General features: G+C 41.2%; 4 protein-coding genes and 2 long non-coding RNA genes across 7 annotated transcripts in view; 3 read left to right on the top strand and 3 right to left on the bottom strand.

The window, feature by feature from the left end:
• SDHA (succinate dehydrogenase complex flavoprotein subunit A) overlaps positions 1-2,505 on the bottom strand; it is a 14,572-nt gene extending 12,067 nt beyond the window's left edge. Inside the window, exon 1 of the mRNA XM_083826763.1 lies at positions 2,374-2,505. Coding sequence (XP_083682889.1) covers positions 2,374-2,427 — 54 coding nt within the window. The 5' untranslated portion in view covers positions 2,428-2,505. The remainder of the gene's footprint in view (positions 1-2,373) is intronic.
• A 292-nt stretch (positions 2,506-2,797) lies between these two features.
• Positions 2,798-6,792, top strand: CCDC127 (coiled-coil domain containing 127). Its single transcript, XM_083826781.1, has 2 exons — positions 2,798-3,134; positions 3,313-6,792. The coding sequence occupies exons 1-2, from the start codon at positions 3,014-3,016 to the stop codon at positions 3,984-3,986; spliced, it is 795 nt and encodes a 264-aa protein (XP_083682907.1). The 5' UTR covers positions 2,798-3,013; the 3' UTR covers positions 3,987-6,792.
• A 9,563-nt stretch (positions 6,793-16,355) lies between these two features.
• LOC310895401 (sodium-dependent neutral amino acid transporter B(0)AT1) lies at positions 16,356-40,226 on the top strand. Its single transcript, XM_083826744.1, has 12 exons — positions 16,356-16,914; positions 23,599-23,739; positions 25,586-25,723; positions 27,355-27,536; positions 28,297-28,407; positions 29,168-29,280; positions 31,044-31,172; positions 32,379-32,535; positions 33,710-33,914; positions 35,341-35,500; positions 38,152-38,314; positions 39,521-40,226. The coding sequence occupies exons 1-12, from the start codon at positions 16,713-16,715 to the stop codon at positions 39,728-39,730; spliced, it is 1,911 nt and encodes a 636-aa protein (XP_083682870.1). The 5' UTR covers positions 16,356-16,712; the 3' UTR covers positions 39,731-40,226.
• Positions 23,752-38,122, bottom strand: LOC310895404. The gene is made up of 3 exons (XR_014580656.1): positions 37,999-38,122; positions 36,655-36,825; positions 23,752-24,518 (listed from the first exon to the last, which is right to left on the bottom strand). It is a non-coding gene; the product is annotated as an uncharacterized lncRNA (long non-coding RNA).
• A 524-nt stretch (positions 40,227-40,750) lies between the features above and the next one.
• LOC310895400 (sodium-dependent neutral amino acid transporter B(0)AT3-like) lies at positions 40,751-68,417 on the top strand. 2 transcript variants are annotated; one of them, XM_083826742.1, is made up of 12 exons: positions 40,751-42,271; positions 50,374-50,514; positions 52,423-52,560; positions 54,677-54,858; positions 55,280-55,390; positions 59,512-59,624; positions 60,051-60,179; positions 60,799-60,955; positions 62,895-63,099; positions 64,621-64,780; positions 66,427-66,589; positions 67,530-68,417. In XM_083826742.1, the coding sequence occupies exons 1-12, from the start codon at positions 41,965-41,967 to the stop codon at positions 67,740-67,742; spliced, it is 2,019 nt and encodes a 672-aa protein (XP_083682868.1). In that variant the 5' UTR covers positions 40,751-41,964; the 3' UTR covers positions 67,743-68,417. The 2 variants fall into 2 exon arrangements, with proteins under 2 accessions (XP_083682868.1, XP_083682869.1); XM_083826743.1 differs by lacking the exon at positions 55,280-55,390.
• On the bottom strand, positions 43,532-57,720 carry LOC310895405. Its single transcript, XR_014580657.1, has 3 exons — positions 57,415-57,720; positions 53,186-53,388; positions 43,532-45,813 (listed from the first exon to the last, which is right to left on the bottom strand). It is a non-coding gene; the product is annotated as an uncharacterized lncRNA (long non-coding RNA).
• Positions 68,418-70,655: the final 2,238 nt, after the last annotated feature.

Below are 70,655 nucleotides of genomic sequence, written 5' to 3'. Positions count from 1 at the left end.
TTCTTATGTAAGCAAAGATGAAGGCAGCATTATGAGAACCACAGGAATTACTGTAAAATACCTGCCTTAGGTCAAAAAATGCTCAGAATTTGATTACAGGTACTTAAGAACAGCGAAGAGTTAAAAAAAAGTGGTGGGAAAGGCTGTTCCATATCATCACTTCAAAAGCCAGATATATTTTTCTTGCATTCATTCTCTATTAATTAGTGGGCAATTTAAAACAATTTATTCACTTCTGACTGAAGCACAGGGGCACAGTTTTCCCTTTCTGTAGGGTTATTCTCCCTTCCTTGGCATGTTCAAAAACAAAACAAAGGCAGAAAAAACAACACCCGCACCTACCCAGTATCCAGTCCTGGCTTTGATATGTTAGAACAACCAGAGTTTTAGTCTCCACAGTATAAATTAGCAATTTCTTAGAACTTAGCATTCCTTCTCTACACTGTTCAGAAAAATTCATCTAATTGAGCACGTGTGATTGATTAGAACAGCAAGACAGTCATAGCAGTGACCCGCACTGTGATATCATCACTTCTCTGTTTGAAATACCACTCTGTTGCATTTTTTGATTGTATTTGCCTTTTCCAGCAACTGTTATAGCCATGGTTTAATCACCCTACAACATGCTAACATGCTGGGCTTCTCTGGAACTTCCCAATAACCATCTCTTCCCCACCCCTGAAGTGAACTACATTACCCCTTCCTTGACCTAGTTTTATCATCTCTCGTAGTTTCTTCAAATTATCTTCTTGCCTAACAGTGAATCTGACGTGTCATCATACTTGCTAACACACTTCTGTGTTTTTTTTTTGTTTCTTTGTTGTTTTTTTTTTGTTTTTTTGTTTTTTTTTAAACAGCCAAGACATTTAGGTAAGATCATTACATAAGATCAGTATTAAAACTATTCCTAAGGAATTCTGCTAGCACCCCCTTCTCAGCAGCGATTCCCCTCCCTTCTCCCTTGCTTTATCACCACACTTTGGGGCAATTGCACGTCCATCTTACTTCCCATATTAAGTCACCTTCATTAACACTGCACGAACAGAATCAGACTAAGCAATCTGCTGGCAGCCAGATGAAACAGAAGCACCAGATGTAATTTATCTGCAAGACAACTCACCCAACAATCTCGTATCAAGCTAAAACAGGGTGTCCTCCATACAGAGAAAGTGCTTCCCAAGGCCTGACATCAGCTGAGGTTTAGACTAGCAGAACTCCAACTGACATGATGGGCTACACCGCACACTTCAGATTTGGCAGCCGTGCATTCTCTAGAATATACTACTGCTGCTGCTTGTTTCCGAAATGTCCCAATAGCAGTGCAGCTCTTGTTACTGCAATAAATTATTTCTTGAGGGTGAACAACATACTAGGTTACTGCACACAGCAAAGCAAATCTTTGCTGTGTGTAAAGACAACATGCAAACAACGGGTTTGCACATGCTTACTGTCATCTAAAGAAAGTATAAACTGTGGTTATGCCCTAAAGCACAGAAAGAAGTTGACCTGTTTTTTCCAGAGTAAACAAAGTAAACAGCCTGCTACAATGTCCAGTGAGAATTTTGCCACAATGCTTTGCACTTCATTTCCTTTTTTAAAGAAAAATGTCTGTTTTCTGAAGTTGCTATACCACACTTCCATGGTCCTATTGGTTAAGTTATGACAGATTTTTTTCATCAGAGGATTCTAGAAACATATAAAAAAAAAAGAAAATTAAGACTACACAATTCTAGCAGACTGCTTTCTATCTCTTGGCTTCTGCTCAGAAGCTTTCAGAACTGTTCTTCCCATCCACGTACGCTTTTCTGTTAAATCTACACACAAAAATTGCTGCTGTAAGTCCTCCTCAACATGATTATGAAAAGAACTCCATAGAGCAGAAAAAGATTTTGCTCTAAACGCGGATATTGACTGCACTGCCCCTGAATTGTTATGCTACCTGGCACACTGCGGGCCTTACCAGATGAAAGGTCCCATCAGGGCCACTTTACTGCCTTTTAAAGAAATAAAGTGACTCTCCCAGCCTTTCTGTCTAAGACAGGGACAGCTACAGCTGTACCTACCGCACCCTCTTCTGTGTTTCTCTTCAGGGAGAGCGCCCAGCAGCAGGACTGCGATCTTTGCTCGGCCCTGCCCTCCCCCTGCCCCAACGGCTCCCGGCCCTCACAGACCCCTCGGGACAGCCCCGTGAGCCGCTCACGAGGCGCCCCCCGTGCACAACGCCCGGCCGGCTCTCAGCCAGGTGCTGGGGGTCGCAACCGAGCAGCTCCCCCGGCAAGGACGGCCCCTGCCCCGGTGCTGACCCGCCAAGGTCACGGGGCCGCCTGCGGGCAGGGAGGGCCGGGGTAGGGCCGGGTCAGGGCCCGGACTCACCGGCCGCAGCCACCGCCTCGCGCAGCCCCGCGCCGCCACCACCGCCGCCGCCATTTCACAAGGAGCCGCGGGAGCGAACAGGGCGCATGCGCGGGGCCGCCGCTACCGGCGCCGTTATCCGGAGAGGCCCCGGAGGGAGAAACCAAGTGGGGGGGGGAGAGGGGTGTCCGCGGCTACGCGAGTGCGGAGTCACCCCAAACCTTCCTCCCCACACATACAACGAGAGCGGGCAGGGACGCGGCCAGCTGGAAACTGGCCTTTCAGCTGGAGCGAGTATTTCGCTGCTCCCCCACTCGCGCCCCCCCCGTGCTTCTAATGGAACAGCCGAGAGGGGCGGGGCTGGCAGCTCAGGGGCAGCGGCGGCTTCCCCGGGCGCTGCGCCGGCGGCGGCCCGAAGGCTTCCGAGGACACCCGAAGGGGTCCGAAGACACCCGAAGGCACCCCGAGGGTACCCCGAAGGGGCCCGAAGCCACCCGAAGGCACCCCGAGGGCACTCCGAAGGTCCCCGAAGGCGCCCGGAGGCACCCGAAGTGGCCCGAGGGCGCTGAGGCGTCCGTTTGGCGCTGCCGAGCTCCCCGCCTCAGGGCCCGGCCTCGCCTGCCCCGGCGGGCCCGGTGCGGGCAGCCAGCAGGGCGCCCCCATGAACAACCTGAACGAGCCCCCCGGCTGGAACATCCTGCCCAACCGCAGGGAGCCCGGCGAGGAGGGCGGCCGGTGGAACTATGCCCTGCTGGTGCCCATGCTGGGCCTGGCGGCCTTCCGTGAGTAGCGCCAGGCCCCCTGCAGGCACCTGGCCTCCGTGAGGCCTCCGAGGAGGTCTGAGCTGGCTGGGAAGGGGGGAGGAAAAAGCACTTTTACCACTAAGTTACTTATGCAGGGACTAAATTAATTAACCATACCCATTTTGCAGATTTCTCTAATCCCCTTTATATGTTTTAGGTTGGATCTGGACCAGAGAATGTCAGAAGGAAATAGAAAAGGAAAAAAACGAGTATTACAGAAAACATTCGTCTCTACAGAAAGACCTGGAAGCCAAATACCGGGATACGATCACGGAAAGTCGTCGCGCTGTTGCTCACTTGGAGCTGGAGCTTGAAAAGGAGCGCAACAGGACCCTGAGCTACCGTGAAGCACTTGTGTCCCAGAGTCGCAAGCTAGTAGAAGAGAGGAGAAGCCTAGAACAGGAGCAGGAGAAGTTGGAGAGGGAGAAACAAGTTCTTCTGCACTCAGGAGCAGCGGGTAACTTGTACCAAAGTTGCCTGGCAAAGGAAGAAGAATGGCAAAAGAGAGCCAATGTTTTACTAAAAGAATTTGAAGATGGACTTAAAGAAAGACAGGAGATCTACTGCAGTCTTGTGGTACCCAGAAGCCAGAGACTAGAAATAGAGAAAAATTTGCTAGTTAAAGCGGCAACTGATCCTGTTGCTATGGCTCTACATATGGAAAGTGGCTTAAAAGATATCTTCAAACATGATAACTACTGTGGCAATCTGCTGAACAGAAGCAGAAGTCAAAATGGAAGACTTATGTGGTTGTATTTGAGATACTGGGAACTAGCTATTGAACTACAGAAGTTCAAGAGGGTAGAAAAAGCAATGTTAGGAAAACGATAGGGGGAGTAATGGTGTTTCATGTGGTCTGCTGTGAAGAGTAGGGACAATCACAGTTGTAGTCTGAAGCTGTCACATTTTCTTTCTGTGTTTCCATTTCTACTCTTCACTGCATTTGTATTTGCATGGGACGTGCAGTGTTGGTGCCTTTCCTTTCACTAACAGCAGATACTCCAGCAAGCTATGCATGCTCTAAAACTCTGTGTTTGTATTGCAGACTGCAGTGTACTCCAGAGAAATGCAAGCTTCCATAGGGATCAGAAGGAGCTAAACAGAAGTCACTTTAGAGTAATTTACCAAGTTGAAGGTTGTGCTCTATAAACAGAAAAGTGAGATTTGTCTCCACTGTGTGGGCAGCACACTGTGCTCCTTATGCATGCATTGCGTGCTGCCTCAACGCTGTCTTTTTTAAGCAAGACTGATTTTGAGCCAGATCTTTGGAAGAGACCATGATTGAGCAAGATGCTTGTCACATAAATCTTAGGCGTATATACACACATTTATACAAATATATGTGTATGCATATGTATCTGTGTGTATGTATATATATCAGAAATGTATGTATCAGTACTCAGAGGGGAATAGTGTGATCGTGCTTCTGGTTGATCAGTCTTGTATTGTCTTCCAGGCTTAAAATACAAATAGGACTTTATGGACGAAACATCCAAAAGATGCTACTTAAAATAACATTTAAACAGATTGAGGAGAGCCTCACTGGAGTTAGGGAGACGTGTTTGAATACTAAAATAATATATAAACTTGAAGTTGTATCCTCATAATACAGTAGAAATGTTGACAATGCTTACGTTTTTCTCTCAGTTAAGGTTTCAGTGATAACCTAACAGTGTGCCTCTATTATGCACATCACCGTGCTGCTGCCTCTGCATCCCAGTGCACTTAGGGTACGTGTTCAGCTTCCAGGAACCTCCGTAAGTCGCCGCGCCTGGCTCTGTTGCTCATTCAGGCTCTGATTGTTGTGCTCAGAAGGGTGGCAGCCACCCTTCTTCCCTGACTGCCTCTGTTCTCCCAGACCTGAAGTACACTTTTCCACAACTCTGACATTTTGAGCTTGCAGTTCACCCCTTCACATACCCATGACTGTGGAAATCCTACAGATGTGCAAGTTCTGTAAAGACTTACGAAGCAGAGCTTTTTACTTTAATTACCACAATAAACATATCTAGATATAAAAAATAAATACCCCAGTGGGTTTCCGTGCGTGAAATCCCTTAAATCTTTGGCTCCTTGAAGAGCATAGGAACTACCTTCAGTTTCAAAAGTGCCATGTGTTTTGGAGTGGAAGTCTTTTTTCCTTCTCCTTTCTAATCCAGCCTTAGACCCCAAAGGGACAATCATTAGCCTGTGTTTATAATGTCGGTCTTTGTTACTTGACTTCAATCAGTGTTGGTAGGTTGTCATTCTTTAGTTAGCATTTCTTTATTAACTGAGAGATAGACTTGCCCAACATGTTTGCTCTAGGCCATCAGCTATCGCATGGCCCAGAAACAATCCAGCTCAGTGGATGCCCATCCAAGTTTAACAGAGAACTAGCAGATGTGGAGCTTTCTCTTATTATTGCCTCTCAGTTTCATTTCCGTCAGGAAACAGAATACAACTCTTTTGAAGTAGTGTATAGAACCTAATGCAGTTCCTCAGCAAAAATATCTAACGTGAAACAAAATTCTTGAACATGTTTGTTTCCCAAACACTCAGTTTTTCATCTGTTACTTTGCTCACCTTGTTGGTGCCAATTGTGATGTATTGATTTATTAACCTCTTATGGACTGGTTTTATTTTTAAATAAAGTTTGAGTGGACAAACATGGAGGGAAAAAGAGAAACCATCGCAGACACCAGAAAGGCCAAATGTTATCTGGTTGCCAAGCTCATGCAGGTTCAGCCATGAGAATGTGATTGAGTTAGCGCTCATGTGACAACCTCAGCCACGCTGCTGTAGCTGGCCATATCCACGTGCCCTAATTGCCCAATAGAACAAATAATTCAGAACAACTTAACTCGTGTGCCGTTCCTTCAGGATGTGGAAAGTGTCTGCCCACCCAGCTGTAGTGCATTTCGTATGTCGGTGCAAGCAGTTACAGCAACTCAGCAGAACAGCTGTAGACAGCAAATCAATGCCAATATATTCAAGACTCATGCCTCGGCCTTGTGCATCTTCACTCGTTCTTAATACTAAATGAAGAAACATTTTATGCTCTTTTCAGTTTTTCATAGTTTATGTCCCTGACATCAAAATATTTAAAGAAAACATAATCGGGAAGTAAAATACTTTTCAGTATAAATAAATGATTGGAAGCATCACATACTTGATTGTATGTGGTTGGATGCAAAGGAATAAATACAATATTCACTTCTTTAGAAGTGCCAGCTATTTGCACAGCTGATTGTTGAACTATTGTTCACGGACACTTTGCAGATCAGTGTATTGAGATCAAGGAGTTTTTCTGAGGAGGATTTTTGAGAGCATGAAACTGGTTTAGAAACACCAGTCCTATTAGTTTCTACCAAAACTGTTTCTTAGTGTGTTACATATTTTTGAAATAGTCCTCTTTAGTAAGTTATTATATTGAAAGTTCTATTATGAGCTTGATTTTGCCCGACAGCCATTGTTCTGGATTACTGATTTGTTTGAAAATGTCTGTGTGTATGTAGAGTGAAGGAATAATTTGTTTTCAAAATATTTAATGAAGGGTTTTGTTGGTTAGTGTTGTTTTTTTGTTTTGTTTTGTTATGAAAATACAAACTCACCTGTTAAACAAACAACAAAAATAATAAAAACCCTTACATCTCTCTGCACTGTTTTGTTACTTGGGCAAGGTGGGTGGGAGGAATGGAATTTTACACCAACTTCTTAAGCACACGGGTATTTCCTTCAATTTGGTATGTAGGGCACTCTACCTTCCTCCCGAATCCTTCACACGCCTTGTTTTGCCTGTCACCTCCTTTTTGTTTCCCCGTACAGATGTCCAAAAGTTCCTGCTGCCTGTAAAGAACTACAAGCATGCTACTCTAGGACTGTTCAGAGCCTGGGATTCCCTGTTCCCCTTTAAAAAAAAAAAATCTCTTTTGATTACAATCCTTCGCATTTACCCACCCTCATCCTTGTGAAATACTAGGAATGAAGAAAAGAGGGCAGCTTGTTATCAAACCAAGAATAAAAGCTGGTATTAGATTTGTTATCACCTCAGATTAAAATTCCTTGTTCAAATCTTGAGTTTTGGGGTTCTTTTGATGCATATATTCTTTAGGTGGTTCTCACATTTGTGGCTCACAGCCTCTAAGTAATACCCTGGTTGGAAGAAGTGTCTCTGAAATCGAGGTCTGTGGGCTCTTTTTGAAAAAGAAAATATGCTTGGGGGCTGTGATGGTGGTTCTGGCTTTGGTGGATGGGTCCCCAGGTGCCTGCCTCACACGTGTCAGAAAAGGGAACGTCCCTCAGGGACTCTTCAGTGTCTTCACTTCTTGGATTTCCCCAAGAAGTTCCTGGGGAAAGATTAAGGAATTGGGCAAGCCATGCGTAATTTTTAATAGTCAATGAAAACTATTCCTGCCTATGCACGAATGAGTACATAGAACTGTCTTTTTTTTTTTTCAGTTAAGATTTCTTTAATAGTTAAGATGTGATTCCTGTATAGTCAGATAAGATAGTAAGTTATAGTGAGATATAAGTAAGTTATAGTTAGATAGTAAGTTATAGTTAGATAAGTTATAGTTAGATAGTAAGTTATAGTTATAGTTATTTAGTTATATAGTTATATATAGTTATATAGTTTTATAGTTATAGTTAGATAGTAAGTTATAGTTAGATAGTAAGTTATAGTAAGATAAGCAGCATAAACTGACCATGCAGACATGATAGTGGTCATGCAGGTTCGCAGGCCAGCTGGATTGTAAGAATTCACCAGAAAAAGTCTGGGAAGTCTTAGTCCATCTAGCTGAAGGTGCCATTGCAGGAATGTTTGCAACATCAGCATCCAGACAGCAACCTACTACCTTGGTTAAGACATCGAATTTCCCACCTGAGCATTCCTCTTTGCAAAAGATCCCAATAAAACAAGAGGCATTCTGTCCGTGAATCTGTGTGATGGTGTATTTTATCTGTAAAGTTTAAGTGGGAGAATGAGAAACCGTTTCTCAGTAAAGGGGAGTTTCAAAGTCTTGGAAAAGATGACAAACTGGCCTTTGAAACTCTGTAACACCTGAACACATTTTGAAGATAAAAGAAATGAATAAAACCTCAGCCCATGACCTAGTCCAAATAAGTTTAAAAGCCCTTCTACAGGCAGACCCTCAAACGACTGCTGTTAGCATAACCCTAACTTATGGACATACTGGATAGCATCAAGGAACACTGAACTGTTGTGATACTGAAATCAGCTCACCTGGTAAAACTGAGGCTGATCGCAACCTGATCAATCATCTTAATGCTCTTTCCATGGGTTCTAACCGCCGAGGTAATGAAAGCTTGGCCTATTCGTAGGTGACGAAGACGCCTTATAGCTGTACCTGTACGCTCCGAGAATGTAAAATCACTGCAAATTACCAGTCAATAAACAATACACAATTGTCATTCACAACTCTGAAGACTTCCACGATGCCGAGGCTCACATAGCTGGTGAACCTTGCGGATGTGAAGGGTGCAAGGGCTGGACCTTAGCATTAGAAGGAAGGGCTGCTAAAGAATGGTCACCTTTTGGCATGTACATGTGATAGTCTGCTGCACTAATTGTGGAGATGTACAGGTCGCCTGAGTCGCAAGCTTTATTGCAAATGGACAAGAGCAGTCATAGCATGTAGCCCTACTCACAAGGTACCACTATGTGAGAAATTACTATGTAAGGAGTTGTACAAAGTGACTAATTACAGACAAATTATGGATAGCCACTAGACAAAGTAAAAAGACAAAACATTGCTGGTAAAGTAGCCCTGGAAGTGCTAGCTGCTTGATGTACTACTAATGGGAACAGCCAAAACCATGAAAGTAAATGTTATCTACGAAAACAGAGCCCTAGGAAGAGGCTATTTCTTCACTCTTCTCTTTACAACTGCTCCTGCAGGTTTGCATTTTTTAGACACCTCACTTCCAAACTTAATTTACGCAGTACAAACAAAATCCTTAGTGGTTTGGTTTCATATTATTGAATACTACTCCCCCTTGTGGTTAATCGCTCTTCTTGCCAGCAGCCTAAGCAGCACGGTTCTGTTTTTGTGATTGGATCATAATAATAATAATAATAAGACAGACAAAAAGTAACGTGCTTTTTGGCGACCAAGAGAGAATGAACCTATCTGCAGCAAACTGAGCCTTGTGGTAGACCTCTATGTAGAGATAGCGTGCAGGACTGGGACGTAGTTCAGCAACGTATTAGCATCTCATTATATACCACAGCACTGGAAAAGGAAACAGTAGCAAACTTAATTAAAGAACACTGTTCATTGCTTAATGAACATAGCAAGTAACAACCTCCAACCATAAAACATGTTGTGTTGCTTGCTAGAGGAGAGATGCACTGATGCCCAGTGTCAACAAGAAGAGCAAAACAAAGAAGGATAATGATGATGGAACTGACTTTACTCCAGTGAAATATTTATATACAAAGCTGAAGCCAGTGTCACACAAACTACAAGTCTATACAAAATAAATATCATGCCTATTTGTAGAAGAGAGAAAGGAGAGAAGTGCTACACGGGAAACGGCGACAGGTCTGTTCTGAGTGAACTATAGCAGACACGATGTTCACAGCTTGTTCCATTTAATTCTTCTGTGGCTATTGTGTTACTTCCACAATAAACATGGCAACTTTTAGGCATGTCAGATTACTGAAGGAAGTTCCCTGACAACACAAAAGCATTCCTGAATGGGTTGTTCATGGAAGTCATTGTATATGGCACCCTACCTCTGTTGCATTCCCAATAGACTAAAACAGAGTACAGTAACAGCTCAGTGCTGTCCTGTTTCTCCTCTGTGGTAACACAAAATGACTTCTTTCCATCCAGAAAAGTTCGCAATAACATAGGAAGAGATTTAGCCTCCGAAGTTTATTGGGCTTCTGCAAAGCCTTCAAGGTATTCCTACTTGAACTGCTGTGGCACTGATGATGGCAGCCTGGCAGCACCCACACAGGAAATAAATCATGCCAGCTGAGGAGCTGTGCCTTTTGGCTATTTATCGGGTAGAGTTAGAGAACAACCGAGCATAAAACCTAGACCAAGTTAAAGATCTGCAAAATATTTCTTGATGTGGTAGAATCTATAACCACTTACTGTTGAATATTAGCCCTAAAACTAAATGACTGAAATATTTCGTCTGCGTATCTACCGTACCGGTGGGATCATTAGAGTCCCCTGGGCTGCAGATTTTGAGTATCCTCCTGAACATGGGGCTCAGTGCTCCTTCTTTGTGTAGCTGTTCAAGGATTTTGCCCATTGGTAACTCATAAAAGGATTTCTTGTTTTCTCTGTGTATTTTAAGAGAAGGTCCAAGCAGACTATCAGAGACAGCTTTTTGTTTGAACACTGTTCATCTTCACTTTCATTACATCTTCCCCACTTCACTCTTCCACATAAGAATCCTGTGCTTTAGGCACCCTGCTGGACAGTTACCACTCTCTTTACATTTCCATCTTTTCCTGTTTGAGGCTCACCACACAACCTTTGCTTTGCACAATCCTCTTCTTCATCACCCTCAGTATGTCAGTCAGGCTGCTTTTAGCCTCAGGTGATAGCAGCAGGAGGAACAGGAGGAGTGTATACTAAACCACTGTACCTTGGCTTTCATTTCAGATGCTTGCCACCACAGGATTACCTAGATGTGGAGAGAAGCACTTCAGAGATGATGTTTCTCCAGTTTGAGGGCTGCTCTGCAGGACAGGCATGATGTTGCTCTAAAATGAAGACAGAAAATATGACAAGAGCATGTTCAAAGGAGGTGAGACAGTGTCAGTGGGGTCTTGGGAGGAATTTTGCTGCTGGTAGTCTCTTTCCTGAAGCCTGCCAGTGACATTTTCCAGAGACTTCTCAACTGTTTATGAATGAAGACATTTTGAAAGAGGGAACTAAAAACATACTACTAACATCAGGTAGTCTACAGAGTAGCTCTGGAGCTCCAAAGCACCAGAAATTCTCAGTAAAAACAGCTGCAAAAATGTTACCACATAGGTTAAATTAACATCTCTTTCTCAGCTTTATTCTTCAAAAATTGTTGAATTCTTAGCAGAAAGTTAAAATAAATCCATCTGAAGAAAACACGAGGGAAACGTGAAAATAAAATGTGGGGGAATGAATAGAAGCATTTTACAACTCTCTAGTTACGATCTGTGGCTCAGTGAGAATGCTAGTGAAGTCTGAAAATGCAATAGCTAATGTTACATGCATTTTATGCAACAGGAAACAGTTGGGGGCTTCTGAAAATAATGATAATAATTTACCACTGCAAAGATGGAAGGAGGTAGTAAGTGAGGAATCTACAGATGTCTTGACTGTTTCTAACACAGTCCTCACAGTAACAGGATTTGAATCTTTAACATTTATCCCAGAGAGGTTGTAGAGTCTTTATCAATGGAAGTTTTAAAGACCTGACTGAATAAAGCACCCAGCAGCCTGGCCTGATCTCATAACTGATCCTGCTTGGAGAAGGAGGTTGTGCTAAACACTTCCTCATGTCTCTTCCAACCTGAATAGTTCTTGTTAAACTTTTAGCCATGACCAGCTTTGTCTCAATGTAAGAAAAAGATATTATGTACAACTTTTTTTTTCTTTTTTTCTACAGAAAATTTGCATAGTATCCCAATGATGCTACATATTTGTTATGCAGGGGTGAGAGAGGGAGTACCAGCTAGACAGGGTAGAGTAAAATGAAGGAAAGGATGTAGTGCTGTCACCTCAGCTGGTGGCTAGAAATCATTTCACCCAGGTGCACTGGCAAACCGGTCAATGTGGGAATGTGGGAGTAGGCAACTTGTTTATTCTGCTGTAAAAACAGCAGAATAACAAAAGCACATACAGAGATATGTGCTTGTCATACTAGTAGATGGATTCTTCACCTCTTTACAGGCATGTGAAAACCTTTATATTATTTCCGTGAGAAGTATAGATGCATGTGACCAAGGGTTAAATGATCAAAACTATACCAAAGAGTAATGGTGATTACCGTATATGTTGCTTTGAGAAGTACAAGATGACTGAAAAAAGTTTAATTAACTCTGGCGAGATATTGCTGTAGAATCACTAGAGTAAGAGATTTCATACCAGTATTTGCTACAGTAATAAAAAGGATCAGAAAATGAAGTGAATTCTAATAGCATGGGATATTGTAAAACATGATTATAGAACAAACTTGCTGTTTATGATTAATTGCCTTTAGCTGCAAAGCACTGTAAATATCAGTCTCAAAATATTTGCATTTATAGACTCATCCTATGTCATACCAGGGATACTAGGATTGCAAACAAATAAACATATTGTATTTCACTGTATTTTACTGTATTGTGTGAAACTATGACTAGATGCAAACCTCTAACATTGCTTCTTCCCTCTGCTTCTCTCAGTGGCTTTGAAGTAAAGGAATGTGTGTTCATTTTTTTTTTTTCAGAAAGAACATACCTGTCCTGTCATCCTGGTTGCTCCTTGTCCTCCCCTTCAGAGCACCCAGCCAGCAGAGGTTCCCCTGTGCAGTAGCTGGAGGGCAGAAGGCAGGTGCTTCAGCCAGACACTTCAGTCAGTCAATTCAATTAATTCACAAAAAAGGCAACCATGTCCTTCTCTCTGTGGGATGCTTTTCTGCAGGTTTAGAGAGCTGTGCTGGCCCAGGATTGCCAACATCAAGAGAGAACTGAGCAAGGTGAGAAGCAGGAGAAGCTGCTGGGTGGTTGACCTGGGAGAGGGTATCAGGCCCCACCGGCACCTCAGGGGGCAGGGCGAGGAGGATTTTCCTCCCTCTTTTCCATGGCAGCCAAAACCGTCTGTGTCACTCGAGCCAGGCCTGCTGAAAAAAGCCCTCCTCCTCAACCAGAGATGCTTCCACCTCACGTTAGCACCAGCCCTTGCCAGGCCACCACAAGAGATGGTCATGTTGGGGGCTGCCAAAGCCAGGAGACCCTCAGGCCATGCCCAGACCTGGCCCACAGAGGGAAGCAGGAGGCCTCCTCCTTGCTCGTCTTCATTTGCATCTCCAGTATCCTTCTGCCACAGCTGCTTTCCCCTTCCATTGCCACGTCTCTTTCCTAACACCTTCATTGTCCTGATAGATGAAAGACATCTTCAGTTAAGAAAAGTATACATATATTCTTCCACAAATATATATGTGTGTGTGTATTCAAATAATATATATGACCTTTAGAAAGGGACATTTCATTTTCAATCAAAACTTGTGAAAAAATGGTATGTTAAAAATGTGGTTGTAGCAGACAAAAAGCCAATGAGTGATTAGAAATGGTTAATCACAAATAATCCGATCCAAAGGTAAGATCCATTTTCTCCTGCATTTATGTGTTTGCAAAATATGTCTTGTTTGTCAGCTTCTATTGCAAAAAGATTGATTTCATGGAGTTTATTGGCCATGACAAACCCTGTGGGATGTGCCCTAAGCCTAGCATAACTTGAAGGCGAAGTTTATCACAGAACTAAGGAAAGGGCCCGGTGCCAGCGTGCCACTGGCTCTGCGTGGCAATGCACAGCTTTGTGCTGCAATTAGCGTGAATTAATTTGAGAAATCTTGTCCCCCAGCACGTCAGAGGGCAAGAGCACGCACAAGCCATCTTCTGCAAGAGCAGACGATGCAACTTGTTTGTTCCAATCCACAGGGTGGCAATATAGGCAACCCCTCCGTGCCACTGCAGCTCCTCTTGGAGCTGGTGGCAGTGCCACTGCAGGTGCTTCGGAGAAAGGCACAGCGCGGCGAGGTCATTACTCGTGCAATTACACCGATAAAGAAATTTGAGCTAGATGCTATACCAGCATATTTGCTTCTGCAAATGTGTAACAGCTAGCAACCACTGGAACCCGGTATTATCAAAGTAAAATAAACTTCTCCAGAAATTTGGATTAATGCAGCAGAGTGCAATCTAAAGTGTGTTTTTGGATCCTGATGAAAATTGCTTGCATGTGAAACTTAACAAAGATAAATTTTCATATCGTCTGGACACAACTGTGCATTTATTTCATATCCTGTCGATTTGTCCTCAGTTTGATTCCCAAAGGAGGCTACATTTGTTCCTTCAGTATCAGCTTACACCATGCCTGCAGAGAAACGTGCTATTTTAGAATAAATTCTATAAGAAATCTTGATTGTCAAGGATTTATGATCACATAGAGTCATTAGTTTATAGCTGTAAGACAAATTGTTTGGACATTGTGTAATCATGATCTGATTCAGATATCAAAAGAGTTTCTATATATGACTTTGCAAAATTCTAGAAATGAAGCCTACAAGTCAGGGAAAATAGAAATATTACGACATAAACTAGAGGAGGATGTTTGCTTTTCCTGCTATTTGTTACTATCTCATTTCTTACAATGTGAATGTTTGGATTCTCTCCCTCTGTTTCAGGCAGAATAATAACCCAGATGAGCCTGAAGCTCGTGCGACCTGCAGTTTCTTGCTATTGACCAAGTCAGTGTCTTCTCTGGAACTGGAAGTTGAAGAGCTGCAATTTGAGAGTTCTATATTGTCATTTATAAATGAAAAATTAATTTTCTGTACAAGGGAAGCACAGTAAATGCAATCCTTTTGAACATCAGTAAAGCTGTTGCCTTACAGGAGATATAAACTGAACAAAGAACAAAGTAAATATCTGATGATGATGGCAAACAGTGCTGAAAGCAGAAATGATGGTCCAGGGGAAAGTTACTAATGCAGTTCCTCAAGGATCAGCTTAGGAACAAATCTTTTGTCATTATTTCACTAATGACCAAAGACAAAAGTAGTTTCATTTTTATGAAACACTCATGGTGCAAGCTCAGAGGTATTGTTAATGCTGAAAAAATAGATTATCATTCAGGAAGAACTGAGTAAGTAGCTCAACGTATTGGAGTTCCATAAAAAATATGCTTTAGGTAATCTGGAAAATAAAGATAGTCTGCTGCAAGCTAAGAAGCACCTGAGGAGAAGAAAAGCTTTGATCCAGTGGTAATCACGAGACAGCTGATCTGCAGAATTGACAAAGTCAAGACAAAGGCGAGTGATATGACTTGGCAGATTAATAGAGATATTTCAAGTACAGTTAGGGAAATTCTAGTACCTGATTACAAGGCACAGGGAAAATCCATCTGGGCTGCTGTATACAGTTATAGCTTTTTATGTCAAGGGTGAAGAATTTTTTGTAACTTTTCTGTTCAAGAGATAATGGAGAGCCCTTTTTCGCAGGGAAGAAACTAAATCACCTTGCTTTATTTAGCCTGGCGAAACTGGGGCTGAGGCAGTTTAAATACAGGGATCAGGCCTGCACTGACCTGTAGTTGTCACAAGTACAAATTATTATGAGCGGGTCCTGAATTTAATACAGCTGGAAATCATATTTCTTAGAAACAAGAAATAGAAATCAAGCTAATTTCTTTAAAGTAGAAAGTAGGCATAAGAGGTCTGAAACTCTAGACCAGCTTTGAAATAATAGGGAGTGCAAAAAAATCAATTTGAATTGACGCGATAAGGTTGCAAAGGGATGTTGTGATGTGTTCACCTGCTTCAGAAGGGGCTGGACATAAAAGATCCCTTCTAGTTCTTTATGTTGATCACCCTGTATCATCATATGAAAGTAGCCTATAGGGTTTATCTGACAAAATTCTTATGATACACACTGTGTTAGATTTTGTACATAGATTTCACCAGCAACTACTTACCGTTATCAAACTGTGAGGTACAGACAGCTGTGTTGTTATGATTGTACTGAAAGAATGCGGACACAAATAGTATCTGCAGTATTCGTTAACCTGTGATTCTTATTTCTTCTTGATCGGTGTACCATAAGGTCATTGAAAAGGTGAAGGGACCTTTGATTCAAGTCCATTTACAAGATGTTATGTTCTTCAGACCTTGTTCTGTAATGATTAGAGGCCTTAGGGTAAGCAGATTATGCTTATGATTGTAAAGGTCAGATTTTATAATCCCTTTCATTCTCCATCCTTTTTGTCAGGACATTTAATAGAATAAGATCTCTCGCAGAGAAGGAAGAACGTTTCAGTAATTATCACAAAATATACCATTTTGTAAACATATACTGTGGGAAAACGAGTGTGATGGAGATTCACAAACAGTTTATCTTCATGATAAGAAATAGTACGAAACCTCTATGTTAAGTCTGAGGCCAGTGGAATCACTTTATTCCGTATTTGTTAGTGCTATATATGTATTTAAGTAAGTTTAAACATGGGAGTGGCGAGGGGTGTTTCATGACCTTATAGGCGATTACAGTTTATAGCCAAATTATCTCCTGAATTACATTAACTGAAATCAATGCCTTATAGTAGATGAACAGACTGTTCCATAAAACCTTGGCAGATAAAGCATTAATAAGTGTCAGAGCTGACTTGGTCAATCGAATGATTTGCTGACGCTTCTTTTTACCACAAGTCTGCACTTTCAAGTTTAGTGCCAAAGGTTCACTATATATAGCTGAAGACAGCAAATAGATGGTCTCTTTTTGTGCAGATTTCTAACTAGCTGCCTGCTTCATAAAATCCTCACAGGGGCAGCTTTTTAAGGCAGGAAATTAAAAACATGGTGAAGTTACAGTTACCCAATCCTGGCCTGGAGGACAGGATACCTTCCCACACGGAACTCGAGGTCCTTGAGAAAGAAGAGGCAGACTCCAGACCAAAATGGGACAACAAGGCTCAGTATATGTTGACGTGCGTAGGGTTTTGTGTGGGCTTGGGAAACGTGTGGCGGTTTCCGTATCTCTGCCAGAGCCATGGAGGAGGTATGTCTTTAATACATCTTAACACCGTTTATAAGTTAGGTTTAATTTCTTTCAGGAAACAAATAATAGAATGCTTTGGTTAGAACTGGTCAGTTCTTGTAGAGATAGTGATGGTCATCTCTAGAAGACCGATGGAGAAGGTTATTTCACAGGTTATGAAATCATGTCGCTGACAGGAGAAGAAGGACTGTTTTTATTTTGGGACCCAATCAGTCTTATGCTGTCATATAAGCAGTATGTTTTCTTAATTTAAAACTGATGTTACTTTGCATACATACATACTTACATACATATATAATGTATATTTTAAAATATTAATAAACTACTTGGCAGTATAATTCTGATCATGATCCCAAAAGATCTTTTCATAATAGGGCTTTCAATGTTTTTTGACTGATCTCTGTATTGGCTGTAGTGTCAGTATACATGCAATTTATGATAGCAGGAGCAACAGCATGAAAGTGGTTAACTATTATTTTAGCTGTCATGTTATTAAGTCATTTAAAATCCACATATACACTATTTACCATATAATTTACTGTGACACCTTGGGGTTCAGGTTAGGACTGAGTGAACATATTATACAAGTTTTGTTTCCCTAATTTGCCATTAATTTTTAAAGATGATCTGAAGCTGAACCATTGCTTAAATATTATGACAGCATAAATTTCATATCATGACTACTTTCCTTCTCAATCAGTACTATATGTTTAGATATGCCCATTTTCTGCTGCTTCTCTGAGGAAGAATTGCATAACCTGTTGTAGAGGAAAAGCTGAATAGAGACCAAATTTAGGTGTGTTGACAGAGAAACTCATTTGCACATGTTCCTCACATCTACAGCTGTAGAGACTAATTTTGGGCAGTCCAGCAGCAGCCTTCATGTTGACAGCCTGCAAGCTGACAATCTGGGGCCATTGCATGTAAGCTATGCTTATGTACCAGGAGCTTGTTGTGCCCTCATCAGTTTTCTGAAAGTCTGTTCTGCTCACTATCTACCTGTCATCTGCATTTCACTCCAGGATATGCATAAAAAGTCTTTGTTCCTTTGAGGTGTTTGATCCCGAAGGAAAACTTGTGGCTTACATTAAATGTACAAAGAGAAATGTTTGAAAATTGCTCTTCCTAGACAGAGTGGGGACCAAGGAAGGCTCTGTGGGGAGTTACTGGCACTTTAACTACAGATTATTCATTTGACTCAGTTGACTCATTTAAAAGAGAAGATGCTTTAAATTCTAAGATTTTTCTTCCATGGGCTGGCTTTTAGGGTTTGCAGTGCAAACTGGAGGTCATGTGCAGCACTGCCAGCTTTTGTAACAAAAAAAAATCACAAGTCAGACAAGAAAAGTCATAACCGCCTTTCTATGTATGACAATTTCCATTTGAAAAAGTAAATGGATATCTCCAAAATTCATGGAACTCATTGGCTTTTCAGGTTCTTCTACTTACCCTTAGAAAGTAAACACGCCCTGTTTCCCCATGCTGATTTACAGGCACTTTCCTGCTTTTCCACCTAGCTTTCCTTTCCCTCTTGTTCTAGCAGAATGAAATGCAGCTGAAAAAATGAACATCCAAGAAACACAAAGAACTTGGTACGGCTCATGATTTTCTGATTAATGTCATTGAAGAGATATGCATTGCTTCTGTGTATATACTGGTATATACACTGTCTTCTAGTCCACACATTTCTTTCTCATTATCCTGTGGTTTGTCCCTGCTCAGGAACACTAACAAGAGTTATCTTCTGCTTCTTGCATCCCTGGGACTCTCAGATTTTAGGCAGAAGTTGTGAGGCAGCACGCAGCAAGGAAATGACATAGCTGGCTCCGGGATTAGAGTTACTGTACAGATATGTGTCCGTGTAGCTGCTTTCCCTATCAATTCTTCTGCAGAACTCCAAAAGCAGTGACTTATTATCAAAACATAACAGTGGGCATCAATGCCATCTCATGGCTTCTTGGAAAGGACTCCTTATGTTCATCACGCTTAAGGATGGAGAGCTGTTGTGCAATCCCCTCCTCTCTCCCTGCTGCACAGTGCTCCTCAGTTTCTTCTGGTAGGTCTAAATCCACCTCACCTCCTGCTACCACTGCTGTCCTCTCATTACAGTTTCTGTTCTTCAACTTCTCCCTTCAATCAGGAAAATAAAAAATAAAAAGCTCTTTGCTGTCTTGTGGAAGAATGGCTTTGAATTAGAACATGTGCCTATCAGTATTGTGAAAACAGATCTTGAAGTTCTTATTTTTGAAGATATTTTGGTGTTGAGATGCCTTCTATCTAGTGAGATTTTCTGGTTCCTGCATCTCTAATTCCCATTCAGCTGTGTTCACAGCACCCAGTAGGTGCACCCAGTAGGTTCAGCTCTGCATCATCCCTAATTGCATACTCTTCAGTCTTGCTTCAGCTACCTCCAGTTGGAAATCCATTTTTCCTAGACATTTTAGACAAATTTTGCCTTAGTCTTTGCCACTCAGCATGCTGGTCAAGAAGACGAGCTCATTGCTCTGGTGCCTTGGGGATCAGCAACCGGCAGTACGTGAGGGAAAGCAGGAAGAGAAGAAAGAGTGGGGAGATGGGCATGCAGGCAGCAGGACCATGTTTAAAAGCTGTAAAATACATCATTACCACAGGCAAACTAGATTTCAGTATACACACAGTGTAAAAGCTACAGTGTTTGCCTCATTGTTTTCACTAGCATAATGAGATTGAAACTTCCTCTCAGGTGATAGCTCTCTCTGACATTACACATAGCTTTTGTTTAATCTTTACTGAGCAACATGTCATTTAATCAAATGTTAAACATTTTTGTTTCATCCCTGATGAGCGTTATAAAAAAAAAAAAAAGGATGTATATTTAATATTTAAACCATTAATTTAAAATAAATAGTCTTTAAGTCTACAGCTTGCATATATCTCCAGTAAACTTTGCCACTGCATAAGGGAGAACTTTTTCATCTCCATGCATGACATGCTGAATGAAATGATGGCAAAGACATCAGAGTCAATGCAGGATAGCTTCCTCAGTCTGTGTTCCCTTTATGTGAAAGCAATAATATTTTTTCAATTTTAATTTAGAAAATCTTAGATTACACTTAAGCAAAAAATGTGTAATAGCTATGCAGATCTTCAAATACAATGGGTTCTGAATTACAGTACTGAAGCAAGATTAGAATGTCGTATCTCAGCTGTAAGGTCTTTCAACTGGAAAGATTACTCATTGTTTATATACATTTCTACAGGGTTCATTGTAATTATTCGATAGGTGACTATAAGAAAGGCATCCTTTTTCCTTTCTGTGGCTGTGCAACGGTCATGGAGTCCCTTTATCTGATTGCTCTTCAAAGATGTGTCATGCTTAAAGACTTCTTTTATGACATCTTAATAAAAGTACCTCTAAGTATCCTGAGACCTCAGGAAAACCCTTGAGGTTTATGGAGCACTTGTGGCATGTCCTCTTACCACAGAAGATGGCTTAATTTTAAGAGGTTTGGAGCAATAGATTGTGCAGTGCATTTGGAGAGTTATTGTGCAGGGACAGTGCTATTCCTGGATCTCATTATGTTGGAGAGTGAGGCTTGATGTCTACCCAGACTGCTAGAGTTTTGTGAGTGAAGGTGCACTTTGCAGTTAAGACCTGCAAAAATGGCTCAACCATGAGAAAATGGAGCCCAAAACAGAATGTCAGTCAGACTGCTTTCTACTTAAAAACGAAAAGTTGATACTTTTTTTGTTGTTTGCTTGATTTCAGAAGAAAATGCTTCTAATCCTTCATAGTGAATAGCGTTTCTTAACCATCTTTTTTCCTAATGGAGATGCATCCCTCTTCTTCATCAGGCCACAGTAAGATCTTTAGATCTTTTAGAGACTTGATTAGAAATTCTCTCCCTGGTCAAAGATCTTGTTGCATAAGGAAATAAACAGCCGTTATAGTCCTTTTAACCATGTCTGACGGGGTTCAAGAAGCATTTGGACAACACTCTTAGATATATGGTTTAACTTCTAGGTTGTCCTGTGTGGTGTTAGGAGTTGGACTTAAGGATCCTTGTGAGTCCCTTCCAGCCCAGGATATTCTGTGATTGTGTGAGCCATTGCTGAGGAAGGCCTTTACCAGAGAGAAATGAGATTGCTGTACAGTAGAGGCCTATCCAGCATCCAAAATGGGAGACAAAAATGAAAGGTCAAGATAGAACATGCCTACAAACTTTGTAGGGTCAGGTTTCAGACTCCTAGTAAGTGTCTTGGGCCTTGCCCTTGTCTCATCTTACTGTCATGAAAGTTCCTGGCCAGAGTGAGAGTTCCGGGAGAGCAAGTGTGTGCCAGCCTGACACAAGATAGAACATGGCGTGTTTCTACCTGCTTGAATTTCCATACACGGATAACTAACTTTATCTATGTGAAAAGCCAGAGGCTTTGTGAGTGGATGTTGTCCCACAGACACTCCCATGCAGGAGGAAAGCCACCACCAGGGTGTACAGGGATGGGTCACAACAGTGAGAGGGCACTTATCACATACACTGCAAAAGTCCTGCTATCTGTGAAAGCAAGAGTAAAACAGCTGGGAGAAGTATTACTTACAGGAATGGGGTGGAGTACCAGCAGAGTACAAGCCCTTTGAAGCCAAATCTGCGTGCATTGCGTGTCTGATCAGATGAAGAAAGGCCTTTAAGTGCTCACCAGATCATGTTCCAGCACAGCTAAGCAGGTCCTTACAGACAAAATGGGTCAGACAGTGAAGTACATTAAGCCTTTTGCATCATTACCAAGGGCTCTGGGTAGTAGTTCTATTACCTCCGTTCTAGGGCAGAAGCTAAACCACCATCCTCCATTCCTTTCTGGCATTACAAAATGTCTGCTTTCCTCTGAAATGAGAGAGAACCAGTCAGAGGCACCTACATCTGACAGGTAGCTGCACCCCACTAATGCAAGGACCTTGTTGCAAGGAATTCACGGTCTCTGGGAAAGGGAAGGGAAGCTGAGATGTGCAAAGTGGGGAAGAAAACAAATGGGAAACTGTCCTGCTTGGTGACGATGTCCATGTAATCCATCTCCCGAGGTGATATACTGACACAAAAGAAATGAAAGAAGAGTCAGTAGAGTTGAAAGTTCAACAAACTTCTCTACAAATAGCAGTTCATATTGAGTCCTTCAGTTTTTCACTAACGAAAACTATGCCCTGAGTCATATTCTTCTGGATCTCCTTTGAAACCTCTCCACTTTGTCAGTCTGTATTTTTACAGTGATAGACAATTTTTAATGCATGCAAGATGAGATACACTGATTTTGAAGTATTTTAGACTTTTAGTAATGCTTTTCTGTGGTGCTAAATGAAATGCTCTAAAGAAGTCTGGGAATATCATGTCCATAAAATTATCTTCTGCAACTAGATTCAAAATATGTATTTTTTAGTGTATCAGTGCTTAGTCATTCAGATGTGTAACCTGAGCATTTTCAAAGTGCTCAGCATTTTGAATAGCATTTTATGAGTTTAAATGTCGGTACCAATAGCGATTAGCAAATATTTAAAATGTCAGTGAAAGACAGGTGAGTAACTAGAATAACTTGAGTTCCATAGGAGTGGAAGCAAAAAAAAGCAATAAAGCACATCTGGCTGATTTCAGTATAATAGTGACCGCTTGAAACAACAATGTTGTTTTTAGCAGACTTCATTAAAGCACACAAAAAAATAAGACTTTGCAGTATGGATCGTTTCTAAAACTCTGGTGTATATGACATTATGAGGATACCCAATGAAACAGATGAGCACACACTTCCAAACACTAAACTGCCTTGAATTCAAAACTATAGTTTCCATTCTTCAACTCTCCTCTGTCACTTTCTATCTGATTTTCATTGCATTCATGAGGAAAAAGTCAGTAAGTACCCAAACCTGAACAGTTCACACAGTGTTTTGCATTTTTTCATGTACTTAAGTTATTTACAGTCTATGATTAGGAAGGTGAAGATGGAATGACAGATAACCACAATTTTAATAAGTCACAGTTTTCAAGCATTTGACTCTGCACTTTGGTATTCTGGTGTGGTGTTATATGTTATCTCCAAGTCTGAGGAACACTTTAATAAGGAAAAAATGAATTGAAAATATTTGTCCTATACTAACCAGCCTTGTCATACTTAACAAGATTTGAACCCTGAACTTCAGCTCTCTCCTACCAAAACATAAAAACTGTTTAACTCAGCTGTCAGGAAGAGTTACTGGTCATTTTATGGAGACAGCCTTACTGAGACTGGCACCCAGCCCCAGGCTCCTGACTAATCTTTCCAGGCATCTTGCTTAGTTCATTCAACTACTTCATATAATTTCTATGATTCACAATTATAAAACCATAAACTTTCACAGAAAAAAAAATGGAAGTCATGCCAGGAAAGAAATAATATGTCCTCCATTGCCAATCCAAAGGTAGCTCCTTTGGAGTTTAACCTTGGGACTGTATAATAATGATTTATGTTTGCCACTTGAAAAAAATAAGAATTCCCACCTGAAAGCACATACGTAATGAAGTTTCCTGCATGGACAATCAGTCAAAAGCATTGTTTAGAAGTTGGAGAAGGGTTTCCACAAGTATGCCTACAATTCAGCCACTGTTTATAAAGCCAGCAGAACTGAAGTTTGTACTTTATTGTAGTATTTCACTGACAGGAAACATTTTTTCTTATCCATTACAGGAGCCTTCATGATCCCTTTCCTGATTTTGTTGATTCTGGAGGGTATCCCCCTGCTTCATCTTGAGTTCGCCATTGGTCAAAGGCTGAGGAAGGGCAGTGTGGGAGTCTGGAGTTCCATCCACCCTACCCTGAAAGGTGTTGGTAAGTCTGAAGAGAAGATAAAAAAAAAAACATGAGAAAGCACTTGTCTCTGAACTGATAACCTTAAGAGCACAACTTCAGAATTTTACTCTGGTGTGCCATAAAAGATGCCAAGGTCTGTTACTTATCCTTTCTCACTAGCTCTCCATCTGATAGGTCAGACTAATAAGGCACTATGAAAATTTTGTGTCCATGTTCCCAGATACTGTGGGTCCAGTTAAAACCTTTCCCTAATTTGACACCAATTTCAGACTTCAGAGAGATTGTCATTCGCTATGACAATTTACCGTTTTCACCAGTAGGATGAACAATCAAGTGTGCCAAAAAGTTGTTCTGCAACTCTTCTATGGATAGCTAATAGTTAAATCTTCCTAAAATTGGTCTGTCAGACTCCAACTCCATGTAAAGTTACTTTCTCACGTCTGAGAGAAGTACCACACTAAAAGTCATGGAGACAGAATATGCTTCTTCACATCTGTATTAAACTCCTGGGTATTCAAATATTCCATCTAACAGTGCAGTAAAACCTGCTTCATGCACACAACACTAAAAATCCCACAGAAGGGAAACACTTCTTCACTGTGTGGGTGACTGAGTGCTGGCACAGGCTGCCCAGAGAGGTTTCAGAGACTCCAGCCTAGAAGATCTCCAAAAGCCACCTGGACGTGTCCCTGGGCAGCCCGCTCTGGGTGTCCCTGCTGGAGCAGGGGTTGGAGCAGATGACCTCCAGAGGCCCCTGCCAACCTCAGCCGTTCTGTGAGTCTGTGATCACCAGACACCTGAAAGGGAAGAAACACAGCCAGTTAAGATTGCTGATGGCATCAACTGTGTCTGTAAATCAGTTACAAAAGATATTGCTCGTGGAATTTTTCAAACTTCTTTGGAGCCCAAGAGCCCTCAGGACCTAATCATTAGCATTTAGTCTCTGCCAGAGAAGTCACCAGAGGTTACTTGGGAGCAAGTGGAGGAGGAGAAATACTGGCTCAAATCTCACAGCTTTCCACATACTGTGCCTCCTGACTGCCATACATCCCCTACAAGAAAGATTAGCCACACACCTCTGCTGACCTTTGCAGTGACATTGTGGAAGGGGGAGACAATCTGGGTCACATTTAGGCAAAATCCCAAGTTAGTTGAGCTTTACATATACCCAGCATCCTGAACTCCCTAAATATAGGAGGGCAAGACTGTGAACAGGATTGTGTAGTGTCTGTAAGGAGTTAGTCCACCCATAAAGTTGGCTCCTACGTGGGCATCAGCTTCAGTCCCAGAGTAGTTTTATGTGGCATACCTATATAAGAATAACCTGCCCAGCATTTAGGTAACAAATTCACAGTGATAAAGACTACATCCAAAAGAAGTGGTGGAGAACAGAGGGGAAAAGCTATAAAGCATGGAATTAGAATGGTGAGGAGGGAAGGAAATTGCCAAGGACGAAAACCATAAGGCTCCTACCATGATGCACACTTGTTCCCAGAGCTGGGATGTGAGCCTAGTTTCCCCATTTAGTGACTGCGCTCCACTCTGTGCATAGGGTGTTAATTCTGGCCTTAGAGTTCCTTCCTTGAAGCGTTAACTTCATTTACTGGCGTGTTTTGGAGAGGTAAAGGAGTAAAAGCATGTTTCTTTGTATTGACAGTCTGAAGACAGGAATTATTTTCACATCCTTGAAATTAAATTTGTTGTAACTGCTTTAGTATTCTTATATCTGGTTGGACTGATCTTCGTTTGTTTTAATTATTATTTTCTCTCTCTTTTTTTTTTTTTTTCTATTTACTATGTTTTGATATGTCTTTATTAAAGAGTGCTGAAATTTATATTGTATTCTCTTTTTTTTTTTCCCCAGGCATAGCAGCAATGCTTGTATCTTTCCTAGTGGGTTTATATTACAATACTATCATTGCCTGGGTAATGTGGTATTTCTTCAACTCCTTCCAAGAGCCCCTGCCTTGGAGCAGCTGTCCTCTCAATGCCAGCAGAACAGGTATATTTTATGAAACATTGTACTTAGTTGCATAACACATTTCTTTGTTTCTAGCAACTAGAATAATTGAAACTCTTTCTGTAAGACAACAGTAAGGCAGACTAGTTTCTTTAGGAACAATGTGCTATTTTAATATTTGCGTTTTTTAAAAATGCATTCTCTGTAAAGTATGATGAATATTTAACCTTTGAAGCAAAAATGGACTTTTTAAATATGAAACTTCTGAGCTGAAGCCATTGGAACAATTTTGACAGATGTGTTTACATAAAGGATATTCACAAAACAGAAGTCTAGCATAAACATTAACGTTTTCCTGATTTAGACAATGTTTCTTCATAACTAACATATGCCAGCCTGAGTGACACATTGTCTAATAGCACTTCCATGTTTCTTATGAGAGTTATCAGTGCTAGTGATAAAGACTCATGTTTACTCACAGAAGTCTTTTAACCAGGAGTAAAATGGATAATATGCTATATGTACTGGTTTAAAATGGTGCTGAGAGTTTCACGGCTATCTGAGAGTCTTGAAACAGTATCTGCATATTGTAGTCACGTTTGAGCATTCCAGTCCACTTGAGAAGAAAATAATGGAAATTATTTATAAAAATATGAGAGGGAGGGAATGTAAAGCTTTCGGCTACACCAGTGAGGGATGCCAGACACTGCCTTTCATCCACACAAGGGCAATAAACAGCAGTCCCTGTTTGTTCCCTCCCACCTCTTCTCCAACAGCCCTTTAATAGCATATTTAAAAGAAAAAGAAAAACTGCACAAAACTGTATGGAGCAGGTTGTTCCCATGGGTCAGGGAGCGGCTCTTGGGAGCCGTGCTCCTCTCCTCCCAGCATCAGGACAGCAACACTTCGCGTAAGGGCAGGCCAGGGCAGAATACTGCATGGGTCAGCACCTTGCAGGCAGCTGAGAATCCAACCTGAGCTTACAAGACCTTGAACGATGCCCCACAAAACAGGAAGGCAAAGAAAATATTGCTGATCGGAGCAAGGAGGTGAAGAGTCGTCTGGCTGCGGAAGGCTGTGGGCAGGAGCACAGGCTCCACCAGGCAGGACACAACAGGGAGTATATTAAAAGCCCAATGCTGTGGTTTTTTTTCTTTGTTTGTTTGTTTGTTTTTATTTCTGTTTGAGATAAGGTGGGAACAGTGCACAACCATTGAAAAACATCTGCCTAGCTACTTTTCCTCTACTTAAAAAAAAAAATAAATCCATTCAATAGACATATATGTGGAAAAAACTCAGAAGTCCTCTCCACATTCTCCTTGGCTCAAGAGGATTCTAACCTTTTTGTAGGAAAAAAAGAAAAATTGTACAGAAAGAAGAAGAGTCTTTGAGTGAGCCTCAAATAATTTATCTGCATTATCTGAATTAATAGAAATAACAATATCATCTGTTTCCCTCTTAAAAATATTATTTAGGAACGTTGTTTAACATTTTCTCATTTTCTCATTAACTCTTTTTTTTTCTCTGAAACCAGCCTCTAGGGATCTGAAATCTGCCAAGAACAAATTCATTGGCATTATGTAATACAATTTTGAACAGCAGTGTTTATTTTTTAACTTGATTTTTCAAGCAAATAGAATACATAAGGAATGACAATTATTTTGTGTTTACAGATTACGTAGAAGAGTGTGCCAAGAGCTCCCCTGTGGATTATTTCTGGTACAGAGAAACATTAAACACTTCCAATTCTATTGCGGATTCAGGCACTATACAGTGGTGGCTTTTGTTGTGTTTAACGTGTGCATGGGGAGTACTGTACGTGTGCACAATCAGAGGCATTGAAACAACAGGAAAGGTACTCTACTTTGTTTTATACAAAACAGATGATATGCTGTTGTAATTCCTTATTCATACAGACCTAATCATGCTGTAGAAACTGCCTGTTTCGTGGGTGAAAGCATGTCTAAAACTTCAGGTGTCATCACTGGGGACGATTTTTGGAGAATGAGGCTGGATGAAATGGAATTTGATTTGGTGTAATTTGGTTAGATTTATGTGAACATTGGTGTGAGCAGGTCAGCTTCCTTGTCCTTACAGATCTTAGCAGAACACTCTTTAATTATTAGTACCTAACATTAACATTAGCCTTTAACACAGGATCAAGGTACTCGTCTTTCTTGTATGACTATTCACTTCAAAATATAAATGTACAGATTTACTTGGGTTTGTGCTAGTCCTTAATACTCTCTGCACAAGTAACCAATGTTCTGCTGTCCAGAGATGCCCTAAGATCCCATCCTTGCATTGGCAGCAACCTGATATCAGGGTGTAGATTATTCTCCATGCTGCTTTTGAATGATCTGAGTTGAATTTCAGCAATGACAATTCGTCTTAAGTAGAGCACAATGACTGTAAAATTATTGTCAAAATATACTCACATACAGTTTCTCCTGAGCATAGTTTTCTGTAGTATGCTGATTGCAACTCATTTGAAACTCGCCATTATTTGTTAATAACAATTTCTTGTTCATTACCCTCTCTTCTTCCCTTTGGTGCTTTGTTTATTAAAGTGTTCCATTGTATTTAACTGTTGTATTTACATGCTCCTTGTGCAGGCCGTGTATGTAACATCAACTCTTCCGTACCTTGTGCTCACCATTTTTCTAATCCGTGGCTTGACACTGAAGGGATCAGTCAATGGGATTGTGTATCTCTTCACTCCCAACGTAAGTCACAGCCCATCCCTTACTGAAACATGATGTAGCTCTCTCTGTAATTAACAACTGAGTAAAAATTAATCCTCTCCAGCGGTGTTTTTCTAACTGTCCCTCAGACATCTTTAAAACCTTGATTCTGACAGGTGAATCTTTCTTTGCATTGGATATAAAATACTCATATGTACACATACTTTCTCTCTCCCCACGATCAGCATCTGTTATAAAAGATGCAAGCATCATTGCGGAGGGATGCAAAGTAGTTCTCACAAGGGAGCTCGCTTTCTTTTCCTGAGGTGTTGTGTATTCTAGCTATGGACCAGTTATGCTAACTGTAGAGCACCCGTCACAGAGCTGGGAAGAGAACCCATCTAGTCAATATGGCTATATGGACAAAAGACCTAGGAGAATGTTTTAACAATACAACAGCTTTTAAGCAAAATTTAAAGAGTTTTCACCTTCCATGAGCAGACCTCTGAGTGGTCATTGCTAATGCTAAATAATAAAAAGCTTTTCTGGAAACAGGCATGGCAACTGGCAGCTATGGAAAGTAATTTGTTTATCAATTTTCAAAATACTTGCAGAAACCCTACAGGTTTTCTTTTTGAAAAAAAAGTTTGCCAAAAGTGCTGACATTTTGTTTTTAACACTCTTCAAAAATGGTAAGTTCTGCATGGCTAATGTTCTTGTTTTAATTATTGTTTCAAATTCTTCATATTCAGTCTAAATAGCGATGATATATAATCTTAAAGCTGTATGTCTGATACCTCAGGTTACTGAGCTGGCTAACCCAGTGACGTGGCTGGACGCGGGTGCTCAAGTGTTTTACTCTTTCTCCCTGGCCTTTGGAGGCCTCATTTCATTCTCCAGTTACAACTCTGTTCAGTAAGTACCCAGGCAAAAAACAAATTTTATATGAATATTTCATTCTTTCAAATGAAGCCTGTCCATTCCTGCCCCATCATTACTCAGTAATTATCTGAGATGGGGACACCATCCCCTCAAACAGGTTAGACACAGCTCATGTTGCTGATCCTAGCTCTCATGAGCCAAGATTTCAGGTCCCAGCACTGGCTGGCTTCCTGCAGAAAGATGGCATGGGTCAGATTGGAAAGAAGGAGCCTGGCTACCTGCCACCAGGAGCTTCCTGAGCAGGGCTGCTCAGCGCGTGGTGTTGCCGCCTGACTCCACACTGTTGGAGAAGGGTGATGTTACATGCATTTCAAAGCAGTTTGCAGACTGTGGCTTAAATATTTGGTTTAAGAGATTGGAAGATATATCTAGGTATTTTAAAATTCATTTTCAGTTGCTTCCTTTATGTATGTGATGAGGGCAGGAAAGAGATGGAGTACCAACTCCCTTTGCCCAGGACTGACCCAACTAGCAAATTACAATGTAGTGTTGTATTATACCTCACAAAATTTTGGAACAGACACCTATCCCTTCAGCATTCTCCTTTTGAAAGATAAACTGTGTGGCATTCTCTGAGCCTAATATTATTGACAAATGTCTCCAAATTAAGTTTCAGATATCTAGTTTGGTCCCATTCATAACAAGGAGGAGCTTGAGCATCTCACCTTCTCTAAGAGAAAGAAATATTTTAATCAAGCCTGCCATTGACAATCTCATGTTACAGTGGAAAAACTGACAACAGAGGACAGCAAAAAAAAAATCAATTCAATGCCCTCCACCCCTTATAAATGTACTTGCAAAACTATGAATCAGGAAAGGTCACAGTGTCACAAGTCTTTGTTGGCTTTCTCTCAAAGGTGATTATAAAATTATACATGACAACACCAAATTACCCTGAATAGTCTTGCCTTGCCCAAGAGAAATACAATATCTAGAGCTTTACAGCCTTCTAATAAAACCATTAACTAATTTCATATTGATTTTTTATCTTCTCTCTCAGATGAAAGTCTCTTTCTGGCTCTGCGGTTTTTCCATCTCTGCACAGATAGTTTGGCAAGAAATGTCTGCAGCAAAAAAAGTCTCTACAAGGCAGTTTAGCTTTCTCAATGGAATAGACAGCCTGTCTGACCTTGCCAGCATAACCTTCCCATAGTATTTCCAAAGGGTGGGGGCATTTTGAGCCATCTTTTGTCCAACAGTCAAACAAAACTGTTCCTAAATACTCTTGGCTACTACAGCTTTACAGTACCATGTTTTCGTGGTACTTCACAGTTTTATGGAAGCTTTTGTACACTTTGTCCTCTTGACTGAGTTCAAACCCAAATCTTTCACCCTGCAGCAGAATAGCCCAGCTGCTAAGATACAGCCTATGCCAATAGGTGTGAGAACACATGCATTCCAGGCGCAAAAACGAGACATACTTTTTTTGCCTGTTTTACTTTGCATAAGACTGTGAAAAAAAATGAGGCAATTATTCCTTATGCATAGGATTATTTGAGAAGATAAAAAAAAAAAGAAAAAAAGAAAAAAAAAAAAGGAAAAGCATAGCTATTAAATTGCTTCAGGCACCAAGTTTTAATTCACTGAATCTTAACAGCTGTACTTGAATATTGTTAGAGGGCATATTGATGTACCTATGCATCTGTAGACTACTTTTTTGTTAGTCTTGGTAGCCAGTTTTTAGTATTTATTTTGTGAATGTGCTTGAAATCCATTGTTTCTTCTCTGAATTGCAGCAACAACTGTGAGAAAGATGCTGTGATTATCTCAGTGATCAATGGTTTCACATCTGTCTATGCAGCAACTGTCATATACTCCATCATTGGATTCAGAGCCACAGAAAGATACGATGACTGTTTTGACAAGTAAGTTATCAAAAAAAAAAAAACAGAATATACATATGTTTGTTTGGCTGAGGCAGTTCTCTTAGTTTGACAATAATGCTTTTGTCATTTCTGAACAATTACAGCTCCTGACCCACATGGTATCAGACCACCCATTACTCCAGAAAATCAAAATCACCCCACATGAGGTGAAAATTGTTTGTGCCACTTTATTTCCTACATAGATGTCGCATAAGCAACCATATTTTACATTATTCCCTGGCGTTTCCAAAAGTAATAGGGGAGGAGGAGGACATTCCATATTTGAATGGGTTTTGTAGTTGTTGTTGTTTTCCTGAAACAGTTATTTCAAGTATAACTGCAGTTTATGTACAATTTCTACCAACATAAAGGCAGATTCAGTTCATGATGTATTATTTCATTAAAATGTGCTAGAGTATCTATAGTTTCAGTGTGAAATGAAATAACACAGAATACTGGCTGCATCTGGATTACAGGGTGGACACTTCAGGTACTGCTAGTGATTCTGCATACTACATGGAGAAATTACCCAGTAATTAATCTTCTCATTTTAATTCATTTAATTAATTCCTACCACCTACTGGAAAATTGTCTAGAAACTTTACTAGAAATTGCAGAAATCACAATAATCTCTGCCTGCTGAGCTGAGGTATGGCGTGAATGCAGTATATGCTGTGTCAGCCTTGTGTTTAGGTTGCCTCCTGCAGAGATTAAATGCTTGGGTGTCACAGAGGTGCCTAATTTTAACAGAGCAGTTCAGACTCCCTTCTCACCTGGGCTGCCAAACCCTGCAAATTCCTGTCTAGTTCCTCCTTACTCAGCTGAGAAAGTCCACGATAGGAAACTTCAGGCACCTTACACGTCCCCAGAAGCTCCCCAGTCTGAACTGCTGAGTGTTTCCCTTTGCAGTGCAAATGGGGGCACCCAGCTGCTGCACAGGCCCCCAAGTGCCCGATCCATTTAGCCATGGTCTGTGTCTTGAAGGACAGCATCGGGCTCACCTTAGAAGAAGAAAGAAGGAATTGCACTTGCACAAAACTGCTGGACTTCCCAATTTTATAATCCGAACCTGAGCAACAGAAGCATTGTTTCCTTTGAATCTTCTTTGTAAAAGACATTGTGTTCTTAACAACATGAGGATCAAAATGAATCCTGATGCTGCTTACAAATAAATAATTTCAAAGTACTTGTATTTCACTTTTACAGAAATATTCTCACCTTGATGAATGCATTTGACTTGCCAGAAGGCAATGTAACCCAAGATAACTTTGAACAAATGCAGCAGTTATGCAACATGACTAATCCGGAAATTTTTGCAAGCCTTAAGTTTGAAACCTGTGATCTGAAAACTTTCTTGAATGATGTAAGTTGTACACCCTAGCTCATATCAATACCATGAATATTGTAGAAACTATAACAACATTTTTATTTTTTAATTGACTAATGTTTTTCATTACGAGCGTGGGGGTTGTTTTGTTTGTTTGTTTATATATTACCAGTGATTTTGGCCTTCTTAGAATGCCCTTGTACTAAAGAATTACTTCTGTTTATGCCATATAATATCATTTTGCTTTTGAGGAGATAAGCAGTTTAATTCATGTTATAAGTACTGGCAACATGTCAGAAAAGAACCTGGTTGCAGCTTTGGTGGGAAAGAGAATAGGATTAGAACAGGGGGAGAGACTCTCAGAGTGAAGCAAACCCTGCCCTGATCAGTACAGGTGTGCCACGACACAGGAAGGATGAACCTTGACACTGGGGTAAAAAAATGGTAAAAGAAGGGTTTGTGACTAAATCCATATACCTCGGATTTTATATTTTTTAAAACATATATGTATACTTATATATATGTTAAAAAGGTGGGGAATTACAGGTCAATACAGGTGTCTATGAAATCTGGAGGACTGGAAACCTTGGCTCAGCCACTTCAGACGGGACAGCCCGTTCTGGTACCTCACAAGGCATTACACACAGCAGGGAGCAGACACACAGCAGGGAGCAGACACACAGCAGATTCAGACTTGCTGCCAAGCTGGCATCCAGAGTCCTGAAACTTTGATTTTACAGGCTAAGCAGTATTGTCACATCTTTCCTATTGCAAGCATCATGAATATATTGAAAAATGAAATCATAACTCAAAGTGTCTTCTGACACACGTGATGTACAAACTATTCTCTTACCACTAATAAACCTTTTTTTGGTTTATATAATTCTTTGACAACTTGTCATTGCTATCATTTTCCACCACAGTCTCACTTAGTGGTAGTGCTTTATGGATGGCAGAACTATGCTAGGATAAACAGGCAGTCAAGGGTAAAATGGTATCACACAGCTTTTTCGCTTTCAGTTCCATGAAATAGGATTTGTATTATAATTACAGTAAATACATTGCTGCATTGGGAGGTCTTTGTGGAAAGAAAAATCATAATTATTGTGGTGTGGTGTAGTATACACCAACTCTAGTGAATACAGATGTAAAATTAAAGTCTGTGTGAGTTAGTGAGCCTAATTTTTGGAGCTTCTGAAATCTTCCACAGGGAGTTGAAGGAACTGGCTTAGCCTTTATTGTCTTCACTGAAGCTATCACCAAGATGCCTGTCTCACCTTTGTGGTCCATCCTCTTCTTCATCATGCTATTCTGTTTGGGTTTGTCATCTATGTTTGGAAACATGGAAGGTGTGCTTGTACCTTTACAAGATCTTAATGTTATACCCCCTAAATGGCCTAAGGAACTCGTTACAGGTAAGTGCTTTATCAGAGACAAGTGATGTCCACTCCCACCTCTTCAATGAGTAGTTTATACGCTACAAAAGGCAGTATTAATTACATGGAATTATGGCAAGTTTGTCCTAAAATTCATAAGATCATAGAAGTGTTTGGGTTGGAAAGGACCCTAAAGATCATCTTGTTCCACCCCCCCTGCCATGGGCAGGGACACCTCCCACCAGACCAGGCTGCCCAAAGCCCCATCCAGCCTGGCCTTGAGCACCTCCAGGGATGGGGCATCCACAGCTTCTCTGGCAGCCTGTGCCAGTGCCTCACCACCCTCCGAGTGAAGAATTTCCTCCTAACATCTAATCTCCCCTCTTTTAGTTTAAAACCATTCCTCTTTGTCCTATCACTGTCTGAGCAACAAATCAGTCTCCATCTTTTTATAAGCCCCCTTTAAGTACTGAAAGGCTGCAATGAGATCTGCCCGGAGCCTTCTCTTCTGTAGGCTGAACATCCACAACTCTCTCAGCCTCTTTTCACAGGAGAGGTGCTCCAGCCTTGTGGCCCTCCTCTGGACCCGCTCTAACAGCCCCACATCATTCTTGTGTTGGGGGCCCCAGACCTGGACGCAGCACTCCAGGTGCGGCCTCACAAGGGCAGAGCAGAGGGTGACAATCCCCTTCCTCCACCTGCTGGCTGCTCCTCTGTTGATGCAGCCCAGGACACAGTTGGCCTTCTGGGCTGCAAGCACGCACTGCTGGCTCATGTCGAGCTTTTCGTCCACCAGAACCCCCAAGTCCTTCTCTGCAGGGCTGCTCTCAATGAGTTCTTCTCCCAGTCTGTACTCATGTCTGGGATTGCCCCAACCCAGGTGCAGCACCTTGCTCTTGGCCTTGTTGAGCCTCATTAGAGTCACATGGGCCCACTTCTCAAGCTTGTCCAAGTCCCTCTGGATGGCATCCCTTCCTTCTGTTGTATCAACCACACCACTCAGCTTGGTGTCACCTGCAAACTTGCTGAAGGTGCACTCGATCCCACTGTCTGTGTCACTGATAAAGATATTAAACAGTACCAGTCCCAGGACAGACTCTTGAGGGAAACCAATCGTCACGGGCCTCCATCTGAACATAGAGCCATTGACCACCACTCTCTGTGTGCAGCCATCTAGCCAGTTCCTTATCCACTGACGTGCATTTTCCTCTGGCAAGCTTTCTGCAAGGCAAGGTAGCTCCGCAGCAGCAACAGAGGCTGCCCTGATTGCCTGAACATGGCTGCAATGCTCTGAGACAAGCAAATCAGTACACTTGAGGAGCTCAGAAGTCTGCCCAGTTTCACTTGGTTTTGTTCAGATGTTTGGTTTTGGTTTTGTGTTTTGTTGTTGTTTGTTTGCTTGGTTTTTTTTTTTTTTTTCTGTGTCTAAAATTGCTGCTGTTTTCTGTTGTTTTGTCTTTCACAGGTCTCATCTGTGCAGGGTCTTACTTGATAGCTTTTATTTTTGTCCTGGAGTCTGGTAATTACTGGCTGAGTTTGTTCGACAGTTTTGCTGGCTCTATTCCTTTGCTAATAATTGCATTTTGTGAGATGTTTTCCGTTGTCTACATTTACGGAATAGACAGGTATGAAAGACAAGTTAAACATCACTAGAAAATAGTGTGTAAATAGAGTGGTTGTCTAGCTGCAATCTTGCTACAACTTAATGCACACCATTTCTGTTAGAGAAATTTCTGGAATTATGCAACTAGTTTAGGGTGGCTTATATGATTTAGGTTTCTAAAATAGATCTCAACAAGAAAAAAGATGATTTGTTAAGGATTTGGTGAGGATTTTTTTTTTTACATGAAAGCTTTCTACTTTTCTCTTAATACGTTGTGACAGATAATGCTCTATAACAACGAGCTGAAATAAACACATCCCTAAGATACTGCAAGAAAATATTAAGCATTACCAAGTGTCCTAGAGTAAAATAATATGAATGCAAATAATTTATTTTTAAAATAAGCTTTGTTATATATGTATTTGCAACAATTATATAAGTGCCACTATATCTCACTTACATTGTAAATATGATGGCATTTATAACAAACTCTTTTCAGAATAATTGCATGAAGTATGTAATTAGCAGAAGCAAAGTACAAGCACACCGAGCTAAAAGCTTAAAACACAGGTCTGTTCCAGGAATGTTTCAAATGAGTGCCAGATGATGTTGTGCAAAGCAGGCATCCTCATGCTGGTTGCAGATATTGTTTTACAACAGGATGCAAATCCCAGGCTACTGAGATATGATCCTGTTGTGTTCAGGACCTTATCTATTTTGGCAGTGAGTAATTATCCTAACAACTTTTTAGAGATGTAATAAATCCAATTTCTCCATCCTTCCATTCATAATTAATATGAAAATACTGTGGGGACCTTCAAGTACCTGTAGGTCCTGCTTGAGTCTGTGCCAGCCCTCTGGCTGTGCAGCTCTTGGCAATGGGGTGAAGGACCTCTGATCCCTGTTCCCATATTTAGAGTTTGATACCTGGGGTAAATTAGGCGAGCACATGGAGCACCCTGGTGAAAGAAGGCTTATATTAATTTGGTGAGGACAGAAAAGTCTCCTTTGATCACTTTTCCTTTCTCTTAAAATCTCAGAACACTTTACACAGACAAACTAAAACTATTCCCAGGATATAAACATGGGTCTAGGCCACTGTGGGACTGATTCAGATAGGAGCTTCAATGCCAGCCTTTAATGTCCCTGGGCACTACATGTCCCTGCAGATGGTACCTGGGTTTCCTGTAGAGTGGTTGGAGGCAGTGGGGCACTTCAGAGGGCTGGCAAAGGGCACCGGCATGCTGGTGGGAAAAGTGAGGACAGGAGATGTTCTCAGCTTGTCAGAGCTGCCCCAAGGTGGTGTTACCTGCTCCAGAGGAGTGTCCATGATCTTTTTCTCAAAATCTGAAAAAGGGCCACTGGTAAAATGGCGGCTCTCCTGGCAGAAGGAGATCTCGCAGTTTATCCATGACACTTTCATGTGAGGTACACATGGACTAAGGGCAGGTACTGGAACATGGGGCTCTACTTTCCCCACCTCAAATTCTTGTCTGCCACGTCCTGCCCATTCTCTCCTGCCTCCGAAGTCTCAGGTCGCCCACAGGATGTGGCCCGGCCTTGGCAGGAGCAGTGGAGGATGCTCTCTCTGCTTCTCCCACAACTGGCAGACAGAGCAGAGCACTCCCCACAGAGGGATGGAGGGTGTGTATTCAGGGAAAGGAAGGAATCTCCTCTAGCTCAATGCTGCGTGGTTGGTGTTCACCACCTTCGCACGGCTGCCGGGAGGTGCAGCACAGCATGCTGCCTCCCCAGGGCTTGCCCATGGGACTGCATCCTGGCTGGCAATTTAGGCAGATATATATTTCATTCTGAATTTGTAATTAGATCCAAACTGAAAAAGCAAGCCTCTTTGGTTATGTTGACTAATTCGGCTTTTGTGCATGCCCATGGGAGACCATATGTACCTAGGGAACTGTAAGGTAAAACAGCAACAGAAGCCCCAAACTGCCAAACTAGTTTTTATTTAAGCAGTGTGTGTATGTAGCACTTGTAGGGGTCATAAACTAGGTTCAGGACCTGTGTGGATGATATCACCTGCAATGCAGAGTTGGATTCTTCCTGTGGAGACATTTTTGTCCCATTTTTCATGGTGCACTCCGTGCTTAACCTAATTTACACATTTCTAGGAGTCCTTAATGAGCCAGGCATTAAGTTAAATACTACTTCAGTAGTCAGCCTGAGAAAACCGGTAGAAAACCAAATTAAACAAACATTATTTATAGAATCTAATTTTTAAAATTACTCCAATTTGCTTTTTAATATTGTGTCAATTCTTTTAACTGATGCAGATCTGAGATGCTTACAAAAAAATCCTGAAACACTGCAACATATTATAGGGAAACTCTTGTCTACACTGATTCTTTCTTGCTGGAACTACTTCGTGTATACCTCACAGAATTCTTGAAGAAAGTATATTTCTGAAAATAATTTTCCTGACTCACCCTTGGGAGCTACGAGTTAGAAACTTTTAGCATGGTTACAGCAATATCTGCCTAAATTCGCGCTGCTTGGGCTTACCTCCTGATGTCATTGCCAGTCCTGACTCACACGGCCCAAGGCAAAGTCCGAGGAAGCACAGCTAGGTGTCATTTGAACTTTCCTGCTTCTGAGCAGGCAGCCTTTGATCCTTTCCCATTTTTATGGCTCTGAACTTCCTGTTTTCGTTCCTAGGTTTAACAAGGATATTGAGTTCATGATTGGACACAAGCCCAATATCTTCTGGCAGGTTACCTGGAGAGTTATCAGCCCTCTCATTATGTTAGTTATCTTCTTCTTCTATTTTGTGGTGAAGGTCAATGAAGAACTGCTCTACAGTGTCTGGGATCCTAACTATGTAAGTATATAAAACCAAATCATTTATTTAGAATTACTGGATATATTCTTCTTTAATTCCAGAGTCATAGTTATATTAATCTCTCACCTGAAACAGGTTTCAGGTAAAAAAAAAAAACAAAAAACAAAAACAACAACAACAACAAAAACCTTGTTAAAATACATAAAGCAATAATAAAAAAGTAACACTTAGAAAAATAAGTCCTAAATTCAGCTGTATTGCCTACAGTTGATACACAGCGACATCTGAGCAGCTTTTCTAAATTGGGTAAAGCCCAAACATTAATCCAGTTGTTAGGTAAGACTGGAACAGGACCACTTAAACAGACGTCGGTTCCATGGTAGGGGTTATAGAAGAGCTGGAAATGCCACAGCCTTTCTGTGCTGACAAAGGACCAAGTCTGTGATGGCATTTTGATATTGCATGTGTTTCCGTGTGCATTTAAGATCACAGAACTGAAGTAGTGCTGGTTACTCACCGCTGACAGAAGAAATTAATATTCTCCTACCCAGATTTCTTCTTCGGTCTTCCAAATATACTTGCATTATTTGAATTATAATTAGGGTGATAAATTACCTACTTTTCCTTTCCTCCCCTTGAAGAATAATAAGCTGTATGTGGTACTGGGGAGGGCATAACAAGATAAAGGAAAGGGGGGGACACCATCATTTTCCCCAGGACCTCATCTCTTCCTTGACTTTCTGGCTCTGCTTTTTTGCAATCTGGCCTTATAAAAGTCAGCATTCTTGGTGCAAAACCAGACATACAGCACGTTCAGTTTGTGAAGATCAACTTTTATTTTCATAAGACAGAGACGGAGAGAAAGGAAGATGGGGAAACGGGGCTGCTCTCTCCTCTCCCCCCTCCACCAGCTCCATTCCTTAAAACCCCATCAGCACTCCCACACCCTGCTCTCAGCCTGCCTGCCCACGGGCTATTTGGCCACCAAGCCCTGATGTCCCTCCAGCAGCCCCTGCTCCTCACCGTATTTCTTCTCCCCATTGCTTCTAAGGAAAAAATAAATCCCAAATGGCCGAGACTGCAAACCCTTGAGCTGGAAGCTGCTCTGGAAGCAGCAAATGGCTGTACCCTGTGGCTAGCTGCTGCTGTGGTTCCATTTCTGTTCTATTAAAATACTGAACGAGTGCACGCTCTTGGGTATATTCTCCACATGGTTTCATACAGCTTGTTCACTTGTTCTTTCAGGAAGACTTCCCGAAAACACAGAAGGTTGGATATCCCAATTGGGTGTATGCTATTATTGTAATACTTGCCGGCGTGCCTAGTTTGGTCATCCCTGCCTTTGCCATCTACAAAGCCATCAGAAATTGCTGTCAGAAGAAAAAAGATCGCACAGGCCTTATAGGCTCCACGTCTGAGACTTCTGTCAATGGAAACTTAAAGAATTCAGCATAAAGCCCTGCAAAAACGTGGAAGAACACCTTGTTAGTGAAGAAAGGAAAAAAGATTTTCTTTAAGAATCCAGAATTAATTTTATTGCCATAAAAGGATAACTCTGTGCTGTTTCCAGGTAAAGATTTGTTCTCTTAACAATGCAATGCTCTGTGAAGAGGTAATAGCTTGGATCCTGGAAGCAAAATGACCACCTTTGCAAGTGATGGGGGCACCAGGCCAAATCCTTTTTCTTGCCTCTGGTTTTGAAGCCAGCTTGTTCGAAACTGTCTTGGAGGTCTCTGTCTGCGGATACACTGCTCTTGGCAAGCCATAAGTGACTCTTCGATGTCCGATCATTCTGGTTGGGTTACCAATCTGACGGGTAATTTTATACTGACTTCTCTTGCACCTTAAATTGTTTTTACTTTACATGCCACTGTGTTGCACAAAGCCACTGATATTATGTCTCATACAGAAGTTGAAAATATTTAATAAAAAACATTTCTAAGTATGGAAATGACAGTTTGATTCGTGTTTTATATATATATATATATATTATTAATTGCCTATGATGTCCAAGCACACAGGCACTCACATACCTACCTTGACATTGTTTTGTGCTTCACATTTCCGTGTGGCGCAGGGGAGGTAAGTCAGCAGTCCCATTCCTTACGTGGTCTTTGGAGAGAGAAAGGAGCACCACAGAGAGAGTGGTCAAGCATTGGAACAGGCTGCCCAGGGAAGTGGTGGAGTCTCCATCCCTGGAGGTGTTTAAGAGACATGAGGACATGGCACTAAGGGACATGGTTTAATGGTGAGACTTGGAGATCTTGAAGGTCTTTTCCAGCCTAGATGATTCTATTGTTCTCTGGTTCTATATCTACTCTAGAGTATACCTTTAGATTGTATCTACACCAAATAGAGAGGTGTATTTCCTACTGAGAAGAATCTCAGCCACTGAGAATGGACCAAGCTGAGCCTGAAGCAGTTGGCTGCAGGTGGCAGGGATGGAGGTGAGCGTGCAGAACCAGCACAGCTCTCTCCTGGCCTGGAGCACAGCAGCAGTGTACGGGATGGTGGTGTGGGAAAATAGCCCTGGCTGATTTCTGTGGCATGTACTGAAGTGGTCTGAAGTGCAAAACAGCAAAACCCTGGTATTTTGGAAAGAAAACAAAAAAAGTTGTTCTCACAGGCTTTCATTTGAAGGCAAGCACTCAGCTGTTACATTCCTCGGTAACTATTTAATGAACAATAAAAATAGTCACTTGGGATTCATTGACAGGTGGGAAGTGATTAACCTCAAGAAGTTGTGGTGAAAATGGACCGGATTCTGATACCCGAACATATGTGGTCTTGTCCAGAGCAGAGTCCTGTCTTGGAACATGACCAAGAGCAGTTTGAAATTTCATATCAAAAGATAAGAGCGTTTATTTATTTTAAAAACTAACAAATAGATAGCCAGCTAGCTGCTTTAACACCTGACATTTCAAACCAGAACAGCTCATAAATTGAGAAAAAAAATACTGAAAAAGTGCTTTACAAAATATTAAAGATTATTGCAATAAAAACATTCCTCAAACCCTCCTTGCCACTGTGATGGACCTTTCAAATATTTTAAACTAGTCATAGGTACGTGTGAGGATATTCGGAGAGGGAGAAGCATGCTGAAAGACAGCAATTGTTGTGGTGCAGGTGCTCTGCAGTGCTTGATGCAGCAGAAGCTGTGAGACTGCATCTGGTCCATGTGCACCTTGGGATGGACAAAAGCAACTGCAAGTACAGCCATGAAAACACACCTTTATCAGACCGTGGCTGAGGTTTTGATATAACAATGACCATCTCAGAGCAATGCACGGGATGGAGGAGGTTTTAGTGCAATAACAGGTAAATCCAACTAATACTAATTTAATTTGCACTTACCAAAAAATGTCTTCATTCACTTAACTGTGTTAGCAAAGCAACAGAGGAAACGGCAACACTTTCTTTATTCACAGATCTTTCTAAGTGTTTTACAATTTTAATAAACGTGATTGCTGTAAATGTTCCTTTTTAATTATATTCAGTATCACACTTCTCTGTAAGCATCTGAGAACAGAAGGAGAACAGAAAATAAAAATCGGTTTGATCCTGAGTTACCCATTAACAACATATTCCCAAGTTCTCTGACTATAGAAGGAACTGCAAAACATCATGAGAGGTCACTCTGTCTATACAATAATAATTCCTGGTTTGGTCTTTAAACTGCAGCACTCGCAATGGCACGCTCCTTTGCTCCACCTCCTTTTCCAGAATCCTTCGGGCACCCCCCCATAAAACCTGCAGGAGAGACACCTGCGGGTGTTGAAGCATCTTTCCACTTACAGGGAAAGGGGCTAGAGAGCCAAGGATATTTCACACAAATGTCGAAAGATTTACCCGTTGACGTGCCACCTGAAGCCCCTAAAGAAGATGGCAGGCCGAAGTGGGACAACAAGTTCCAGTACATTTTGAGCTGCATCGGGTTTGCTGTTGGCTTGGGGAACGTGTGGCGGTTTCCATACTTGTGTCAGATACATGGAGGCGGTAAGACTGAAATGGGACCTTGCCAAAATATTAAACTATCATCCCAACATAACTGTACTAATGTATGATGGGCATTCAAGTTATATATTTGCATCACTCATCTATTTATTTATTTATTTATTTAAGCTATCTAACCTTTTGCACCATTGGCTTACTCTTCAGCTTGGCTTTCTCTATAGACATATACTTAATTTTTAAAGGATGTGTTTCTTTAGGAAATAAAACCAAACTGATGCTAACTGATGCTACAGTTCTTACATTGCTGCTACAGTGCTGACAGGAGGAGGAAGCTGAACTTGCAGCTTATTATCTTTAGGAAAAGCAAGAAGTCCTGGGAAGGCCCCAGCGAACCAGTTTCTCCTCCCTTCCCTGACGCCTTTAGGAGGTAACTCATAATCCAAAACTGAGCAAATCTAAATCACACTTTTCAATGGCTCTGAAGCCATCTGAAATGCTCAGCTGATTTAACACAAGCACAAGAATGTGAGGTGATGCTGACACCCACCCAAGACTTTCTCTGGGCACCATTCCCGTGAAGAATTGCTTTAGAAACAGCCAATTTAGTAAATACAGACAGATCAGAAATGAGTAATTGACAGCTCACCGCTTACAGCAGCTTTTGAGATCTGCCATGGTAAGCCATCTCAAGCAGAGTGCTGTAGCAAATTGTTTCAGCCCAGTTTTATTTGTTGTCTTTCAATTAACTGGAGAAGTATAAAATTCAAACTGAGAGAAACTTGCAAATGGTAGGAAAAAAAATAAATCCAAGTACGTTCTACCAAGGTATCTGCATTCCTTGGAGAATTACACGTATTTGAACCAACCAAGGAACCATGGGCGGATGCCGTCTTTAGTAGCAGGAAGCGTTTTAGAAAGAAGTGGCCACTTAGGGACTCCGGTGAGTAGCTGAACAAATGAAATTGAGCAAGCTGTATCAACCAAAAGAATGCTGGCACACATAAATGGAGCACTAGGAATTAGGTGGAGATATTGCTACAGGTACTAAGACAACTTCTGTGACCACTTTTCCAAATCAAGTTGAAAAAAAAATAAATAATAATTGCAGAAGAGCCCCAAGAACTATTCAAGGTCAGGAAAATTTATGGTGTGAGGAGTGACTTAAGAGTCTAATCCATTTATTTCAAGAAACTGGAAATGAATGAATACATTTATCATAGTCTATAAATGAGGTACTATGGCACTAATTCAAATAAGAAGAGAGAAGAAGCAGTAGGTTAGGTGCCTCACAGGAGACTTAACTCTTTATGTTATTTATTTTCAAAATGTGAAAAACAGTGAAATGCTCGCAAATGACTTCCACAACCAGGTGGCTAGAAAGCCATAGCTGCAAGCACACTGTTCCTCTGTGTGCCAGTTGGAATGGCTGGAAATAGCCTGTCACTTCAGTTAACAATGCACACATTGGTGAGATGGGATAAACGCCTTTAGAGGGCCATCCCGGCAGCAGAAGTGGCATGGGGCCTGAGGGGAGGGTGTTCTTCTGGAGCAGGAGCTAAGGTCAGGCAAATGCCCTGCAGCATCTCAGATGGCCTCAGATGCCTGAGACCACCACGTCCAGAGATGCATCTTCGGATCCCTGGATAGCCTGAAAAGCAAAGACAAAGCAACAGACAGCTCTTGGGAACAGCCAGCACTTACACAGGATTTCATTTTGAAGAACTGAATTCCATTTTTTTTCCTGATGTGCCTCAGTATTTTTTGATTCTGCGTTAAACAGTTACTGAGAGTGGAACAAAGTACAGCCCTACAGCTCACTAAGCTCTAGGAAATGGATAGCAAGACTAAATTACCTGTGTTAATGACAAGCAAAAGGAAAGCAGCTTGGTTCTGTGCTAAATGCTGTGCTAAAATATTTTTGAATGATCCAGAAGATATGCTTTCTATGTGTCCTTCTTAACTGCATGAAGCCAAGAAAGAAATCTGGGTCCCTTTATACAAAGTTAAAAACTGAAATAGAGTTAGAGAACACATAAGATGGAGACAACCGGCACCCTCAAATGTCCACATCCAGCATTTAGGGACAAATATTTCACAAGGAAAGAGACTGAAATGAATGAGAAGGGTAAGAAGGGACACAAAAGTTATGTGAAGAAAAGAAAGACACAGAGATATAGAACAGAAACTATTTTGTTATTTCTATTTATCTTTCTATCTACTCCTTGTTAAGAAACAAAAACCATTCAGTATTAACAAATAGCATGGTAAAATTAACATAGCGTAATATTTTTATAATGTAATGAGCAATTAACCTGAATCGCTTAGTGGAAAGTTTGAAACCAACATGTGGGATGACAGAGAGAAACAGCTCCTCCGCACATCTCACCATGCTTCTGGGGTAATAGGCTTCATGAGGCTGCTTGAAATTGTGCTTCAGGGTTTTGTGAAAACCTCTGATATGGATTAAGGTGAAGTATCAGTCTCCTGCCTGTAAAAAAATGTTCTTACGCCTTCTCATGAAGCACCAAGGGCTGCTTCCTAGAGCTGGAGGTGGGGAGCTAGTTGTGGCCAGCTGGTTTCCAGCATCTTCAGACCCCATGCTCACTCCAGAAGATCACCCAACGCTGTCCTCCTGCTGAGGTTTGATCTCAGGGGTCCCCAGCATCCCTGCCTACAGACCGCTCCCACCCCAAGCAAACCATGAGTGTGAGGACAAGGAGACCCACTCCGACCTTTCTTGTGGATGACACCATGCTAAGAAAGTCTATTTGCTTCTGTATCAAGCTTCTAGGCCCTGATATACCCCGCTTTTTCCACTGATAGATCTCACTAGGAGCTGCTAGGAGTGAAAAAGATCCCAGAACAACTTTAAAGAAAATAAAAATGGGGAAATGCTACAGGGACAAAGGTGGGTCATTATTTTGCAGTTTGAGCAATCATTTTAGCAGTGAAAAAACTGGTAGAAGACAGCTAGCAGTCTTGGTGACACCGTATAGCTTCTCTGCATCACTACAAACAGCGGCACAACACAGTGGTGAACAAAGCTCCACATATGGCTGTACGGCCAACATTTGGTCACTGGATTTTAACAAAGGGCTCAGAGAGCTCAACAGCATGAAGGACTCTGTAACAAAGTGCTGACAAAATTCTCTGGGGTTTGCAAATCATTTCTCATAGACAGCAGGTGTTGGAAGAATTTGAGTCACGAAGACCACCAGGAAGACAGACCTGTTCGGTTTATGCATGTGTGTAACGTGGCTGCACTGTTGAAAACAAACAACTGAGATGCAAAAGCCCAGTTGATTTTCAGGGGTACTGGCGTATAAATCCTGCTTGTGCACCTCTGGAGACGTGAGCACAGGACAGACCAGCAGCGTCGTGGCTGACAATGGGCCCCAGGAGGTGTGGTGGCTCGGCGCCTGCAGCCACGGTCATGAGCACAGCGAAACCCAGTATGGAAACGGCACAGAAGGCACAGTCAAAGGCTGAACGGCTTCTGGGGTGCAGACCACGGTTTCACAACTGGTCCAGGTGATATCCAAGCATTTAAGAGTTAGGCAATGCACTTTTCTTCATTTCTACATCTTTAAAAAAAACAGAGTTAAAAATAAATGCTTGTATATTTGTCTCATGTCAGCTGTTCTCATCGGACCTCTGAACCTTATTCATCGCACATTAGCATTACTCAGTAACTTGGATCTAATATAATATCAGTTCTGCTGACATTTATCACCTGCTTTCGTTACTGATTATTTGGGTTTATTGCCTGAGTTAAGTTAGCTATTTACTTTTCATGACTAATGGATATGAAGGTTGTTTGCCACAGTAAGTGGAGACAAACACAAAGGTTTCCAGGCAGCTGGGATTGAAAGGGTATTTCTAAATGGCCTGGTATATATTTTGTCACCTAAAGATGAGATTCAAACAAGTCATACAGCCATATATGTACATATATATATATATATATATACTCGTATAGTCGACTGAGTATACTTTAAAAAAAACAATAACAACAACAACTGGTTATTCTATCTGTAACTTACCGCAGTGTTGTCCTTCTGATTACAGCTGGTATATACATGCCTATCTAACCCATGGGTAATAAAAATTATGTGCAGCGTGCCTGGGCCTACACAACAACTGGAGAATATCTTTAATGCAAAATACACTTTCTTTCTAGGAAAATAAATACACATAAGTCCTAAAGCAGACCTTCCATTTACTTCTGAGGCAATGGTTTGCAGATATTCATAACCCATGGCCTACCTGACCTCTAGCTAAAATTTGAATGACAGCTTGCTATAAAATGCAGTTGGCTGGCTCCCTGCATTCTCAGAAGGAAAATAAAATCTGAGAGAAATAACATATAGGCCTAGAAGATATTATAAAATAAATAAGAAAAAACGGTGTGTTGCAAAGAGCAGAAATGTTCAGGTTTTGACAGAACAATTAATGAAATTATTACAAGCAAAATTATGAAGTAACGGAACCGCATGCCCTAGCTTTTCACTGAGGAGCTGAGCAGGATGCAGTAACAGTCCAGAAAATGAGGCTTGTTCCTGGGCTCATTAAATGGGAAGAATTATCACCATGAGGAATCATGAAATCCTGAGAAGCTAAGGGGTCTCACGAGCAAGCAGTATGGGCCAAGAAGAACAGATATGCAGAGCGAAGTAGTTGGTGCTTAGGACCCAGCATCCATGCTGCAAACACCTGAGGGTGTTATTTTTCAATTTCAGGCTTGATGAATTTTCAGTTTGCTACTATACCTGAACTCTTGTGGGGGAAAAAGGACAATTTTGATAATCCCCTTTCAATAGCTAATAGCTTTTTTTCTGAGTCTGAGTAAGCAGTTACCATCTCCTGCCACTTGTAGGTAAAACATAAATTACCACAGGTATCTTGCCATTCAGTTCTCAGCCTTTTGGAAAAATGCATCCATCACTGTTTCTCCTACGTACCAAGAATACCAGTGATGTGGATCTCTGACTACTTGTTGCATTGTACCATCCTATTCTGCCACTTTTCAGATTACTTCAGTCATTACAACTATTTTTTTTTTCCATTCTTAAATTTCTGATCTGAAGGAAAATTGTTATTTGTGTCCTAACCTTTCAAATGCTGTTGTGTCTATAGATTGTTGTTTTAAGTTACTTACGTTACTTTTGCTAGCTGATCTGCAGGCACTGTCAAGAATTTCAGTATTGATCATGTGGGTCAGTTCCTCTAAGTTTTTTCTCCACCATTTAGGAAGTCATCGTTGATATTCCAACATCGAGCAAAGCTATCGGGTTTTCTTCTCCATTTCTCACTGAGGCTCAACAATTTCTGCAGCTGGTACATCTGGATCACAGATCACCTGGCCTGTACTTTAAACTGCTTTAACGTCTCCACTAGTCAGGTCCATTGCTTTCTCTTTCTAAGGTGTGACAAAACCAGTTTGGTGGTGTCATTCTGCTTTGCTGGCTGCCGTGATTCAGTTTTAGATGGCTCTCCATCACCAGCCCCTTTGCCATTCTGCTCGCTGGTGCGGCCACAAGGTCATCCCCAACTCTCAACAGGCTCTCTAGTAGTTCATGCTCTTCTCTCCCAGATTGTTGTGTGTAGGTGATATACAAAGATCATCCCCATCAATTATCATTTTCCAGGCAGAGGGCTGATTATGGTTAAGTCACAGCTTTTCTGATCTGATTTGCCTCTAAATTGATATGGAGTACATTGAAAATACTTTTTGCTGGAAGTACTTCACTGATTTAATGGGAAATTAAAAGGTTGATGGGTCCCCAGGGCATTGCTGAGGTCAGGCTCTAGAAACACTAAGTGTGTCTGTAGTGCACCGGAATTTTTCTTTTCTCCTGCAATGCCTGTAGAGCTGTCCCCGCTCTAAGGGCTCTTCTCAGCAATGATACTGAGCATGACACACATTTGTGCTCCTAGTCGCTTTGGACTTTACTGTAAATGGAACCAACTTACCTATATGTCAAGTCTACTGAATTTCTGCTGTACCTGTGTTACACATGAAACATGTGCTGGTATGTTTTTGCTGTGCCTGTGTTTGAATGATGAGCTCTGTTTTGTGACACCAGCACAATTCTTCATTCTGTTTCTTGGATTTCTCCTTGCCTTTCCTACAGTTAGATTTCCCAGGGCATCTTTTGAAAATGTATTTAAATTCTGTCTTTTGGCACACTCTCCCCTATCAATTAAATAGACCCCCTGATTATACAGTGCTGGTGGGTTCCTACTCACCATTACTTATCTACTACCTTTTCCATACCCTTTTGCTTTATGTCAGTAGGGAATTTTACTCTGGAGAAGTGCAAGTTTCAAGTGCTTGAGCAGCTTGTCTGTTTTTTCCTGCCTATTCCCTTTTTGCCTAAAAATACTGCAAGCAAATGAATAAAGAACTGAACCTGAACTGAGCCTCTAGACTATTAGCCATTTATTTGACTTTGGTTTGAGAAAGATTAGCTCTATTTCTTGCTAGCCCTGTCTTCTGCCATCTTGTGATATTTGCAGATAGCATACTTTTTACATTGAAAAACATACATTTTTCATTGGAGCAAAATATGACATTATGCTGTAAATATAACTGGAGATGCATACAAACCAGCACAAAGTAAACAGGCTTATATCAGCAGAATATTTAAATGTGCTCTGCTGTCAGTTGGCAAACAGAGAAGGAGAGAGAGATAACACGGGGCAGTTTGCACTCATTGTTACAGTTATTTCCGGGTAGATATGAAACGGGAGATAGGTCCCTTGTGGAATGGCCTGCTAGGAAGGGCTCAGCATCTCCTGGATTGCCTTAGGTGGTAAAACACTTACATGAACTAACTGTTGTGGTCCTTACCTCCCTCTGTGAATCTCCTCTTAGGGGGCTTTGTAATTGCTCTTAGGAGCAGCTTCCTCCGAGCAGTGGGACTACTGAGCAGGGCTTCCAAGCATCCAAAGTGGGAATCTTATGTACTGGAAATCAACTCCAATGCTTCTTTCTCAAATCTGCTTCTTAGGTGTTAAAAACGTGTAAGGAAATCAGATCATAGAGACTTCTATTTCCTATTTCCACCTATGGCAAATTAAGAGCAGTCTCTCATTTAGAGAAGCATTATTTATCCCCCCACCCCACGCATTTCTTGATAAAGAACTAAACTATTAAAAAAACAACACCAAACCTTGCCTGGGAGTTGCATATAGTTACTGCAATTACCTAGCAATAGGTAGCAAAGTTATTGCAATTCCTAGCCCTAAGTGATTCAATTTATAAGCCCAGCCTTTCTAAACAGCCAGGGATTGCAAAACAGAGGCAGTTCCTGGAAGAGCAGAAATCCTTGCTAGCTGCCTGCCTTCCTTCTCCTGGCCAAAGACTGAGTGGAGAGGTGAATTGCTCTGCTCTCAGCACCACGGTTGTGGTGATGGCATAACAAGGCACAGAACTGCTGACAAAGTGATGAAGTGGCACAGAGTTGGCTTGAGCTGGTAGGAGAGTTGGAAGGGGCGGAGGCAGCATTTCTGTCTTTGTTTCCCCAAAGAAAAGACATTTTGTGGGCACAGTTGTAGCTGGCCATGCCAATAAACTTCCATCTGTTAGACCATTTTGACTGAAGTGGGCAGAAGGTTTAAACATACTTGATGAAATTTCACTTGGTCTCATGAAAATCAGTGTCTGTGTAAAGCTACGTTGGGGAGGAAAGATCTTGTAGGAACACAATGGAACAGTGTGACACCTGCATATCTTGAACTGTAGTAAGTGTTAATGTTGTGCAAGGGCCAGCCATAAAACATTTTCAATTTTTAAAGTTTCCGTTTGCATACTCCCCATCTTGTACATCTGCTGCTATCCCTGCAACAAAAGAAAGGGAAATGGAGGAAAGGGCGAGGCTCTGTAGAGCTTCTGTGTTAATGGGATGTCAGAGTGCCTGAGGGGAAGCATTTTTAGGACTAAGGGTCCCAGCCCTCCCTCCTCCATCTCTCCCAACAAAACAGCCTACAAACAAGTTACCCAACAGGCTTCCCCAGCAATGCTGCTTCTCTCAATACTTCTTAAAAAGACTTTGTTACCATCATGAAGTAGAGGAGATAACAGCGATTTGAGTGAGATGCAGATAACAGTGTGGTTTAATTGCTCTTAATTATCTTTTCAGGGGCATTCCTGATCCCATACTTCATTGCGCTTATCTTTGAAGGAATCCCACTGTTGCATCTTGAACTCGCCCTAGGACAGTGCCTGAGGAAAGGCAGCATCAGTGCCTGGAGAGCCATCTCACCTTATCTTGGAGGAGTTGGTAGGTCTCTCAGGGTCCGGGCTGAAGGAACCACAGCACTGATTTCCTACAGACCTGTCTCTGTCGCCCATTAGAAAATCAGTCACATCAGGTGTTATTCCAGGCACACATGAGCCATAAATGCAAACCTTATAACCTTTGCAGTGGAAAGCACAGCAATCAGAGCCTTCTCTGAGACATAAGTAATAAGGAAAAACTCACTGGCTCATTAAATGAATCAGCAAATTAAGTGAACTAGGCATGCTCCCACAATGCTGAGGAGCCCGTTGTGTCCCCGTGGTGTCTGAGGTGTCGAGTGAGGTGCTAAAGCTGCCTGTGCAAGGATCAGTATGGGCTGGTGGGGCTGACCCATCACGAGCTCTGCCAGCCAACACTGGCCCATTCATACCACATCTGGGAGCTTTCATGGCAGCTGCCTGTGCAAGGTGCTTCTTGCTCCTGCCTCAGAGCCCCTCCAGAAGTCCGTCTTGTCCTTCCAGGAAGGGTTGGACTGGAGCGGGGACGGACACACAGACAGACAAGAAATCAGGAAAAGGAGTCTGACATCTCCTAAGCCCAAAGCAAATGCCTGAAAACGGGATCAGTAGTGACAGCTATGCCCGTGGGTGTGTGTGGGAGGAGAAGGGGTGGGTAAGAGGAGTTATCTAAAGGTAAGAGGGCAACCAGGAAGAAACACCAAGCAGCAGGGTCGTGCCTCCAGCTAGACCCATCTCCTACAGCTAGGCATGTCCATCCTCCCTCTGCAAAAATGCAAGCTAGTATAATCTGTAGCGCTGATATTCTTCCTTATTGTAGGAGAGAAGCTACCAGGTTAGGGCGTATATGCATATAATATGGGACAAAAGAGTGCCCTCATGCTATGAAACTTCAGTCTGTTTTGGTCTGCTATTAAAGTTTTGCCATGTTCTAGAAAATACTGATATCTTTTGTAGGAACTGGGGCAACTTTAAACCCAACATTTGAGCAAAAGGGACCACCACAGGAAACTAATTTCTGGTTCATCTTGCTTTCATGACAGAGACTAGCAGCATTGTCTGTTTAAGCCTCACCTACGTGCTCCTATTCCTGTGCTAGTTGTTTGGTTTCTGGTAATCGGGAGCCAGCAGCCCAGTGCCCACCACCTTTAGAGCGAAGTGTTGTTGAGGCTTGACTGGATTAAAACCCTGAGCAGCTTTGACTTCACAGCAAGAAATCAAACCAGAGACCTTGTGGGATCCTTTCCAAGATGAATTTTCCTATGTTTTCCCCAAATCTGAAGCTGCTTTCAGAAGCGGGCTGGCACCAAGGAGTCGGGAGGGGTGTCCTCCCAGAGGGCTCCATAGCTCAGGCACCCCAAATGTCTGATCCCAACAGGCCCCTCTTCTTAAAGAAGGCACTTGTTTCTCATATTTTTCATATGAGAAAACCTTAATGGAGTCAGAGAAAACTCATTCCCCCCCCCGCCCCCGTGCATAGCTGGAAGTGACCCCAGCAGACCTCAACAACCTCAGCAGTTGTCCCTGAGGCAGCTCAAGGAGATGAACGAGAAAGGCACGCATTTGTGGGGCCTAGAAGGTCTCTGCTCTTGGTGCTCCCACAGCCCTGCTCTTGGCATTTCTCACCTGCTTGCCTAGATGGCTGCTTGCTGGCACAAAGTCCTCAAGAAGGGTAAAAGGCTGAGCAAAAGGCAGGACAAGGACAAAGCAGGGGAGCACCGGCCTTCTTGGAGCAGGGCTGGTGAAGCAGGGGGACTGTGCACCGGAGTTTGGCTACCGAGGACGCAAACGGCTCTTCTCTGTGAAAATCTCTGGGGTTAAAAAATATAAATAAATATTGAGAAATTAGGAGATGTGAGTTTCTAAGAGCAAGTGCTGTGTCTGGTAACTTCTTCCAAAGTTTTTCTAAGCTGAGATCTTGTGTCTTCTGCAGGGGTTGGTTCGTGGATGGTGTCGGTTCTGGTGAGCTTGTACTACAACACCGTTTTAACCTGGGTGATGTGGTATTTCGTAAACTCCTTCCAGGACCCCCTGCCTTGGAGTGTCTGTCCTCTAAATGAAAACAGAACAGGTAACTGCTGCTTCAGGCACCCCTGCCAGCACCAGGAGGATCACAAACGTCAGAGCCTGGGGACTAACAGGGGGAAAAGGGAAGCTTTGTGTGTTTTTTGAGCTTGCACTATGATACAGGGACCAGATTGAAAGAGCGTCCTGTGCTTTCCAACCAGGAAGAAACAGTCCTTGTGACCATCACCATAAACTACATATCAAGACATGAGACTGCAGACATAATTATGAATCAAATTTATGACTACATCTTTCAGTAATTGCTTTAGGTGAGACTTAACTTTCCATTAGGTGGTGATGCATTGGTTATGACATAAGCCAGAAAGTCCACCACCCTTTCGATTTCAAAACAGGAAACTAAATAATTGTTAAGAAAAAAAAGGAGCAAATAAATACAAACTTTTGAGGTGGCAGGGAAAACATTTAAAGACAGTTTGGATGCTCAGACTAGATACACATTACCCATTACAAAGAACATTAGTAAGACCTAAGAAAGTGTACCTGAACAGGATAAAGACAGTTCATTATTCTTTAAAATTACTTTTCAGCTTTTTTTTTTTTTGAGTGACTTATTTCTTTATCAATATTACATTTAAATATCATTATTATTATTTATTTATTTATTTTACCTCATAACTAAGAATTTTACCATGTCTGCTTCCAGGGTTTCTTTTTCTCCTCCAAAAGCACTGGTGGCTCTGCACCTCACAGTTAGGTGATGGGGGCTGCAGGGGGCTCCCTCCTTCTGCTCGGGCACCACTCCACAAACCTCTCCCAGTGAGAAGCTGGTTTGCCTCTTTCCTCTAGCTGAAGACACTCGAATTAACATCTCCTACATAAATCGTGGGAGAAAAAAGTAAAGACATGAGTGAGTGATACAAGGAGGATAAAAAACTAGTTTTTCCTGACTAAAGCACAACAAAGTCTTGAGGGGTCAGACACCTAGTTTCTTACACCTACTTACTTTGTTTAAAGGCCATTTAGCAGAGCAGAAAGTGAAACAAATAATCCTATAATCACTGTTGAGATGGCTGAGATGGCCAGGTATGAACAGTATGGAATGTTTCTCTGCTGCAACCACAGTGAAAGGCATTGAGCAGCTCTGCTTGACTGCAACTTTATGATTGCCACCTTGTGCATTTGTATACGTTCAGATTTTCACTGGGGAAGGTGGTTGTTTCAGAAGGGAGTGAAAGGTCACAAGGAAAGGGAGAAATGGAGCTGTTTGAGAGCTTGATTAAAAATGCTGGCATCTCAGACGACATGAAAAAATTCAAATCAGATGGGGGAATTGTTCCTTGTAGCTTTAGGATTATCTTAAAATACTTTATCATGCCTAGCTCTGGAATTAAAACAAGAGAATAAGGGAGGTTTCCTGCAGCCACTTACCTTGTTCAACCGTCTAAACTTGCTACCAGCAAATGCAGCAGCAGGCTATAGCCTGCTATAGCCAAAATGCAGTTGTCTATTTTTTTAATTGCTCTCCTGCCCGCACACACATTCTGTCCCTTCCTAGTCATGACATGACGACTGACTTACCTTCATTGCATGCAGAATGAGCCGTCTTCCCTGCAGCATGGGTATCATGGCTGGAGAGCAGCAAAGCGCTGTGCGTGAGCTCTGCTCAGTGCACCAGATAACCCCGGCAGGAGCAAATAGCCTAAGCTAACAGGACTTGCAATTGGCAAAGGAGGGGAAAAAAAACCACAATGCTATGCTAAACTTGCATGCAAAACAGCAGCCTGAAGAGGAGACACTGCAAGAAAATGAGCATGCTGTCCTCAGCAGAGGAAGAACTGCACTTCAAGCCTCACCAGGCAGAGAGGAGAAGCAGCTCCCGTAGTCCTGCTGCGCACTGGACCTCTTGGTTATGGGCTTAGTACCAGTACTGGCTCTGTGCTGTGTAATCCCTGCTTCTGGAGATGCACAAGGATGCTTTGAGCTCTCCAGACATACGACTGGCTAGGTGCAAAAACAGGAGCTGCAGCATCTGGAGGGCTCAAAGAGACAGCCCTGCCACTCTCTGCTGCTGTAAACCATTGCCTCTTATTAGACAGTGAGCGGGCAAAATATTACCACATTTCAACTTCTATTCTTATGCATGCCACATTTTTTTCCAGGGCTCAATGAAGAATGTTACGAAAGTACCGCAGTCAATTATTTTTGGTACAGGAAAACTCTGAACATAACACCCGACATCGCTGAGAGCGGCACGTTACAGTGGTGGCTTGTTTTGTGCTTAGCAGCTTGCTGGGCAATTGTGTACCTCTGCACCATCCGAGGAATTGAAACCACAGGAAAGGTAGGGAAGGGACAGAGAGAAGCAAGCAATGCAGGGCGTTATTCTGCACTCTGGATGTTGTTCTCCAGCTACTGAATTTCACCACTGTGTGCCACTTCAGACCCATTTCAGTGTGCTGATGGTCCAGCAGGACCACAACAGCAGCACAGATTTGTGCTCATCTTTTCCTTTGCAAATGTTTCTACCCTACCAGTCTCCCCTCACAATATGAAGAGCAAATGTATTTTTAATTAAAGTATTGTTTAATACATTATCATTAAGTTATTAACTAAAAGAACTAAAAGTAATTAATAACTATTTTCAAAATTTCAGTGTTTATGTGTAGCACCCAATATTGTTAGGATGGTGTGTTGCAAAAACTTAAATAGATCTATTAATGTCATTGTCAGTAACTTTCTCTTATTTCTCGCTTTCTGACTAGGCTATTTATGTAACAGCAATATTTCCTTACCTTGTCCTAACTATATTCCTTATTCATGGACTCACTCTACCAGGAGCCACTGAAGGGCTAGCTTACCTCTTCACCCCTGATGTAAGTATTACCACCATAGTCAGAAACATTACTATTCCTTTTTTTCCTCAACACACAAAATACCAAGAGTTCCAGAAATGCTTGGAGAAGCAAGAGACAGCACACAGCATTAACCACCTACAGGTATTAATCCTCTCTAGAGATTGCAAAACACAGATCAGTGTAGCCTGCAACAGGAACACAGGCTTTAAGCGCAACATAAGCCAAGAAGCCCAGAGATCCACTACTTGCCGGCCTGAAAAGGGTCAACAGCAAGAGAAAGCTCAGACATGACACCTCTTTTATCCCTCCCCCTGCAAGCCCAGTGACATGGGCATCCATCTGAATACTGTCAGAGCCCAGGAAGGACAGCCTGGGTCTTTGCAGGAGATAAGGACACGCACTTGCATTTTTGCAGGGCTCAGACAGGGCAACAAATGCTTTCTCACAGTTGAGTAATCTAACAATACAAACTAACACCACCACAGTTCTGTGTTCGCACACTTCATGTACACACACCTCCAGCTGAAAGCCTCTTTGCTTCAATGCACTGTCTTAATGAAGAAAGCAGATCTGGACACCACAGCCAGAGTAGGGCTCGGCATTTTTGGCATTTGGTCTCAGCCCAGCTGTCAAGTTTCTCTAGAAGATCTCAGACGTCTTCGGGACTTAGGATCATTACCCGGTGAATGTAATGCAAAAACTAGATTTGTCTGCATTCAATGCAAGAATGACAAAGCCTGAAGGTATTCACAGTGCTGAGGAGGAACAGATCATCAAAGAAGAGTCAGATGGCTTTGTAGACTGAAGTCAGAATCAAAATCTGACTGCAATCAACCTGCAGTTATCGACTAGCCTGTGTAAGGAAGCAGTTCCCAGGAACATCCTTGAAGAGCCATCTGAAGATGCTTTTGGAGATGGAACTACATTCTTGTCTACAAACATGGGAAAACTGATGCAACAGCCTGGTAAGTGATAGCTACCGTGTGTGGTTGTTGCATAGAAGGCTATAATGTAAGACAGAGGGGTTGCTTTGTTAAACTAACACAACTGTTATGGAAGATTTTGACACTTCAAGGATTGCAAAAAGACAGTAAGAATACAACTACTACATTTTTTTTCTTCTCCTTGCTCACAGCTGTAGTACCAGTATTGCCTTTTCTGTTGTTTATTTAATGCTAGCTTATTAACTACTCCCACCACTGGCATCAGTAAAGATAATAACAGGTAAATTCCTTGTTGCACTGCTCCACGGGGGATGTCCCAAAGTGGGTTGTACAGGGGGGAACTGCTCTTCTGTTCCTGCCCTTTTGCAGGAAGCTTGTAATGCTTTAGCAGAGTAAAGTCCTCTCTAGAAGACTGTAATCTCTAAAGGATAAAAAACCTTCTGCCTCAACCATCCTTTTTTTTTCTCTATTAATTTTTTTACTTCCTCCACTTATCAAAAGCAGTTTTTTTTTTTCCCAATTTTGCAGCGCAGCAGAAATTATACCTGCTCTGTAATAGCCACCACATCCACTCTCTGGTAACTGTTACACATCACTGTTGTTTTAGAAAATCTGTGAAAGAACGCAATAGCTAGTGCTAAAAGTCACATCTTAGCCAGTTTTGAATTGAGAAACAGCTAAATTAATTATTATTTTTTTCAAATATTGTATGAGTTCATTCACTTTCTAAGTTTGTGGTTTTAGTTTCCATTAGCAGATCTCACAAATAATAACTACATGCATACGGATCAACACAGCAGGCTGTGGTTTTATTTTCATGCAGAAATACATAGTTGGCTTTTTGCTACCTAACACTTTCACTCCCTAATTTCTAGAACAAATAATGAGTATTTCTTGCCATTGACTTTCAGGCATGAAGAAGTCTGATGGTTTACTTACACCCTCTAAATCCTTGGCTGCTTGGCAAGTGAAGCAGACAACGAAACAAAAAAGATACTGAAGTTATGCTCACAAGCCCTCGAAGGGAAAGCAACAAGACAGCATCTGGAACAGAGACTTTTGGAAAGGTTCTTGGAGGGAGGGGAAAAAAAAACAAACCTCACAGAAGAAGGATCCCATCAAGTCTTTACAGGATTCAGCTTCCGTGGTTATCCGTGTCAGCTCAGGAGCACAAACGCCTCCTTTCCAGCTTCTTTCACATCTGAAAGATTTTCAGGGTTTATGAATATTTGAAGGTTCCTTGGCAGTCAGTGCTTCCTTTCCTCGTTACTCAGTGTTCACTTGTTAACATTCCGATTTTGTGTCTTTATCCTCATGTTTCTAGCTTCAGCACACTTTGTCTTCTGACAACATGCTTACAAAACCTATGTGACATATTACTGAAAATATAAAGTAACTTTTATGTCCATAATTAGTTGCTTAAGTTCAGGTAACAGCTTTGCTATGATGTGCTTAAGTAGAATGGTACTTCTCAACTTACTGCACACGTTGTATTTACAAGGGGCTTTTCTAGGAGGTCTCAACACGCCCCCCCAAAGCAAAGGTAGGCCTAATGATAATGGCCAGCAATGTTCAGGCACGTGTACATTAGTACAATGAGCTGGACACATTATTTGGCACTTGCCTGTCCACAGTTTCTTTAAACTCTGGGGCTCATTAGTACTTTCCATACTTTACAGTGTTAGTTAACGCATTGCATCTAGCACAAAACTAAACTACCTCCAAACTCAATACCCAAAGTCCCTAATCGGGAAGCCAGATTTGTAACAGCTGCATCTCTCCACACTGACCACTGACCATAATCAAACTGTCCAGGCCAGGTAGCAACACAAATATTTTGTTTCTGCACGGCAATAGCAATCTGCTTCTGCATGAGGTCCTACCAGCGAGCACTGGAGGGTTTGGTTAAAATCTTCCAAAATAAATGTTCAAAATAGTCTGTTTACCCAAGCTGAAGCATTTCAGCTGGTAATGGTCACACATCCCTGCTTGTTATACAATGCTGTACAAAACTTAATACCAGTTCTCCTGCACGCTTCTGGAGAAAGTATCTGCAGCACCGGCATTCGCTGCATCTATCCAAATTGAGGTGAATGCATTGTTCTCGTTCTTCAAGCTCAGACCAGCTTTAGAGAAACCCAAAACGTTACTAACTTTTTTTGGGGCACACTCTTATCTTTACATGTGATAGGGGTCATCTGCAGGATCAACAGCCCAGACATGCAGACACAACACAGAAAGCATGTAGTTCAGTCTGGATATCTAGGGTGACAATTTGATCAGTGCTCAGAGTGACATAAAGCAAAGTGAAACGCTTGACAGCCCGAGTATTACTTCTGGGGCAACTGATTTTTAAAACATTCATTCTTAGCTAATTCTGTTTTCTCTTCCCACTTCTTGATAAGGGATTGGAAAGTAATTGACCTTATAAAGTATGAACTTGGTGCTACTTAGCCAACTGCAGGAAGAGTTTATTCAAAACATTCAACATTTTCTGCATTACTAACCTCATCTTTTTTTTTAGACTGATGTTAATATTGAAATTTCTTAGGATATTTATTTAAAATGGAATACTATTCTCTGTAAATCAACAATCATAGATTTTCTCAGTTAGCTTCCTCTATCACATCTCCTCTTTGTAAATCGAAATCCAAATTTCCCTATATCAATTTCTCCTTTTTCCTATGTTGTCCTGTTGCTTTTTTAATGCTGTTTTCACAGTACTTTGGATTTAAGATGTTCACTGTGGAATCAATTTGATGCAAAGCAATGAAGATTAAGTATTAGTTTGTACAGTTTTAGGAAGATAATATTCTTAAACTATAAGATACCCGGTATGTGTTTTAACAAAAAGAAATACACTGAGGAAAAATGTAATGTACTGTTCCTATTGTGTGCCTGCTGCCTGTCATATAGAAACACATTTATATTATCAGACAGAAGAGACATAGTTATTTTAATGATAATTTTAAAATGAAAGTTTCTATAATTAGTACATTCCTTTAAATAGACCAAATTATGTCTTCAAAAACACCTGCTCTACTGACATATTTTGTACTACTTCCCATTTGCAGCGTCGTTAGATTGCAACACAACTGACAATTTCACACAAGTGAAACAGGAGACCAGTTATGAGTGCAGTGAGAAAAAAAAATAATTTAAACTAAATGCATGCATTTATTCCATTTATTTCAGCTGAACGTTCTGAAAAATCCCCGTGTATGGCTTGATGCAGCCACCCAGATCTTCTTCTCTCTCTCTTTGGCTTTTGGAGGGCTTATTGCGTTCTCAAGCTACAATCCCCCAAAGTAAGTAGAACTGTAACCTTTACAAGTTGGTTAGATTCTTGCTGCATTTCGTGCATTTTTCTAAAATTTTTGAAATTTTTTCTTTGGTATATTTCTAAGGGATCTTAGTATCTGCTGCCTTCCCAAAAGGCCAAATTAGATTTTTTTTTTCCTCCCTGGGTAAAAAAAAAAAAAAAAAAAAGGAAAAAATCTAAAAAGAGCCATTTTCAAAAACAACGTTTGCAGAAATGTGAGAGAATAATAAGTTTTAGAGATCTATTTCACCAGTTACAACAGATTTTTTTCTTATGCTCAGCAAATACCTTCTGTATAGATTAACAATTTGTACTGTAGGCTAAAAATACAGAACTATTTTCTATATCACGGGGGAGGAAGGGTAAATTTTGCCTATTTAAGCCACGTTGTTTGTTTGAATTCTGTTTCTAGAAATGACTGTGAAAAGGATGCTGTGACAGTAGCAATTGTGAACAGCTTGACATCCCTCTATGCTTCCATCCCAGTCTTTTCTGTTTTGGGGTTTAAAGCAACCACAGGCTATTGGGACTGCTTGGACAGGTGAGAAACTTCCATTTCCAGTGCTATGCTGTGGTTTCAACACCTAAACAGATAATGCATTACTTGAAAACATGCATTTAGAGAGGTTTTTTTTTCCTCACTGAAAACGAAAAGCATCTGTATGGAGACATGGAAAAATATAAAGAGTCAAGGCACTGTGGCAAGAATGATCAGGGGTAGCATTTGTAAGAAGTAAAAAAAAAAAAAAGTAGAATACATTGGAATTAGTGTATAAAACAACACTAATTAAGGATCATCTCAGACTAGCATTAGGAGTAGTTAAAAACCACCTTTTTCTATTCCACAGGATTCAGTAAGTTATTAAACACAAGTGGTGGAAATGGTTTTCACATATCATAAAATAAAAATACATTTTAGATACTGCATCTGCATGAGGTACTCAGAGTTTGTATCTGCAGGAAAGAATTAATGAATATTTTCTCCTAATTTATTACTATTATGATTACTACTATTTTCAATATGGATCTCTATATTTACATACAGATCCATGTTTAATATTTTTCTTTTGTTATAAATAAAAGCACCGAAAGTAAACACAACTTTCTATTAACATCTGAATGCATGTCATAGCATTTCCATGCGTTGGCTTCTCTGGCAGGAATATTATCAGTATCATCAATGAATTTGATCTTCCAGAACAAAGCATCATGCGACAGAACTATACAGACTGGATTACGTTCCTGAATTCATCATATCCAGAAAAAATTGCTGGACTCAAACTGAAAAGCTGTGACCTTCAAGAATTTCTTGATCAGGTACTATAATTGCTTCCAACAAAATAACCCCTAAAAAAAATTAGGATTGGTGTCTTTCTTTTTCTTACTAGTACTCGTACTTTACTTGTAATGAACATATGCCATATAATCATGAAAAAAAATAGAAATGTCAAATTTCAACACTGCTGTAGGACAACATGAATCCAAAGCTATCTGGCATAGCATTCAAAATAATATATTATTATCACAGAACTAGTCTTCAAAGGTCCTCCTACCTGACGCATACTCAATGGACACTGAATTCAGTTCTACTTTGGGTCAGGGGAATAAGCAGAACAGAGAAAATATCTAGCTGAACGATTATACAAAAAGGATGCTGAATGGAAGTTTGCTAAATCCGTATTTGGCAATTAAGGTATAAAAACTGTTAAAATACTGTTTGCCTTTGATCACATATATGACCACCAGGAAGGTATCTTATCCGTCTTCTGTCTTCTTTTCCAAATTCCTATTCCCTCCTGTGTTCTCCCCTTTAGTTTTCCACTCTCTACACAGGATCTGAAAATATTTTTATTCAGTTTTGTTTTAAATACACAACAACAAAAATACATCATGATCCTCTCCTTTCCCTTCTCAACCATCCTAAAGCTCTCTCTCTGTCACTAACACAGCTGTTTCTTCTGTTTTCTTCTCCAATCTCATTCCCTTTGTTCCAGTAATCCCATCCAGTGCTGTAGCTGTCATTTACTATTCACACATTTGCATTCTCTTGTTACAAATCCTTACCAAAGATTAGGGCTGTTTAGAGGACAGAGTAAGACAGGAGCTTGAAAGGAAAAAATTATTAGGACAAAAGCATGCACCTGTGTTAGAGTATGTTAATGCACAACATCCTCAACACACAATTATGGTGAAATAGTATATTTTACTTATGGAGAAGTCCAAAGAAGGCATTCCAGCCCTGACCTGACCCAGTTACAGTTTTGTCTGTCTTCCTCTGATTACACCCTTTATGATTTAGTCTTTATCATAAAGACTATCACCCTTTAGATTTAGAGATATTTTACTTCCAAAAGAGTAACATTAGCAATTTTTACTGCTTAGATTTAAACATCTTTGCCCTGAATTCAAAGAAATTTGCCTTTTTTTTTTTGTCATGGCAATGGTAGATTGTTTTGTATTCAAAATTTTTTTTAATTTTTTCACTGTTAGAGCAGCAATAAGATTTATTTGCATCTTTTTTACTTCCAGCAGCTATTCCACCATAGATTTTTTAAAAAATTATTTAAGATGGCCTTAGCAAAACTATTGCTATTTCAGTGAATACTCACAGATGTTTCTCTTCTTTGAACCCACCTCTAAAGTTCTGCTCTATGATTGTCTATTCATCTCTGATAGACTATTTAAAATTAAAATGGAGCTCTTCATTTCCACCCCCACAAACGCTATCCTCAAGTGTTGACTGTCATATACATAGCTCCCCCCAGCCCGACCAGCATGCTTGATTCCAGGGAAGGATACGATATAAGAGGTGACAAAGTTAAAAAAGCTTCGCCATTCCCACTGATTTTACACAACTTTTTGATCGTCAAATATGGTATTTGTATATAGTCTGGTATAAATATATATTTTTTTTCAATTTATTTATTTCTGGCCTTAGGAGGCCACCTTTAGAAACACATTTATTAGCTGTACAGCTTAATGGGGTTTACTGCCTAGAAACAATCACCCTGATTATCTCATCTAGCACAAACCCTAAAAGCAGTAGCACTCCCAGTTATTCCTGCTGTAAGTAAAAGAGTGGTACTTGAATTAGTCCATGTATCTTGGGAAATCATGCTAACTGAAATTCTGGTCTTGAGGTTCAGAAGGGAAGATACAAAGAGTGCATTATAACTCTATGCCTCAAGCTACATTTAGGCATGTATAATGTGTTTGTTTTTTTTTTATTTATTTATTTTATTTGTGAATTCTGCAGAGTGTATCAGGATCTGGCCTGGCTTTCATTGTGTTCACTCAAGCCATCATCCTAATGCCAGGCTCACAGGCCTGGGCCATCCTGTTTTTCATAATGTTGTTCAGCTTGGGCCTTTCTTCCATGTTTGGAAACATCGAGGGAGTCTTCACACCTCTTCTAGAGCTTCAGATTATATCTAAATCAATACCTAAAGAGCTTTTATCTGGTAAGGTATTTGCTTCGCTTTGTTCAAAGGAGGCGGCTTCTGCACAGAGGCACAACTGACCAACTGTTTAATAAATATCATAAAGGGATTAAGAATTTGCAATATTAACTTAGCTATTGTACAGCGCTGGGAAAGGTAGTGGATTGTATTTGCAGAAGATAAGCACACAGATGAGGTAGCAGTTATGGCAGAAGTCACCAGCTGCCAGTAGGGTATTGCCCTTGTCATCGTTGCCCTTAGTTTGCAAGAGCTGTTTCAGTCTGAGCGCACTCGTTAAATTGCCAGGTCTGGAGTCCAGTTCGCTCAGAGCTGTTGCAAACATCAGGAAGAGCCCTGTCTCCACTGAGGCCTTTGGCGCTTAAACAAATCACTTTAAGGCAGCAAATTGCATCAGCCAGTCTGCCCCAACCATTTGTGCACGAACTTACCACGTACCATGTTGTCGTGGCTGTGCGATAGTCACTCACCCCTATTTCATTCAGGGTTGTGCTGCTGCTAAATTTCACATTTACGGTGAACACATCAGAGCAGAAACCAAGGAATAAGTGCTTAATGTCCTGTCTGCACACCAAAGGTGGAATCTTTTCAACCAGAGACACTCACCAAATCCAATCCACTCCTGAGTTGAACACGTTTATTTTGGCTTTCTTGGCTGGAATGTAAAAGCCTATGCTAGCAAATGGAAACAGAAGAGAAGAACAGGAGAGATCCTGCTGTGAAATTGGTCTAGACAAATTTTGGTAGTTTCAAGTAATGGATTAACGCTTCTGGTAACATACCATTTTAAATTCATATGTGGAACATTGCTGTCATTCCTTTACTACGGCCTTCCTGTGGCATCTAAATTACATCCTTCTCACTCTGCAAATTTTTATTTAAAAACAAATCTATTCACAACTTGATGAGGTAACCATTCCATTCGGAAACTGATCTTTGAATTGTGTGCTTTCTGGAGCCAATTTTATGCCACATTGAACCAAAGCCCATCTCAGAGTTAGATGCCCTTAATAACACAGCACACGGACACGGACACCTACTTCCTCTCCTTTTTCTCTGAATTACCCCCAATACCACATCTTCTCTAGAGGGGAACTGACTGTATTGCAGTACAGTGAAGCCTAAACCGTACAGTTACACCTGGGGACATAAGGGGATCCACTCTCTTAGCTCTGGACCCTTACCCATCTCAGGACCCCGCTGCCCGTGCAGACCAATGGCTGCATGGAAATGAGGGCACTTGAAGCTCACTACATCAGTCAATAGGCAGCACTCAAAAATTAACACAGGGCAAGGCACAGACCACCTGCTTGGACCTCAAAAAAGTTAAGGATGTTTCAAGTCACAGGGGTGCCTTTGGCCACCACACGGGAAAACGGAGTCTGGGAGGTGGTATCAGCTAGCTCCATACAGGAAGAGAGAATAAAAATCACTAGAGCAAGAGCAAAAATAATTTAGAACAAAAATATTCTTACTAAGCTTGGTTCTCCAGTAACAAAGATGCGTTTTTTTTTTTTCCTTCAGGTATAATATGCCTAGTTTCCTTCCTTATTGCTCTCTGTTTTACGCTGAGTTCAGGGAGTTACTGGATCGACATTTTTGACCGCTATGCTGGCTCACTGCCTCTTCTAGTCATCGCGTTCTTTGAAGTGATTGGGGTTGTGTATGTCTATAAAATTAAAAGGTAAGTTGGAAACATGGACTTTTTTCTCATAGGAGGCATTCTCTCAATCCATCCATGTTACGTAGAGATACACAATACTGACATTTCTGCAGCACTTACCAGTTCTGTGAATGTCCTTACCATTCTTTGCTTCAAGTCTCTTATATTTGTAAAATAAGAGGGATGTTGCTCTCTGCTTAGCACTTCTGGAAGGCAGAATCCTAGTCTTAGAGCTGGAAAGTCAACAGCCGTAGCAGAGTTTCATTGCCTTTCAAATATCCTCTACATATATGAAATTAAAGTGTTCAGCCAGCATGTTGAGAATCTCCTTAGGCATGAAGACAGATTAAATCCACTCTTTAGTTTAAAATCTTTCCTGCATACTTTGTAATTGTAAATGCCAGAAACTTTTTCTCATTTTGATTGAGATTAAACCTATCTTCTCTAATCAGAATCCTTGCAGTCCAGAAATTTCCTCAGTTCTGAACAAATATCAGGCAGTGTGGGGTTTTGTTTTCTTTTTCCCCTATTTTCTCGGGCACTTGTTGGGACTTTACCTTGGCCTTCCCAATTTTTGCTCTGGCACAGCGATCGTGAATGTCCTGATTTTTTTTGTGGATCAGTTTGTATGCTATATAGATACTAAACTCAAGTTTGATCAGTGCTGTTGCATTTCGGAGTTTTGGTATCATTTCAACTTCAGTTTTACCAGAGGCTATGATTTTAAATATAAGAGAAATCCTCCTCAATTACAGCTAAAATTCCTGCATTGTTTTCAAGATCCACTGTTAAGATCCTTGGAGCATTTCCCACGTGACATAACCAGTTTCACACATTCCTATGGCTGCACATGCAGCTATCCTCAATCTTACATAGTGCAGAAGTAACAATAAAATCTGGTTTCACAGACTGAGTTTCACAGCACCTGTATTTTCTCTGTTGTGCTAGTATATGCACATTTTTTCCTTCTTTGCTATTATGGGATAGGGGCATAGTTAATTCACGTTTTTCTAAACCCAAAAGAGAATTTATAAAATCTCCAGTTTTTAAAAAATGCCACCGTAATTACTATTCTGGATTATGAAACTCCTTCCAAGTTGCTAGATACAGGTTATCATGTTGTAACAAACTACCAAACCTGGAACCATGTATTTACTGCCCATTCTGTTTACAAATCTAAGAGGTATATATTTGTACATCGACCTGATCTTTTATAACCACCACTACACATTGCAGAAGAAGCTGGCTCAAGTTGCAATAACTTTGTCCGTCAACTGATTGATTTATCTGGTGCTGGTTAATTCAGGCTTTTTTCTAACAAACTATGTTTATCCCCTTGGCGATTTTGCCTTTTTTTTTTTTAAAGGTCTGAATAGTTCTACAGAGCTGCTGCAATAAGTTCATCATTTTTTTTGTCCTCGCAAGCCTTAAACTAGGCACTCAGGTAATGTAAACTCACATAGTTACATTCATCTCTGTTAAGAATCAAAGAAGCCCTACTTTATTGATATTATTAACACCAACAGCAGGTTATTAAAGAGGGGTATGGAATAGAAAAGATTCAGGGAGCTGTACCGTGTGTTTAAAACTTTTAGGAAAAACACAGAAAAAGTGAAATTGCTACCACTTAGCTCTGACATCTTCATAAATGTGCCTCCCCTTTAAAGGTTCAGTGAAGATGTGAAATGGATGACTGGACGAAAACTAAACCTCTACTGGCAGATCACATGGAGGTTTATTAGCCCTCTGCTCCTGGTAATCGTCTTTGTGGCCTTTGTTACTCTCCAAATACAGAAGCCACCAACCTACACAGCTTGGAACCCTAAACATGTATGTTCCCAAATATTTGCAACTTTTAACAGAAACGAGCTACACGTTCTTCTCCCCTACCAGATTCTTTAAAATCATTACTGCTACTAATTACCTACATAATGTAGTCTGAAGTGAGGAAATGCTCAGTGAGAAGGCTGCAGCATGCACAGAGATATGAGGTTACAAATACTAAAACGGCTTTCTTGTTAACAAAGGCCTCTTTCCGTGAAATCCTGTGTCACCACACTCCATGCTTCTTACAGATGTGGGTAATGCAGAGAACTGTTGAAGTGAAATGTCTCTCAGAGACTCCACAGCTACATTGGGTTCAGAGGCAGTACATGTGTATGAGCACAGTTTCAGAGATGCATAACATATACTGGGAATAAAAACATTTCCCCAGGAGACCTAACAGGTCTCTGGGGGCACTGATGAATACACTGATGAATACTGATGAAGACTGTGCAGCTTTGACAGGGACAGAGGCAGTGGTCCAAGAACAGCGTTGGTTAATTCAGCACCAAGGACATGTTGATGATGAGAACTTTCAATCTGGATGGGGCCAATTCATGTCAGTTGCAGCTTTTTGCATTCCTCTCAAATACATCCTGGGCAGGGGGTTGAAGACTGATTTTGGCCTTAAACTGCACATAGACTGCAGTCACCCTCAGAGCAAGGCATAAGCCTTCATAATATGAATACATGCATAGACTGGAATAAGCTCAGATCTTAATCAAGGGAGGGTGCAAATTTAAAAAAAAAAATTACAGCTATGTTTAGACTCATGAGAAGGGTATCCAGAGTACATGGCCACTGTATGGTAGTGCAGAGCAAGAATAAAACTTCTGCTATCCTTAATATAACAACACAAGAAAATGCATATGGAAATCATAGCAAAATAAGTGCTCCTACCTTTTTTTTTTAATTTTAATTTTTTTTTTTTTTTAAATCTCCATAGGAAGATTTCCCTGTGAAGGAGGAGAAAGCTTATCCACCTTGGGTACAGGCCATCTGTGTGCTGTTAGCTGTCCTTCCTTGCATATTCGTACCTCTGGTAGCACTCTTCCAGCTGGTCAAACGAATGTGGAGAAGCAAGGACCCGAGCTTTCTACCACCAGAAGTGTTTTCATGTCAGGAGGTTAACAGAAACTTTTCTCATCCAAAAAAATAAAAAAAACATTGCACCTGTCTGTAAGGAAAGATGGCAGCCTTTGTCAGACGTGATTAGATGTAGCGCTAAACCGTGTTAGTTGAGTGATACATGTAGTTCTGCTTACAGCCACTCATTAGCACTCTATAAACAGTGCTCCCATTTGCTTTATTTTCAACCAATTTCACACTTACATTAGTACTGTCCCACCCACATGGTGCCCCGAATCCTACCTACCAACAAGTACGGTCCCCTTAGCTTTAGTTTTTTCATGTATTACCAACTTCACATCTCTGTCCAGCCAGATTTTAAACCTGGAAAGCCTGCCAGTTATTGCAAGTGTCCTGTCTTCCTTCCCTTCCCTTGTAAACAGACAGACTGTTCCTTATGATCAGCAACATACAAATTAAAACACAAGAAACTACATTCTCCATTCACTGACACACTCCCCACCCCTCCCTGAGATTTGGAATGGAAGCTTGTGAAGACTAAGGACTCCACTTGCTTACTAGACTTTACTTTTTGTAAATCCCTTTATGCATTTAAATAGTAGTTATTTTAGTAGTTACGTCATGATTATGATTTAATAATAATTAACTTAATAATCATAAAATAATTATTGGTAATTTTATGATTATTCTGTATTTTCAAGCATTGCAAAGAGCAACAATAAAGCATCAGAAATTAAAAAACTTACATTAAGAAAACCTGAGTAATTAATTTTGCATAAATATCTTTACATAAAGATACATTTTTATATACATTTACATAAACAGTGGGGTAACAGCATCGGTGGATAGGGGAAGAGCAACTGACATGATCTACCTGGACTTGTGCAAGACTTTTAACACTGTCCCCCATGATATCCTTGTCTCTAAATTGGACAGACATGGATTTGATGGATGGACCACTCGGTGGTGGGTAAGGAACTGGCTGGATGGTCGCACTCAAAGAGTTGTGGTCAACAGCGCAATGTCCAGGTAGACATCAGTAACCAGTGGTGTTCCTCAGGGGTCTGTGGTGGACCAGCAGTGTTTGACATCTTTGCCAGTGACATGGACAGTGACACTGAGTGCACCTTCAGCAAGTTTGCTGATGACACCAAGCTGTGTGGTGCAGTCGACATGCTGGAGAGAAGGGATGCCACACAGAGGGACCTGGTCAGGGGTAGTGGGTTTACGTGGCAAAGTTTTGGTAGCAGGGGGCCATAGGGGTGGCTTCTGTGAGAAGAATCCAGAAGCTGCAAGCTGTTGATTGCTTTTAAGGGTTAATTGCTAAAGCAAGCTTAGGAGCATCAGAAAGTTAAATTAGGGGAGAAAACAGGGGAAATTAGGCCTAGAACAGACAATTAATTACCTGTTGCACGTTAAATTTGAAAGATTATGGAAGTCTTTACAACTCATAAAGAATCATCCCAATAAAAACAAATCTGAACATATGTAAAAGTTAAATTTTCATTTTAAATATTTTTAAAGTCTACACTATATATTCATGTCTTTGATTGCAGACTGTTAGATGTCCATTAAAATCATATATGCAACAGGCCTAGGAATTTGGTCAGAGATCTGTTCCTAACAAAAATCCCATCCAGCTCATACAGACACATGCTGAGAAAATAATTAAACCGCATATATAACAGCTTCTAAAGTCCATAAATCACTGTCACAAGACTCACAGACAGTGAGAATTTTGAACTTCCTGACTTCTGAGCTCCTTCTTCCTGTTCCCCAGAAGGGAGACTTCATGGGTCACTGGACACGCAGCTGTCTGGGACAGGAGCCGGGGGCTGGGACTTTTCGGCTCTAGTAACTACAGTTCAGAGTAAGGAAATGCACTAGGTAAAGTTGCTGTTTAGCTGAAGTAGGCATGTAAAAATCCATTAAGAAACTCCTGCAGGAACACCATTTTCCTGTTCTTGGAGCACTTCTGACGTGACCTCTACCAAAATTCCTACGACAGAACTGTAGCCTTATTTCAGTAAAATTAGTGCTACAGTCTTCCCCTTCCTGTTCATATAAAGGGGCCAGCACCTTAAGGGCACTTTTTTTCTCTGGAATACCATGACTGACTGTTACTTGAGTAAGCAAGTGCATGCAAACATGAAACTGAACCTGTTTCAAAGTTTCCATCCTAAGCACTTTCTACTTGTGATCACCCCCCTCCCAATCTTACATCTTCATATCCCATCAGAGCTATAACACTGTACTGTCAAATTGAACTGTCCTGACAGACAAGCGTTTTCCTCAAAGCTAGAAGTCTCTTGGCTCTAAGTAGAGCCTGAATTCTTCAAGGGCAAATCTGTAATGGACACAGTAAGAGGAATTGCGACGTTCAGCCTTCAGCAGAATCCATAGCCTTAAGGCATGTATTTGTATAATACATACCTCAAGTATCTGTTAACTGAAAAAAGCATCAGAAGGAGCATTGCAAGAGCACTAGAAATGAGAAAGCATGCAAATTAACCTGAAACAGATAGGAGGGGAATGGACAGAGAAGAGCATATTCCTTCTGGGACACTGGTGTTCCCCACATTGCAAAATTTCATACCTACCTCAAATTGAGGTTCACAGTCCATAATCCTCTCACAGCAGGAAACAGAGGGAAGAAAGATACATTGGATGGACGAATGTTGATGCTGCAACCTTCTCTCCAGGGGTTTGTGTCAAAAAAAATAAACCCAATCACTCTTCTTCCCCAAAGCGGCTGAAAAAGTCTCCGACAAGCTGACTCAGAACACAGGTTGCACAATGCAGTTACACTGGGCAGTTTAGCTCTTACTCTCTCTACTTACCTTCTAGTAAATATTGAAGCAATCTCAACATTTCCCCCACTCCTCAAGTCTTCCGACTTTCCCAGCCTTCCAATGATTGTTGGAAACCCACATCACAGGTTCAGAATGGTCCCCTCACCAAGTTCTTTTAATATTTCCAAGCT

This window comes from Anser anser (genome assembly GCF_964211835.1).
Source record: "Anser anser genome assembly, chromosome: 2".
Taxonomy (NCBI): Eukaryota; Metazoa; Chordata; class Aves; order Anseriformes; family Anatidae; genus Anser; species Anser anser.
Note: the sequence above shows the minus strand (reverse complement) of the source record. Positions and strands in the feature narration are given on the sequence as shown.

What these genes read in the sequence shown, in the direction of transcription:
- CCDC127 (XM_083826781.1), top strand. Translation starts at nt 3,014, where the DNA reads ATGAACAACCTGAACGAGCCCCCCGGCTGGAACATCCTGCCCAACCGC. An exon ending in GCTGGGCCTGGCGGCCTTCC is followed by an intron (nt 3,135 to 3,312) that starts GTGAGTAGCGCC and finishes TATATGTTTTAG; the next exon opens with GTTGGATCTGGACCAGAGAA.
- LOC310895401 (XM_083826744.1), top strand. Translation starts at nt 16,713, where the DNA reads ATGGTGAAGTTACAGTTACCCAATCCTGGCCTGGAGGACAGGATACCT. An exon ending in CTGCCAGAGCCATGGAGGAG is followed by an intron (nt 16,915 to 23,598) that starts GTATGTCTTTAA and finishes TATCCATTACAG; the next exon opens with GAGCCTTCATGATCCCTTTC. An exon ending in TGTATCTCTTCACTCCCAAC is followed by an intron (nt 28,408 to 29,167) that starts GTAAGTCACAGC and finishes CTGATACCTCAG; the next exon opens with GTTACTGAGCTGGCTAACCC.
- LOC310895400 (XM_083826742.1), top strand. Translation starts at nt 41,965, where the DNA reads ATGGCACGCTCCTTTGCTCCACCTCCTTTTCCAGAATCCTTCGGGCAC. An exon ending in TATTGGGACTGCTTGGACAG is followed by an intron (nt 60,180 to 60,798) that starts GTGAGAAACTTC and finishes CTTCTCTGGCAG; the next exon opens with GAATATTATCAGTATCATCA. An exon ending in TATGTCTATAAAATTAAAAG is followed by an intron (nt 64,781 to 66,426) that starts GTAAGTTGGAAA and finishes TCCCCTTTAAAG; the next exon opens with GTTCAGTGAAGATGTGAAAT.